Consider the following 72,089-nt stretch of genomic DNA (forward strand, 5'->3'; position numbering starts at 1 on the left):
AACCTCCGCCTCCTGGGTTCAAGCAGTCCTTCTGCCTCAGCCTCCCAAGTAGCTGGGACTACAAGCGCAGACCACCACACCCAGCTAATTTTTGTATTTTTAGTAGAGACAGGGTTTCACCATGTTGGCCAGGATGGTCTCGATCTCTTGACCTCGTGATCTGCCCACCTCGGCCTCCCAAAGTGCTAGGATTACAGGCGTGAGCCACTGTGCCTGGCAATTTTCTATATCTTGATTGCGGTGGTGGGCATACATGAATGTACACATTTGTCAAACTACAGAATGGTACACCAAAAAGTGAATTATACCTCAATAATAGGAAGAGGAGGAGGAGGAGAGGCAGTGACAGCCACTGAAGTAGCGTGAAACCAAGTAGAGCTCTCTTGAGCAGGAGACCATTACCGCACGTTAGATTTGATAACAATCTGGGCGGTGACTGAGCCAGCATTTCCACCACGTGTGAGGCAGACGCCTCAAACCTCGCCATGATTTTCTTTGGTCTCGCCTGCAAAGTGTTAATACACATAAATTGTCAATAAAGGGATCTTCTGAGGAAATGCAGATAGGAGCAACGATTCAAAGACTCAGTGCTGCACTATCTACATGAATGTCTGGTCATGGAGGGGAGAGCTTCAGGTTCCCTGGCCTTTGCTTTTATAGACAGAACTGGGGTTTCTAGGACCTACACTAGCAAGAGGGAGAAATAAATGTCCATGAACCTGGTCTGATAGATTCTCTATAACTTAAAGCAACGGCCTCTGAATTATCAATCCTCTATGCCAGGCAAATGCCATTTCCTTTTATAGCTTTTGACTTTTCTGTTTAAAGGACACTTGGTATTCTTTCCTCCGCATTTGCCATGTGATTTGGGTGGAGGGATGAGGGAAACAAGAAAGAAGGTAATTCTCAGTGTTGCTGATGGGTGAGATGAACAAGATGTGGGAAGCATCTTTGCATCTTCTGGGAAGGGTACAGCCTCAAGGAAACAGAGGGATGCGATGGGTGGCAAACCGAAAGCTGCCAAGTGGGCCTTTGGCATCCATGGGAAGAAAAAACATCTTATTTATTTATGAGACGGCATCTCACTCTCGCCCAGGCTGGAGTGCAAGTGGTATAATTACAGCTCACAGCAGCTTCGACTTCCTAGGTTCAGAAAAATCACGTTTTTAAAGAGGCAGCATATAAGTGACAACAAGTTGGGTCTCTAGACTCAGGAAGACGTAACTTCAAGTCCTGGCCTCACTGCGTATGTGCTGTATGACTGCTCCAGGCCCTGGTTTCTTCATTCATTGTTGGAGATGCGATAGTATCTACATTACAAAGCTGCTGCATGGGCAGAACCTGTAAGTATACAGATCTTGGCACAGTACCTGGCACATGGCTATGCTTAACAGCTATCTAAAATATATTTTTTTATTGCCAATTTGATCTTAACCGTGTAGATTCAGGAGCGTTCAATGTTAAGGCTGAATACTTACCCAGGCAATCCAGATCAGGTATACAGTCAACCTGACTGACTGACACCGTAAGCTTCCTTTTGTTTTCTTTTTCCCTGTCACTAGCATGTTTCGGGCTTAACCTATCTGCATACCCACTTAGCAAACACAATCAGGCAATTAGTCTGAATTGCCTAAGTGTAAACTATCTTCCAGTTTGATGTTTCTGGGCTTAGACAATGAAATAAAATGTGCAAATCTCTTCCAGTGACTTAGGCTAGACTGTCCCAAGAAACTTGTCTAAATGCAAAAGTGGCTAGCTTCTCTGCATCTGCTAGGAGGTCAGGGTGGCAATTAATACCATGAAGTGCCTACTGAGATTCTCTGAGAAGCTGCATGGAGCAAGGGTTTAGATATGAGTTTAGGAAATCAGACCATAGAGCCCCAGGCCCCAAACTCTGTGCCAGGCCGCGCTGGGGTGCCACAGTAAACTCATGGAGGTGTCTCAAAATGTTTTTTAAGTTTCTAAAGAAATACTGTGATATCTGACATCTATCAGACACTGTGCAAAATAATAGCTAGAAGTAGTCCACAGTGTTAGCATTAGATCACTCAGCATTTCTTTCATTGAGACCACGGTTTTGCAGAGCTAGATTGCTCATGGTAGTGGTGATAAAAAAGCACTATGCAAAATTCAAGGCAAAACAGGAAATAGGAGAGACAGCGTTTATCTAATTCCACAGTTGGAGACCCATGCGGTACCCAACAGCACATCTATCCCATTAGCAAGTAATTGTTATTCAAGAAGGAAAATAATTGTTATTTTTCTTTCAGTTTATGTGTATTATTATTATTTTTAAATAGCTACGGTGTTATTAGGACATAAAGAGTCATGGAGTTTTTTGGACCTAAACACTTAATAAATATAACTGTTAGGTATTTCTTTTGGCCTATAGGACTGTGGAAAAAACTTTCCTAGAACATTAAGGGTGGCATAAATGAAAAATGTTTGAGAATCCCTGCTAGAAAATGCCCTGAAGATGCTGGAGTACACAATGGCTGATAGGTGTCCCCCACCCAAGGCCTGGGAACAGCTAAGTAGGAGTCAGCTAGAGGACCACAGCATGTTAGAAACGCAAAAGACATTTGAAATCATCCTGGGTAGCACCCTCAGGCTAGCAAGCTGAGTCCTTGAGATGCCTTGCCCGATCCTGCTTTCCCTGAGTCTGGGTTGCAAAAGGAGGGAGAAGGGAGAAGCCAATGAGTGGAGGGGGCAGTAGTGGAGAGGTGCAATTCCCGAGAATGCAAACAGCTGACTCAACGAGAGAATGTGACATCGATTCACGAAAATCACACACCTTCTCTGTCTTCCCCCATCAGTAGGGCGGGTGGGCAGTGGATCAAGAGTAACTTGAGGGGGCTTTAAGGATGCCTTCACACAGACACTCCTAATTCTTCATAAGAGAGAGGCGGAAGCAGGATTCTGGCACGTGGGAACTATGCTGCTGTGTTCCAGTGTCTGGCTCCAAGAGGCTCTTGCCTGTTTGTTTGTTCCTCAAGGGTAGGCTGGGACATTCATATCACAAGAAATCACCTCTATCTAAATTAAATCTCCCCTGTCTCAAAGAGGCAGGGTTGGGAGCTGCAAGGGGAGTGGTTCGGGCTTTGTGTTCTTGCGTGCCTAGCATGAAGTCAGCGTCGGCATCAGTAGTACATGGCTGAACAAGAGTGTCCGTGACTGTTTGAAAAGGGGAGGTGGGTTGGGGTGGAGGGTGGCGAGGGCTGTGGCCAGAAAGGCAAAGGATCCAGAGCCCTGGGGCAGGTTGTCAGGGTCAGGTGTGGAGGTGCTGCAGTTTACCTAAATGTTAGGAGATGGGCTACCTGTCAGATATTGCAAACTCAATTACATCTGTAGGGATTCTAGAGGTCAGCAGAGCTCAGCCTGGTTATCTGTTTGCAAGATACAAAGCAATAGCCAGATAAATTGCTAATGAAAGAGAGCTATGTAGAGCTCTGTTCGGCCACCTAGGGACTGGCATATGGAAGAGACGTATTTAAGAAGTTCAGAGCTTAAAGGAGGCAGCCTGGTGTGGCGGAAATAGTTCTGGTTTGGGAGTTAGGCATTCAGGGCGTTAGTCCTACTCAGCTGCTAATTAGCTGCGTGACCTCTGGTAACTCATTTTGCTTTTTCAGACATCAGCTCCCCATCCGCCCACACACAGGGCTGCTGAGAGGCCAGGGTAACATAATAAATGTGACCATTTATCAAATGCTTTGAAAGTGCCATGTGCAGTTTGAAGCACTGCACATACTTATCTCATTTAACCCTCACAGGCCCTATCTGAGGTAGAGATTAACGTAATGCATAATTAAAAGTACAGATGAGGATGCTGACGTCATGTTGGTGGAACTCGTGTGCTCATCTCTCTGAGCACCACGGCATAGTTGGGAGACTTAAGTGTACCTGAGATTCTGATTTAGTTGATCTGGGGTGGGGCCTACACATTTGCAACTTAATACTAAGTGCCTGGGTCATTCTGATGTGAGTGGTTTGCAAAGTCCAGTTTAAAAAACACAATTGTCCCTATGTATATGTGGGATATTGGCTCCAAGGGACCCAGATCTGCACACACTCAAGTCCCACAGTCTGCCCAGAGGAACCCATGTACACAAAAAGTCAGCCCTCCATATGTGTGAGTTTTGCATCCTGAGATACTTTATTTTTGATCCACCTTTGTTTGAGAAAAAAATCCCTATATACATGAACCTGTGCAATTCACAATTCACTTGTTCAAGGGTCAGCTCTATTTCCCTAAGCCATATCGCCCCACTTCCACCCTAGAAACCGCAGCGTGACTTACCCATATGGGGAAGATGTTGACAAGAGGACACCTTGGCGTTCAGGGGCCACCAAATGTAGGTTGAGAGAGGAACATTAGAGAATGTGTGTCCTTCTAGGCTCCCAGATCCTGGCCACGGTCTCAGACTGTCACCCTTGGAAGCCTGTCACGTGCAGTGAGGCCACTAAGGCAGCTTGGTGGTTGAGTGGTTCTTCTGCGCAGGAAGGTAAGTAGGACCCATGGTTCCTACCCACTCCGTCCATCATTAATTACCTCTTCTCATGTGCGCATCATTTTAGGATTTTTGCCTGTAGTGTCTTCTTTGATCCTTTCACAACCACTTTATAAAATGTATAAGATTTCCCTATATTATAGACAAGGAGATTGAAGTTCTGAGGGGATAAATGCCTCACTTCAGAGGTCTGGTCTCACAGCTGGTAAGTGGTGGAGACTAGAACCGCAGTCTCCTTGCATTAAGTCAAGTGCTCTTTTCAGTACCCCATGACTGTGTACCAATGACTCAGCCCCACCATGGGCACAATGGGGCAAAACAGGAATGGGAAGCAGCATCCTTGCCCTCGAGTAGTTTATGATGTAGTTGGATGATAGGAGTAATGCAACCAAACGATAATAGAGGGGTCTGGCTGACCCAAAGACAGCCAAGAACAAGTGCAGCCATTAAGAACCTTTCCTAATAGGGCGTATGTCTGTGTTTGTGATTCAGGAACAACAATGGCTGCACCGCATTTGAAGGTGATGCTTCCTTAGGCTGGATATGATTTAGGTCTCCTCTGCTTATCATCCTTCCATGGTCCCTCCTGCTCATAGGATTAAGTCCAGAGCCCGCCTCCCTATCCAGCCTCATCTTGTGCCATACTGCCCTTCTCTGTGTTCATACAGTTTCCCTTGTCTGGGAGTCTGGGATACTTGCTCCTTGCCATGCACCTGTCCCTTACCTGTTTCTTTCCTCCATTACCTCTTTTTTTCAAAAGCACCTCCATCCCCTCACCTTTCCAAAGAGGGGTGATGACGGAAAGGGACAGGTACATGGCAAGGAACAAGTACCCCATCCATCTTTCAGGTCTCAGTTTAAATCTCCCTTTCTCAGAACCCTTCTTTCCTGTTCCCTCACACTGACAGAGGTTCCCCACCCTATTGTATGCCCACATAGCATCCTGAATGTTTTCTGTAAAGAACTCATCACAAATCTATTTGAAATTTAATATTTATCTTCCCTACTTCGAGTTCCATGGGTCAAACATTGTGCCTATTTCATTAACCACTATATCCCTAGTACCCAGTGACTGACACATAATACAGATTCAAATATCTGTGGCACAAATGAATGAACTAATGAATGGGAGGACAGGTGGGTAGTCAAAACATTGAGTAGCAGAAACCAAAAGGTCTGTGTTTCAGGGATGCAAGCCAGTATACGATGATCATTTCAGTTCAGTGAATTCTTGCTGACAGTGCGCTAAGCAAAGAACAAAAAGATGAATAAGACCTGGTTCCTCACAGTCAGACTTATAAAAGGAAGACATGCAAACAAAAGATAGTATCATATGTGTTTTCTTTTTGAAAAAATTGTACATTTAGCTTTCCCAAAGGTTAGAGCCCAGAGCCAAATGCCCATGGTTGAGAATTCTTTCAATGGTCTGCACTGCACCCCTTCAGGATATAAGAGGAAAAAGGAGAGGTCTTCAGAGAGGATATTTGCAGGGTGGCAAAGCCTGCAAAGCCAGAGCCAAGTCCCATGATATCTGGTACCTAATAATTTTGGTATTGCAGCATTTGTACCATCTGGGACCTCATTGAAAATACAAATCTTCAGGCCTAGGGCCTGATTTGCCAAGTCAGAAATTCTGGGGGTGAAGGGACCTAGCTGGTAGTGCTGGGGCTGCCTAGTATAAACTCATGAAAACAGATGATGGACATCCCTTTCCAATTCCGTGGTCAGTGAGGTCATTTTGGTAGTTTGAGCCTGGCTGATGTGAGAGTATTTGCACCACAGAAATTGGCAAATGAAAATTAGATCTTTTCTTCCTAAGAAAACCAATCGTTAAAAATTTACCAGTATTTCATTTGCCCAGAAATCCATGTTTTAACAAGCTCTTCAGGGGATTCTGGTATCGTCTTGTTTTTTCTTCCCAACGCTAAGGGCATCCAAAATTCAGGTTTGTGTAGATTTCATGAGCCTGAGCTTGGATACCTCCAGAAATTGTTTCTTCCTGGTTATGACATGAGTATTAGCAAGGGAACAACTGTTTCTCCTCCAGGGGTCTCATCTTCTGCTTCCCCTTCTCTCACCCCATAAAAAGGAGAATACTGAGGATGAGAAGTGACTGTAGAATGACTATTTTTGTCCCCACAGCCAACATTGTTGAAGAGAGGCCTGATTTGCAAACAAAGATTATATAGCTGTGAATCTCAGCAATCTAAAAACGGCCCCATTCTGTCTACATAGCAAATTGAGGCCTTTTTTTAAAAACAGAATTCAGAACCACTCTGGATGACAGTGATTTACTGAAATAATCAAATCGTGAATTCTGCCTATATCAGCACAGTGTTCATCACACACCTGCATATGGTCCCTCAGAAGAGATTGACATGCATTAAGCAAGGAAAAATGAATACAGAAGTAAACAAAAGTTGCTGTGAGCAGTTACATCTCCCACTACTGCAGAGAGGCGAGGGTGGGGGGTAGAAATGCTTCTATCTTTTAAAAGAAAAAATGCTTCATCTGTTTAATCAAATGTATTATTCATTGAACCAGGTATATTGGCTAATGAACCAGGTAGTTCCCCTAATGAGTCAAGCAGATCACCTGCTGAAAACACTTTCAATACTAATTCATTCCTCAGCTGTGTTCCATCTTCTAAAGGCCAGGGGTTTAACCTGGGCCTTGGCTATAGCCCCAACCAAGGCTTACTCATTTTGTGGCCAGTCTTGATCAGAAATAAAGTACGTACTTACATTATAGAGAATCAAAGACTAGAAATTTGGTTGACTGCCTGTAAAGAACATCTTACACACTTGCTGCCATTGTTACTTCTAGGGGTTGCAATCTAGATGGCAAGAGAGGGTTCTTGGATCCCAAGCAAGAAAGACTTTGGGGCAAGTGCACAGAATAGGCAAAGCAGCCGCAAGTGCTGCCAGTTGGCTGTTTTTATGGTTATTTTTTGATCACATGCTACATAAGGGGTGGATTATTCATGAGCTTTCTGGGAAAGGGGTGGAGAATTCCTGGAACTGAGGGTTCTTCCCCCGTAAGTTCCACATAGGGTAATTTCTGGCCGTTGCCATGACTCTCATGGCTCTGATGGAGGTGCCTTTTAGCATGCTAATGTAATATAATTAGCGTATAATGAGCAGTGAGGACAACCAGAGGTCACTTTTGTTCCCATCTTGGTTTTGGTGGATTTTGGCCATCCTCTTTATTGAAGCCTATCAGTGGGGTCTTTGTGACCTGTATCTTGTGCCAACCTTCCATCTCATCATGTGACTAAAAATGCCTAACCTCCTGGGAATACAGCCCAGCAGGTCTCAGCCTCATTTTACCCAGCCCCTATTCAAGATGAAGTCGCCCTTGTTCAAATGCCTCTGACACCATCCATAATAATTTGTTGCCAGAAAATGGAAATGGGTGTTCATTTCATTGATTTTGTGATATAATGCCTAGCACTTAGTTGATCTTTGATAAGGTTTGTATATATGGAGAGAGAAGATGAATGTATTAGTCCATTTTAATGCTGCTGATAAAGACATACCTGAGGCTGGGAAGAAAAAGAGGTTTAATTGGACTTGTAGTTTCACATGACTGGGGAGGTCTCAGAATCATGGTGGGAGGTGAAAGGCACTTTTTACATGATGGTGGGAAGAGAAAATGAGGAAGATATAAAAGCAGAAACCCCTGATAAAACCATCAGATCTCATGAGACTTATTCACTACCATAAGAACAGTATGAGGGAAACTGACCATATGTTTCAAATTATCCCCCACCAGGTCCCTCCCACAACACATGGGAATTATGGGAGTACAATTCAAGATGAGGTTTGGGTGGGGACACAGCCAAACCATATCATTCCCCCATTACTCCTCCAAATATTATGTCCTCAGATTTCAAAACCAATCACGCCTTCCCAACAGTCCCCCAAAGTCTTAGCTCATTTCAGCATTAACCCAAAAGTTCACAGTCCAAAGTCTTATCTGAGACAAGGCAAGTCCCTTCTGCCTATGAGCCTGTAAAATCAAAAGCAAGCTAGTTACTTCCTAGATACAATGGGGGCACAGGTATTGGGTAAATACAGCCGTTCCAAATGGAAGAAATTGGCCAAAATAAAGTTACAGGGTCCGTGCAAATCCAAAATCCAGCGAGGCAGTCAAATTTTAAAGCTCTAAAATGATCTCCTTTGACTCCAGGTCTCACATCCAGGTCGTGCTGATGCAAGAGGTGGGTTCCCATGGTCTTAGAGAGCTCCACCCCTTTTGCTTTGCAGGATACAGGCTGTCTCTCAGCTTCATTCACGGGCTGGCATTGAGTGTCTGAGGCTTTTTCAGGCAAATGGTGCAAGCTGTTGGTAGATCTACCATTCTGGGGTCTGGAGGATGGTTGCCCTCTTCTCACAACTCCACTAGGTGGTGCCCTAGCAGGGACTCTGTGCGTGGGCTCTGACTCCACATTTCCCTTCTGCACTGCCCTAGCAGAGGTTCTCCATGAGTGCTTCGCCCCTGCAGCAAACTTCTGCCTGGGTTTCCAGGCATTTCCATACCTCTTCTGAAATCTAGGAGGAGGCTCCCCAATTCTTGACTTCTGTGCACCACAGGCTCAACACCACCTGGAAGCTGCCAAAGCGTGGGGCTTCCACCATCTGAAGTCATGGCCCGAGCTCTACATTGGCCACTTTTAGCCACAACTGGAGTGGCTGGGATGCAGGGCAGCAAGTTCTTAGGGTGGACACAGCACGGGGACCATGGGCCCAGCCCACAAAACCTTTTCTCCTAGGCTTCCGGGCCTGTTACTGGAGAGGCTGCTGTGAAGACCTCTGACATGCCCTGGAAACATTTTCCCCATTGTCTTGGGGATTGACATTTGACTCCTAGTTGCGTTATGCAAAATATCTACAGCCTGCTTGAATTTCTTTTCAGAAAAATGGATTTTTCTTTTCTGTCACATTGTCAGGCTTCAAATTTTCCAAACTCTTATGCTCTGCTTCCCTTACAAAACTGGATGTCTTTAACAGCACCCATATCATCTCTTAAATGCTTTGCTGCTTAGAAATTTCTTCTGCCAGATACCCTAAATCATCTCTCTCAAGTTTAACCTTCCACAAATCTCTAGGGCAGGGGCAAAATGCTGCCAGTCTCTTCATTAAAACATAACAAGAGTCACCTTTGCTCCAGTTCCCAAAGAGTTCCTCATCTCCATCTGAGACCAACTCAGCCTGGACCTTATTGTCCATATTGCTATCAGACTTTTGATCAAAGCCATTCAACAAGTCTCTAGGAAGTTCCAAACTTTCCCACATTTTCCTATCTTCTTCTGAGCCCTCCAAACTATTCCAGCTTCTGCCTGTTACTCAGTTCCAAAGTCGCTTCCACATTGTTGAGTATTTTTTAAGCAACACCCCAGTATACTGGTACCAATTTATTGTATTTCATTTTCATGCTGCTGATAAAGACAAACCTGAGGTTGGGAAGAAAAAGAGGTTTAATTGGACTTATAGTTCCACATGGCGGAGGCCTCAGAATCTTAGCAGTAAGTGAAAGGCACTTCTTACATGGTGGCAGCAAGAGAAAATGAGGAAGATGCAAAAGTGGAAACTCCTGATAAAACCATCAGATTTAGTGAGACTTATTCACTACCATGAGAACAGTATGGGGGAAACCACCCCCATGATTCAAATTATCTCCCACCAGGTCCCTCCCACAATACATGGGAATTATGGGAGTAAAATTCAAGATGAGATTTGGGTGGGGACACAGCCAAACCATATCAAAGGGTAAATAAATGAATGGTAGAATGAATAAACAAATGTTTTCAAAATGTGGTCTTATAGATTTCACTTTTATTTGCAGGTCAGACTTAGTTTTTCTGTCAAGGAAAACTCTACCTTGCCTCTCTTAAGGAACCGCAGAAGTTTTCTGCTGACTTTCTTAACTCTGTGGAACCATCAGGGTTATTGCTATTTCTAATATCTTCAGTAACTATGATTGATTTATCAGGCTGAGAATTTGAAATACACAGGGCATGAGTTTTCCATTTTCTTTGCCTTAGAGGAGATAAAGATGAAAGCTCATCAGGGTTTTTACTTTCCTGCTGCCAATCCTGAGTTGGTGAAGGTGCTCTTACCCATCCATCTTGCCACCCAGGCCACATTGCTCTCAATTATATAAAGAAATCCATAGTGCATGAACTGCCCCACCACCCCAGACAGATTGGATTTTCATACCTTCAAGTCTCATAGGAAACTGGGGGGACAGGAGCCATACTGAGCACATGCTCTATGACAGATATTATACTGTGGGCTTTACATAAATTAGCTCATTTAATCCTCTCAACAACCTTGTAAAATAATTATCTCATTTTACAGAGAAACAAATGAGTTTGGGGGTAGTTAAGTATTATAATTTGTTCGAGATGACATAGTTCAATAGTGATAGAACTGAGGTTTGAACAGTTTGACTTCACATTCTTTTTACCTTTCCAAATTGCTTTTTGGTCCTTGAGAATTCTAATTATAGAAAAACACAAAAAATAATATGCACCTGTGTAAGAATGTGAGCTAGCAAAACTTCCATACAGGTTCAGCTGTGTTAAGCAACAAACAGTCTGATTAGCAATGAGCAAGGAATATTACTGCTGCCTAAGTAACTTAGTGGGTTGTTAGGGCTTTGCCGACAAATGATACTTCCCAGATTCATGGGCACTTGCTAAGATGCCCAGGGTCCACCCTGCTGTTAGGCTTTCCTCCTTGCCTTACACCAACTGCGAACAATTTTCCTAGTTACATGCGATGATCCCATTATAACTACTACTACTGCTGAAAACTGGCAGCTAACATTGATTGAGTGCTTACTATGCTATGAAATCTGAATCAGCTTCCTTTTGATTAGTGTTTTCATTGTGTATTTGTTACCATCCTTTGCTTTTAACTATTTAGATCTTTATATCTGATGTGGGGTTTTTTGAAGATAGCGTATATTTGGCTCTTTCCTTTTTATCCAATCGGACAATCCTTGCTTTTCAGTTGTGATGTTTAGACCTTCCACGGTCAGTGTAAATATTGATATGTTTACATTTAAATGTGCAGTCTTGCTACTTGTTTTCTATTTTCCAATCTGTTATTTGTTACTTGTTTCTTTTTCTGCCTAATTTTGAATTGAGTACTTTATTGTAATTCCATTTTACTTTCACTCTTGACTTTTTAGTTATACCTGTTTCTAAATTTTTGTTAGTGGTTGCTTTATGGTTTACAATAAATTGAATTGTAATTTCAATTACCTTGAATTTATCACAGTCTGTCTTAATATAATATTATTCCATTTCACATAAGTGTAAGAACCTTTCCAGAGTCTTTTTCCACTATGGTCTCTTCAATCCTTTGTCCTATTTTTTTCATACACTTTATTTCCGCATATGTTATAACCCACTAACTACTTTTGCTTTAGACAGTCAATTTCCTTTTAAAGTGAGCGAAATAAGAAAAATAAAGACTTTCATGATTACCTCGATGTTCGCCATTTCTAGCACTTTTTGTTTCTTTGCGTAGGTCTAAATCTCTCGTCTGATACCATGATCTGTCTGTGGGAGGACTTTTATATTTCTTGTAGTGCAGTCCGACTGTCAGTGCACTCTCTCTGTTTTTGTTGGTCTTAAAAAGCCTATTTTGCATTTGTTTTCAAAGGATATTTTTACTGTGTAGAATTCTTCACTGATTGTTTTGCTTACTTGCCCAATTAACTACTGAGAGAATGGCATTAAAATTCCTAGCTAAAATTGTGGATTTGTCCATTTTTACTGTATTCTGTCAATTTTCTGCTTCGCGTGTCTGTATGAGTTGATCCTAGGTGTATATAGACACAGATTGCTATGTCTTGTGGCAAATTGACCCCTTTATCTCTAGGAAATATTTTTCTCTGTCTATGGTAATTATTATCAACTTGAAACCTACTTTGTCTGATATTAATACAGCCACGTCAGCGCTTATACGCTTAGTATTTGCATGGTGTATTAGTCATCTATTGCTGTATAACAATATTAGCACACACTTAGTGACTTAAAGCAAACTGATTTTTCACAGTTTCTGTGGATCAAGAGTCTGGTCATGGCTTAGATGAGTCTTCTGCAAGGTTACAATCACAATTATTGACTAGGCGTTTTGCTGGCTGTTGACTGAAGAACAGAGTCCCTCAGTCCAATAGGATGTAAGGAACTGAACTTCGCCAATAACCACTTGAGCTTGGACATGGATCCTTCCTGTCATACCTGGAGATGAGAACCCAACCCTGGCCCATAATAATTGTAGTCTTGCAGAGAATTCATCTGAGCCATGGCCAGACTCCTGACCCACAAAAACTGTGAATATTCCATGTGCTTTAAGCCACTAAGTGTGTGGTAATGTTGTTATGCAGCTGTGCAAACACTAAGCATGAAAGCTGATGTGGCTACATTAACATTAGACAAAGTAGGTTTCATGTTAAAGAGAATGACTAGAGACAGAGAAACATTTTCTAAAGAGAAGAGAAAGTATAACCTGAAGTAAATAATATTTACTCCATGTGTTCGTCACTCTCAATTCCTAGCTGATTGCTGGCAGAGGTTACCCTCAGCTCTGTGCCATCTGGGCCTCCCCAGCATGCCTGCTTGTTTTGTCAAAGCCAGAGAGAGTCTCCTAGCAAGATAAATGTTCCATGACTACAATGCATAATACTGTAAGTGACATCTCAACTTTGCCATATTCTGTTGATTAGAAGCAAGTTATTGGTCTCGTCCACACTCAAGGGGCAAGGATTACACAATGGTAGGAATATGGGGAGTCAGGAATTGTGGAGCCCACATTAGAATATGTCCTTCCCATACCATACACATTTCTCTGCCCTTTGACTTGCAATCTGTGTCTTTATGTTTAAAGTGTGCTAGTCATAAACAGCATGTCACTCTTGCTTTGTTATCAGTTCTGGAAATCTCTACCTTTTAATTGGAGCACTGGTTCATTTGAATTTAACTTAATTCTTGATATGCTTGTATTTGTCTATCATCTTGTATGTTTTTAAAATTTTGATCCATTGGCTTTTTGTTACTTCCCACTTCCTACATTTTTTTTTTTTGTTTTTGGTGAATAATAGCAATTTTTAGTTTTCTACTTTATCTCTTCCATTACCTTTTTGTATTATACTTTTTTGTATTATTTGTGTGTATGTACATATGGTTAGGTAAGAAGATTTAATATGTCTTCTTATCAGAGTCTGTCATTTAAAAAAATTGTGCTACTTTTTAAACAATGTAAAAGCCTTAGAACAATATCCTTCCAGTCACCATCTCCTTGCCTTTTGTGTTTCTTTTATCATCTATTTGACTTTTGCATAGATTAAAACCCCTCAATATGTTGTTATAATTTTTACTTTAAACAGTCAACTGTCTGATTTATGGGCATAGTTACCATTCCTCGTGTTTTTCATTCCTTCCTGCAGAACTAGGTTTTTACCTGGTGTCATTTCCCTTCCGGGGGAAGAGCTTCTTCTGCATTTCTCAACATGCACATCTGCTGAAGCCAGAGACTCTAAGCTTTTGTCTGCTCGAACTCGTCCTTATTTTGCCTATATTTATGAGAGATATTTTCTCTGGGTACGGAATTCCAGGTTGAAATTTTTGTTTTGTAAATTTTTTCTTATAGTGCTCTGAAAGTGTCTTTCCATTGTCTTCTGGCCTGCATTATTTCTAGTGAGAGGGCAACTGTCATTCGTATTTGTGTCTCTGTATGTAATGTGGTTTCTTATTTTCGGTCTGTTTTCAGATGTGTTTAAATGTGGTTTTGTTTGTTTTTATTCAATAAGCTGCTTGTTATTGTGAATTCTCATTTTTTATTCATTTTGGAAATTTCTTGGCCTCTTCAAATGTTTCCTTTTTCCTTTTTTTCCTTTGTCTCTTTTTTCCTTCTGGAGTTTTAACTAAACAAATGATAGTTCGTTTAATAATGTGCCACAATGTTCCAATGCTCTGTTCTTTTTTTTAAGATGTTTTCTTTTATATGTTTCATTTTGAATAATTTATGTTTGTCATCTAATTTACTAATTTTTTTCTCTTGTCTGTTGATGACTCATTGAAAGAGTCTTCATTTCTTCCTTCCATGGTATTTTTTCTTAGCATTTCCATTTGGTTTTTCTTTTTTTCATAGGAAGTATCACTGTCTCTGTTAACTTTCCGTATCCATATTCTCATGTTCCTCTTTTATATACAATTGTAAAACATATTGATCATATAACATGTAACAATAACATGGTTATTTTAAGGTCCTTCTGTCATAAGTCTAACACCTAGAACATCTCCGTGATGGCTTCTGTTGACTCTTTCCTCAGGGAACATAGAGTGGGCCACATCTTCTTTCTTTCTGTAGGTCTATCTCATAGTTAATTTTTGCTTCTAATTTTGAAATAATTTACAACTTACAGAAAATTTGTAAAAATAGTATAAAGAGTTCCAGTATATCTTTTGCCCTGATGTTAAGCCATTATATAACCATGGTACAGTGATCAGAGCTAAGAAATTAATATTGGTATAATACTATCTATCAATCTACATTCTTTACTCAGGTTTCCCTAGTTTTTCTTTGCCATGATCCAGTAGAAAATATTACATTGCATTTAGTTGTCATGTCTTCTCAGTCTCCTCCAATCTGTGAAAGTTCCCAAGTCTTTACTTATCTTTCATGGCCTTGCCATTTTGTATGATGACTTTTGATTGAACGTCAGACATTATTGATAAAAATACAGTAGAAGCCCTTGGTATCAAAATCTGCATTAGCCAGGGTTCTCCTGACTATATAGGATTTTGGGTCCATTTGCATGATTTTTATATATGTATATATATATATATATAAAAAATATATAATATAAATACAATATATATTATAAATATATATTATATATAATATAAATATTATATATGTTATATGTAATATATATGATATATAATAATGTATATCTAATATATAATATATCTAATATATAATATATTCTATTGGTTCCATTTGCATGATTATATATTTAAATATTTATTAAAAATATATAAACTCATATAACCATGCAAACAGAATATACATAGATACATAAAATTATGCAAACAGACTCATATATATATATATATATATATATATATATGAATGAGTCAATTAATTGACTCATGCAATCATGGAGGCTGAGAAGTCCCAAGATTTGCAGTCAGCAAACTGGAGACTCAGGAGAGCCCATATGTAGTTCCAGTTTGAGTCTGAAGACCTTAGAACCAAGAGACAGCCTATTCTATAGAAATGAAAATCATCATGTATTTCTTCTCTCCTAGCAGGACCATGTAATTTTTTTGAATTTTGGTTCATTATGTTTTTTTGGAGAATGCTTGGCTCCTTGATTGAATTAAAAATTATAATTTTGTAGGCAAACCATCTTGTTCTTATTGTTCAAGTATTGCCAACATTTTCTTGTTATTTTCTATATCTCACATAGAATTTGAAGTCAACTTTTGTCATTGTAAGCCTCTATATTTTTTTTTTTTTTTTTTTTTTTTTTTTTTTTTTTTTTGAGACAGAGTTTCGCTCTTGATACCCAGGCTGGAGCGCAATGGCGCGATCTCGGCTCACCGCAATCTCCGCCTCCTGGGTTCAGGCAATTCTCCTGCCTCAGCCTCCTGAGTAGCTGGGATTACAGGCACGCGCCACCGTGCCCAGCTAATTTTTTGTATTAGTAGAGACGGGGTTTCACCATGTTGACCATGATGGTCTCGATCTCTTGACCTCGTGATCCACCCGCCTCGGCCTCCCAAAGTGCTGCCTCTATATTTTTTTAAGCCACAGAATTACCTAGAATATTCTGACTGACCCATTGGAGGCTTATACATTTTGGTCCCCTATACCTCTAACTCCTTTATGCATGAATCTGGTTTCTCCTCTATCTTGTATCAACAAAAATCAATTATCTTACTGGCTTCTATAAGAAATCAACTCACAGGCTGGGCATGGTGGCTCACGCTTATAATCCCAGCACTTTGGGGGGTTGAGTAGGTGGATCACAAGGTCAGGAGATTGAGACCATCATGGCCAACATGGTAAAACCCCGTCTCTACTAAAATACAAAAAATTAGCTGAGTGTGGTGGTACGCACCTGTAGTTCCAGCTACTTGGGAGGCTGAGGCAGGGGAATTGCTTGAACCAGGGAGGCGGAGGTTGCAGTGAGGCTAGATTGTGCCGCTGCACTCTAGCCTTGGTAACACAGTGAGACTCCATCTCAAAAAAAAAAAAAAAAGAAACCAACTTACATCAAACTTTTAGTGGAAATTCACTAATAAAATGATCATTTGGAAGAAGGTCATTTTATAAAACCTTGTCATTCCATCATCTTTTCTTTTCCATTCTTCTTTTATCTTCTCTCTTCTTCATCCCCTCCCACCTGACCTCATTCTGAAGATGCAGATCAATTTTTAGTTTATATTCACACACTTGCATGCTATGGAATTCAGTAAAACAAAGTACCTTCCATGTAACAGGATCTATCCTCTTAAGGAAGCAACCAGGTTTATAATTGCAAAATCTTCTTGTTATAAGATAAAAGAAATCAATATCTATATTACAAAACAGATTAGATGATATGACTCTTAAGACCACATCAACCTTGGATACCATATAAAAACATAGAGGTGGGGCCGGGCACGGTGGCTCACGCCTGTAATCCCAGCACTTTGGGAGGCCGAGGCGGGTGGATCACGAGGTCAAGAGATCGAGATCATCCTGGTCAACATGGTGAAACCCCGTCTCTACTAAAAATACAAAAATTAGCTGGGCATGGTGGCGTGTGCCTGTAATCCCAGCTACTCAGGAGGCTGAGGCAGGAGAATTGCCTGAACCCAGGAGGCGGAGATTGCGGTGAGCCGAGATCCCGCCATTGCACTCCAGCCTGGGTAACAAGAGCAAAACTCCGTCTCAAAAAAAACCCAAAAACAAAAACATAGAGGTGGGGAAAGGAAAGAAGAAAGTGGAGAAGAAAATCAATGTTTATTGAAGGGCTACTATATATTCTATGGAAATAATAATAATACTTCTAAATATTTATTTTATGTTTGTTAATTGCCAGGCAATCTATGCACTAATAAGAATCATGTAATTTAATATTACCAGGAATTATGCAATTTAATATTACCTATGGGATTATATTACCTGTTATCACCTCCATTTGATAGATGAGGAAATTGAGGCTTGGAAGGATTAGGTTATTTGCTCAGAGTCATCCAGCTAGTCCTTAGTGGAGTACAGAGCAGGAGTTGAACCCTGGCTGGTCTAACTCAAGAAGCTCAGTGCTTAATCACTAACACAAAAATGCCAAGCACTCTTTGTACACTCTTTCACAATTCTCACAACCCTCAAAGGTAAGTACTTTTACCTTGTCATTGTACAACTGAGAAAGCTCAGAGACAGCAACACGGATTTGCTCTTGGTCACACATCCAGTAAGTGTCAGAGAGCCAGGATAAGACCAGTCCTGTGTACCTCCTGAGGCTCTGTTCTTTCCATAGTACCCTGGGCACTCTGGCTGGCTGTTATTTACATAACAGGTGCCAATACTGCCTCTCCAGGAGAAAAAGCAGTTTACTAAGAAATTCTGCCATGAGGGAAAAGGTCAGAGATTCTGGGCTAGAACCCAGGTCTGTGGCTCCTTAGTCCCTGTCATTTTATTTACCCCCGAAGAAATGGCATCTCTTTTCTTCATATCAAAGCTGGTGGGCAGTTCTCTCTCTCTCGTGACTCTCTTGGGACAAATCATCCGCTGACGATGGCCTTGGAGAGCAGCTGCAAGGAGCTGGAGACACAAAAGCATGTGACTAAGTCAATACTAGGCATGCTTAGGCTAATGTAACCCTGAACTGGACCAGCAACTGGGGAATGAGCAGCTGAGTGTGCAGTGACAGTAGGTGGCGAAACAGATGTACCTTGACTGGAGTCAGCAGAACATCTGGCGAACTTGGCCCGTTGTTTCGTAATTAATCTTGGTGTTGAATCTAATGACACGATGGGATTGAGAAATTGAGCAATGTGATTGGACACATTTTGATAGTTTAATTTTCAATAACACATGGTCAAAGCTTGTTTGCATAATTGCTAAATAGATTAATATGCCAATATCTCTGACCAGCTGGAAGAGAAAGATTTAGGCCTTCAAAGATCTCTGACAGTCCTTTAAATGAAAGCTGATGTTCTGGAGAGAATGAAGGTGCAGGCCTCCTGAGAATATCAAGTCAAATCAGGGCCAGTGATGAAGGCCTTGAAAACAATGATTCTTGTTACTGCCATAGAAATAAACCTTCCTTCCATGAGTTGGCTTCCTATGGGATGTAACTTTGTGTGCAGATCCACCGCATGAATTACAGGAAAGTTGGGCCACCTGTCATCCTTCCCCGAGCTGTGTGAAGTCGCTAGTATTATGCCCATGCTAGAGGTCAAGCAAAACCTTGTGTAAATGAATCAACAGTGCCAGAGAAATGGTACAGATTATCCCCTGTGTGTTGTGGTCTTTTCTATCAGGCTGAGTGTTCAGACAATCCAGTTGCACTTATCTGCAAGACCCGAAAGAAGGAAGCTAAGTGTCTCACACCTATAATCTTCAGTGTATGCTCAGTAGTGTGCAGGAGCCGGGAAGCTGATGTTATTTTCCCTCGTGGAAAAAAGAAGGCAAAGGTTTGTCACTGAAAGGGGTTAGGATGAGAATCAAGGCAGGGTTGGTGAGGCAGAAAAGCAAGCGAGTGGACCCTGCAGTCAGGCTGCCTGAGTTTCTTGATAAACAGCAATAAGTTAACTATGATAGGCCCATTTTCTCATCTGTGAAATGGGATATTTGTAGTGCCCATGTCATAGTGAATCCCTGTAAAGCACTTAGAATAGCAAGTAACACACAGTCGTCTTTACTAAGTGCTAAGTAGTTTAAATAGAATGGTCTAAGAGGAAGGCTGTGGACCATCTGGGATTGGTGATGTATCTTTGTGAGGAGGTGGAGTGGGTAGTAGGTGTACATGAGCAGAGACTCATTTTAGAGAAAGTAGGTTTGAGTTTTGGAGAGAGTGCTTAGGAAATAGGAATCAAAGATCAGGGTGGAGCAGGGTTAGAGTGGGGAGACTTTTGCCTGTTTTTCCACTTATCAGGCCTCCTTTGTGCAGGGTTGTGGAATTCACACCAACACTCAGGCCCCTCCAACAATACCTGCTCATTGACAGTCAGTGGTGAGTGGTCAGTGGACCTGGTAAGGGCAGTTAGAGAGACTGTGGCTCCTTAGAACAAGGACTGGATCTTATTCATCTAACCAGCAACGGATACGCAACATATTAATAACTTTTGGTTCTACAAATGAAGTTTTCTAGCTTTCTGTCACTTCCTGGCTTTATTCCTCTTCCCCTTTCATTGGAAGAAGGAGCCAGCCTCAGCTGTTGCCTGACAAACGACCATCAGTTGTTTAGAGAAAGCACCTGTCCAAGCATCACTGACAGGCCTAGCCCCCACCCCCAGCAGCCGAAGCAAGGACGCACCAGCACCAGGAAAGCAGGCTCTTGTTTAGCCTGGATGGCACCTGCTCGCATTGGAAGGGAGAGTGAGGATGTCTCTCAGCACTGAAACCTTTCTTGGGGTCCATGAGAAGGGCTGCAGAGAGCCCTCCCAGATCCAAGTCAAGCTGTCCATAGACGGCAGGGCTACTTTCTCTCTCTGCCTTTTTTCTCTTGGCCTTCGGGGCTAGAACTGCTCAGCACTCAGAGCACTGTGGCCACTTGAAAAGCTTTCAGGGGAAAATGACCAAAAAAAAAAAAAGTGAAAACAAAATTAGAGGGAGCATGAGGCTACCAAAAAGAAAGATTCACACCACCACCCACCTTCTGCCTGCGGCCTCCTCCTGGCTTCCGCCCCCTTCCCTCGGCCTCTCCCTTTCTCTTGCTTTCTCACATACACTTCAGAAATCAAGGACTGTCATCAAGGCCATTAGCGATGTCTATTCTGGGGATGTACAGTACAAAGCTTAAACCTGGTATTTACTGATGACTGACAAGTGAACCATTTTAGCTGTCTGGGTGGGGATGTGACAGAGAGCCTGGAGAAAGTCTGCTCCTGTTCTTCGATTTGTTAATTCTTTAAAAAAATGTTTTAAGTGAATTTTGTGCTTGGAAAAAGAGGTGTGATTGGCAGCCCCTGGGGGGATCCCCCTTGAAAGAGATGGTGCTGACATGGGGGCTGTCGCTTAAGAAGCACTTATTGTCTGCCAGGTCTTTCGTTTCTGCATCACCTGTTCAAGCCCTTGGCAGCCATATAATAATAATAACAGTAATGATTGGGAGGATGATATCACTTGTGTCTGCCTCTGAGGAGGTCACGCTCCATGGGTTATCTGTCCCTGGGGAAAGAATTCATTTCATGGATTTCCACCTCTCTATGAGAAGAGGGCAAAGCTATTTTCTTCCCCTGGAAGGACATTCAATTCAATTCAACAAACATATATTGATTTATTGAGCACCTACTATATGTGAGATGCTAGGCCCTGTGCTGTCAATGGAGGGTCTACGGTAAGCTATAAAGATGTGGTGCAAAGCTTAGAAAATAGTACAGGAAGGAAATAAGAGGGAGAAATGTGTTGAGTAGCAATGTAGGGTGATGCTGGACTTTGGAGTCAAGAGAGTCTTGGGTTTGAATCCCAGCTTTGCCACTTCCCAGGCATGTGATATGGGGCACACTGTCATCTTTAAGCCTCAGTCTCCTCCACCAGGAGGTGGGCATAGTCACAGTGACTTGGTAGAGATTATGTAGATAAAGCATCTGCCAGAGTCACTGCTCAGTAAATGTAATGCTGTTACTGTAGGTACCACATGCCAACTCACGCCAGAAAGTTTGCTGGAAAATCCAGCCTTCTGCTCATAAAAATGTTTATCTTCTGCAGCTTTTGTAGGTCTCTAAGTGCTGGCCACGGCACAGTGGGAGAGTGACCCCATCTCTGAGGTCCACCTCCACAGCTCCATGAAATACTCAATGTCGACGTTATTTGTTGACAGTTATTAGCCTGCCTCGTGTTCCTCTTGCCACAGAGAGGAGGTGATTCATTAATATTTATTCATCTTGATTTGCCTTGTTTTTCTTTTTTTTCAAAAGCCCATTTCAGGATTTGTGAACTAATTCTGTAGAATGCATAACTCATGCTCTATGTGTTTGGGCAGCCTACATTGCCTGGAACAAAATCCTTCCAGGGTGTACAGGGTCAGGGTTATTACATCTCCAGCTAGACTGTTTAATCAAATCCTTGTGCAAAGGCATTTAGGAAAGGCTTTGGTGTCTGCATTGAGAGCCACCCTCTCACTGTAGGTGTAACAACCAACCTGTCCCTGCCACCATATTCTTCCGAAGCTCTTTCCTGGGTGCCAGAGACCCTGAGAAGGGTTAGCAGCAGGCCCGTAGCTCACCCAAGGCATACGCAGCTTCCTTTGGTCTTGCTTGCTTTCCAGGCGCTGGAGGTATTTATGCCCGAAATGGTGCAGCTGGACCTACAGGGACTTGTTTCTGTTTCATTTAGCCCTCAGACAGCACTCATGCAGCCAGATAGGCAAGTGCATGAGGAGACTGGCTTCTAGCTTCAATGACATAGACCCTTCCTTTCTCCTTTTGGCTGTGCAGAGATCCAGGACCTCTGCATCAGACTTGGACCTTTCTGTGAGGCCAAGCCCCAGGTGCGTAGGCATGTTCCACACTCGGAAGCCTGCCAGAGAGCACCCCGTCCTTTCCTGGCTGAGCTGCTGTCTTTCCCAAGAACCATCTCTGTTGTCAACGCTGCCATGCAGGCAGCACCCCTGTGCCACATCTTAAGTTAGATGAGAAAGAGTCAGATTTGGGGAAGGGAGAGCACGCTCAGCATCAAAAGGACAGGTGTTTTTCAATCTATTCTTGCATATCCTTGGGCGCTGGTGTGTGCTGTAGCCGGCATCGAGCATGAGCGAGGTTCATCTGAGGGTAAGTTAACGTGGGGTCTGTCAGCACACACAAAACGATGGAAGGGGATTTGGTGTTTCTATAGCAATTATGGGGGGAGAATATTGCTGACGAAAATAAAACCTGAAAATGTGCCCTTGACATGTGACTGCTTTATTCTCTGCTCTCACATAGGAAAGGAAGACAGTTTGCTCTGTTTTATTCAGATTTTTTTTTTTTTTGAAAAGGGAGACAAACTGACAGACAGGCAGAGACAGACACAATGAGACACAGAAGGAGAGTTGGAGTTCGGGAAGAGAAAAACATTACAAGCGGGCAACAATCCTGGAGGCTGCGAGCCAGTGCCCCCCAGCCCCCAAACGCCTTTTCTGACTTGTTATAAGGAGTTTGCAGTTTGGCATATCTCCACTCCCTTTCCGCGGCTCGCTGGTGGATGGGGCAGAAAGCATGGCTGGTTTTGGCTGGACCTATGTGCCCTGGCATGGCTTGCCTTGTTTTTTGTTGTTGTTTGGTTTTTTAAATCCAGTATTTGCTGGAGCTATTCAAGAGGCTCCTGAAGGCTGGTGTGCATGGGGGCAGTGCTCCAGCACGGGCTCCCCCAGGACCCAAAGCCTCAGTGCTGCTCCGTGATGGGAGCAAAGTGAGGGTGGAAGCGGTATTGCCTTTCACCTGGCTTGTATTGTAGCCAGCTGGCACACAGGAGGGAGACCCCGATTTCTGTTTTAAATATCCGTATTCCATCAACAAGTCCTGATTAATCATTTCCTATTGTGTGTAAGAACCCAGTAGGCAATAGGGAGGTACGAGGTATGATTCTTATCCTAAGGGAACTTTCTGGCTGGTAGAGGACGCAAGGCAACCATCCATGAAACAATGAAAGGTAATAACAGTATACCGAGGACTACCTAAATAAGATTACAAATGTGATAGAAAAGTAATGTCAATATACAAAGAAATAACTAAATAAGGTTACAAATGTGACAGAACCAGAGAGGAACAGATGATGAGGAAGGCTGGAATACACAACTGTCTTCACAAAGCGGGTGGGGCTTGACTTGGACCTTACGGGGTAGACGGAATTTAGAAAGGCGATAAAACACCAACGTGGAAAGGACCAACATGCGCCAAGGCACTGAGGCACGAGTGACGGGAAGAATTCGCAATGCAGGAAGGAGATCAGGAGGTCTGAAGGGGATGGGGGTGCTCAGGGACTGTATCTCTTAGGAAAAAAAGTTGTTAAGAGATAAGAAGGCATAGAGAATTGTTTCCTAAGTGCATCCTGAGAACCCCAGCCTGGCAACTTGTATTGTGAAGGGAAAGGGGGTTCTACATGTAAATAGGCTGTATTTCTCTTTAAAAGATTCACCATTCCTATTCTATCTGCAGTTTTTAGGCTCTGAGAAGTGATACGCTAAGGAAAGCCCTGAACTTAATTTAATTTTGAATTTTTAAATCAATCTCTCTCTCTCTCTCTCTCTCTCTCTCTCTCTCTCTCTCTCTCTCTCTCTCTCTCTCTCCAATTCAGATAGCCAGGTGATTATGCAGCCATGTGCCTGGCTGCATGGGGTCTGCAAAGTGTGGCTTCCCTTCCATGACTTTGACATGGTGAGAGCCCCACCTCCCCAGGGGCTGATGCATTACGATCCAGCACAGACTGCCACCGTCTCTGCTCTCACAGGCATCAGCTCATCATCAGCTTGACGAGTGATTGACAAGGACCAAAGAACAGGCATGTCCGGCTGTCTTGTCATGCCCTGCCATGCCACCCTGGTGCCCGCCCCTTTCTTGCTCCTTACACTTCCTTTCAAGGGGCTGCAGCCCAGCTTGCCCGGCTTGCTATCATTCACCTGGCACTTGGGCCACTGAGGTAGAGGTAAAGGCAGCTGTGTGTCTTTTCCCTGTGGCTTGTGCATTTTCTCTCTCTTTCTCTCTCTCCTTTTCTCCCCCAGTTTTTTATCTTATTGACTTTCAAATTCAAAAGCAACAAACATTTCCTGAGCACTTGCTTTAGGCCGGTCACTCTGCTAGGTGCTTTATTTATTTGGCAAACACTTAGGTAGCATTCACAATATGCTAGAAGTTGCTTTAAATATGTTTCAAACATGAAATCAATTCTCCTGATTTCATCGATTGAGGTAGTTGCTGTTGTCATTTTCATTTTTACAGATAAAGAAATTGAGGGGCAGAGAGGTTCAAGAAACTTGCTCAGTGTCACTCAGCAGATAAGCAGTGGAATTGGGATTTTATCCCAGGACCTGGCTTTCCTGCCTGTGCTCTTAACCACTCTGTTTTACTGCTACTGTGCCTATAAGGCATTATAACATTCACATCAGAACATGGGTATTTTTGTACTTAGGAAAAGTGGGGCTCCGAGAAATGATGACTTGTCCAAGGTCACACAGCAGCGAAGAAATGGCAGAAAAATAAATCGGAACCTAGGTCTTTTGTTTCAAGTTCAGGGCTGATTCCCCTCCACAGGGCTGGCACATGTCTTCTGGCATAGTGCTGTATCTAAGAGGGAAGCTCTGTGGGGAGAAGCAGGTACTGCTGAAGTTAAGGTGCAGCCCCAGAGGCCCCACTTCCAGAGTGGAACTGCACTGCTCAAGCTAGTGAGATGAGGGAGAAGGGGCAGTTCAGACAGGGGCCAGCTGGGGCAATGCCAGCCCAGGAGCTCTGTGTGCTGAGATTTGCTGATGGGCAAAGAGAACTCCTGCTCAGGTCTTTCCACTGTACGGGGAGGGCAGAGGAGAAGGCAGCCTGGAGTCTGAGAAAAGGAATCCATCTGGGAGCCCATTCGATGTGAAAACTGTAGTCTGCACATGAATTTCCTGGCTTTGTTAAAGGCAGATTCTGGTTCAGTGGTCTGGAGAGGGGCCTAAGCTTCTGCATATTTAGTAAGTTCTAGATGTAATTGGTGCCACAGGTGGGGATGACATTTACCAGATCTCCTAGATCTGTGTTGTCTGTGGGTTTCTGGGTCTTCCTCTGGGAGGTCAGTGGTTGTAGTTTGCAGAGGTCTTGTTCGGTGCTACATCCCCTTACTGTACCCTTGCTGCTAATTCTGGGAGGATGGGAGGAAGGGTAGGGATTAGATCTGAAGGAAACAAGGGCCAAGGGCATCATGCTTTTGCCCTGCCTATTTTCTAGGCTGCCCTGTCCTGCTGCTGCAGTCAAGGCTTCAATGCCCTGCAGGGTTTCCCTGAAACTTCCCTCCTCCAAGCCCTTACTGACCAGGTCAAGCCCCCAAGCATCTCTCTCCACAGCAGTGCTGCATTTGACTTCTCACCATCTGTCCTTGCTTAAAATGGTCTCAGGTTTGTTCTGTAATTGGCCTCATATAGTTATGCTCCCCGTGTCTGACTAGACGATAGGAGCTCCTTGTTCTTCTCTCCTCAGGCCTGAGACATTGCTTGGTATCCAGGATGGCTAAAATGTGAAATAAATAAAATAGTGAATGACATAAGACCTCTTTAAAAACCTTTATCTCTGTGGAGAGGCTCTCAGAGGGATGCTCAGCAACAGCTTCAGGTTTGAAGTTTTTAACCTGCTTCTTATTTCAGGGATCTTTCCCAGTGGCCTAAATTTTGGGGAAAGTGGGTGAAAGGGCCTGGCTGCAGAAACTCCATGGGGCATAGGGAGCAGCTAGGAAGGTTTGTGAATTTACTCAGTCAGGAGGATGAAAAGTCTAAAACCTGTAGCCAGGAGGGCCCCTTAGCCCAGCCCAGAGCCCAGCAGCTTGCTCTGCCCTTGGCTTCTCATAGGTGATTTGTCAGCCTCCACAAATTCCACAATCTCCTGCTCACATTCCTGTTTTATTCCAAGCCTGTGATCTGTTTCCCCATAGCATTTATCAGATCCACGAAATTGCCTCCCTCCTGTCCCTTGAGCGAAAGGCTCCACTAGCAGAAATTGGGGAGCGAATCCGTTTTCTTGCTGGCTAACCAGTTGCCATAGGCAAACACCAGCAGCCCTGGGCTCCCAGATCCTGCGGTGATAGATGCTGGCAACCAGGCTGCTCACAGCAGAGTCCGTGCTCAGGAGGCAACTGGCAAATTGCATTCCGTTTGCTTCCTTTCCCTGGGCACTGTTTCTCTAGGACCTCTAGGGGTTTAGGTAGATCTAGCTCTGAACCCTTGAATGTGATCCAGACCTTATTTTGCTTTATTTTATTCTCAAATATTACCCATTTGGGGGGATAGGCTGTCTCTGATCTCCCTTCCCTGCTGCCTATCTCTGCTTTCCCCAAGAGCAGAGGTGGGAATATCCACAGGAGTGTTGGACATTCTGCCTGTTTGTCAAGCTTTCAGTTCCAGTTACGGCCAATGAGTTTGTATTACAACAGACAGGAAAATCCAGTGTCTGGTTATAGTGATGGGGTTGGGGGAATGGTTGCTTTATCCTGGACTGACACTTCATTGCAAGAAATGCTCAAGATCCTCTTCTAGAGCACAGAGGGTTTTAAGGTGGGGCTGCAGGATGCCCGTCCTGTTCCTGACCTTCCCTTTTACCTCCCAGGCCCCTGCCCTGCTTCCCTAAGCTCTCCAGCTGGCCAGCCTCCCCACTGCCAATCCACGGTGGATCCCTTTCTGCAGGTACTTCCGAGCTCACGTGCAGCTTTTGAACAGCCCCCTTGCATTCATCTCCTTCCAGATTTCCAGCTTGACGAAGGCTCAGATGAAGAGTTCCAGAGAACAGATGGGAGGCTGTCATTACACGTTACTGATACACGGAGCGGCTTGAGTCTCATGCATGCCAGTGTGCTCAACCACACTCGTAATTCTTCCTCTGTTCCCCAGCCCGAGCCAGGAGCTCAGCCAGTTTTGGCAAGGAGTGAAACTGTGAGCTTTCTAGAGGCATTTGTATAAAACATGCCAGGATTGACAATGAGCTGGGGAACAAAATCTTTCTTCTTTTATTAGGGGAGAAAATATTGTTTCTCTAATTACCTCATGAAAACTAAAATCAGAAGTGAAGAATTTGCCAGCCTAACTGGGGTGCCGCGGCAGTTGGTTTACACAGGAACCTTCTGGAGATTGTTTCTTTGTCTAGTCACAGAGCTCCCTGAGGGCCACAGCATATACTTGGTAATGAGTATTCTAGCAGGTCCTACAAGGTCATGGCACTGGAAGACTCAAAGCGGGTCAAAGGGACGTTATATTTCAACTTCCCTTATTTGTCAGAGGAGCACAAACATTGGCCAGAGCGGAGAAATAACTGGTCAATGACTAATTAGTAAAAAGCTGGGAATTGAACTTAGGTCTAGTTCAATGATTTTTCAAGAAAGTACAATGACCCCAGATTGTATAGTGAGGGATTTTTATTTTCTAGAAGTAAGGAATGGAGAGTGGCTGCTTCGTAAAATTTATACAAGAGCTCAGAATTTTCCTTTAGGTCTAGGATGGTTTAAAAATCTCACAGGAAGAAGGACATCAGTTATCTTCTGAACAATCTAAAAGTTTTAGTTAAAAAAAATTTTACTTTGCCCCTCTTTGAATGGTCTCGAGAGAGATACAAATGAGTTTTCCTTGAGCTGCATTTCTGCAGGAAACCTAGACCTTAGGCCTCTGAAACCTTGACAGACATAGTAAAGCTGGAAACCCTCCCTTGAAAGCTGGCCGAAGACCTGGATTTTTCTTTACTTATCCCATGAGAAGTGAAACTGGGCACACACCCTCAATCTCAATACAGCCTCTTTCTCTGTTCTGAGAAATCCACCATGTGGCTCTGGAAATTTGAAGCCCAAGCACTAATCTGTCGTGGAGATGACTGAGAAGCATTTGCTCTGAGGAACTAGGCTGTGACCTAATGAAGGGCTGTTGGCCAGGCGCGGTGGCTCACGCCTGTAATCCCAGCACTTTCAGAGGCCGACGTGGGCGGATCACTTGAGGTCAGGAGTTCGAGACCAGCCTAGCCAATATGGTGAAATCCCGTCTCTACTAAAAATACAAAAATTAGCCAGATGTGGTGGTGGGCACCTGTAATCCTAGCTACTCGGGAGGCTGAGTCAGGAGAATTGCTTAAAACCTGGGAGGCAGAGGTTGCAGTGAGCCAAGATTGTGCCACTGCACTCTAGCCTGGACAACAGAGCAAGACTCCATCTCAAAAAAAAAAAAAAGAGTTGTCTGTGTGGTAAGCAGAGCTGTGCCTCCTTACAGTCCTCCTTCTGAAGGGATGCTTGTTTCCTAAGGATGAGTTTAGACTGAACTATGCCCACAAACCATTGCTTGTTCTGCGGATGTCTGTGTGCTTGTTTGAAGTGCTGCTTACGGGAGATGAAAAGCTGAGGCCTGTGAGACAACAGGAAGGAGCTGCAGGCAGAATCTTCACCCCGTGCCAGAGAAAGGACCATCAAAAGGAAATGATTAGGAATCAGAAGAGCTCAGCCTGGACCGTTCCGTGGTTTGCCCACTGTAGCACGACAGGAAATTGAACAGACTAAACTTTAAGAAATGCTGAGAATGAAGGATAGCATGAAAAGGAGATAAAAGTCTGTTGCAGATTTTCAGGCCTTAGGTGAGGAAGGCCTGGAATGGGCAGAACTGAATGTGAGAGGCGATTACCGGGGAAGAATAGGTTGGATTTGGTGGCAGACAACATCTAAGGGATTAAGGAAGGGAGTAATTGATATTATCTCCAAGAGTTTGAGCCTGCTTACTGTGGGTCTGCAGTGCCAGTAACTGCATAAAGGAACTTTGAGAAGGGGATCATTTGAGGTCTGCCCCTGCACTCCACGGTGACAGAAATTCTCCCAACGACACAATAGCTACCACCTATAGATCGCCGAGCCCTTCTGCAAACACGTGAAGGGAGGTATTAAGGGACTTGCTGCCTCAAGGCCTTTATCTGTTTATCTGTAGGCTCACCTTTGGTTTCCAGGGGAATTTCACCTTTTTAGGAAAGTAGCCATGCAGAGACAAGGTCTGTAGACTGGTGTGGGGGGACACGAAAAGCAGTGAGCAGGTAAGAGCTGGCAGTTGCTATGCCGAAAACACGAGAAAGGAGAGACATACTTCTCTTTATGCAGCAGAGATCTTCTTTGATAAATTTACATAAATTGATTTTTTTTAAAGTTTGAAACCTTTCTCCCCATTATTCTTATTTTCCTCTCAAATCAATGAATGCATCTCAGTTTGATTTTCTATAATCAGTGGCTTGCCATGAGCATTTCTATCCTGCAATTCAAAGACCTGTAAATAAACACTTTCGTTACTCAGGGGAACAGATGCTTAAAGGTGTTCTTTGATAATATACATGATCAACACTTAATGCATCTTTTTGTAGCTTCGCATTTTCATGAAAACAAGTCTTCCTAAAGAGAATTATTTCTAAAGTCAAGGACTGGCTTCTTCTGGAAACCCCCATCTAGTCCCTGGCATAGGGGGATGGCTGGGCTGGGCTTTGTCTCTGAGGCTCCTTGACAACCATGGGCTCTCTCCTCGCTGGGCACTGACCAGCCGCTGGGAACGATGAACTCACGCACCCTCAGCCAGCACCAGGAGTCACTTAGTCCTCCTTTTGACCTTGTCTTTCAAAAGCTGATCCTTATTAACCATCAGGAGGGGCTGGGGAGTAGCTGAGAGAATCCTCAGCAGCAGCAGGGTGACCCCCGAGTTGTGTCTGCTCTGAGACAATATAACCCCTAAGCTCCGGGGCTCTGAGGGTAGTGATTTAACAAATCATGTGTTTAAACAACTGATGGCATGCCGCTGTTGGAGGGGTCTTTGAAGCACATTTCTAAATAACGGGGGGAAATAATGAACACCTCTCACAAGGGTATTTAAATGACATACACATCGGGAGGTTGCGGGGAGGCTCTGGTCTTCTTGCATAATGGACACTTTTTCCTGTTCTTTCATCCTGTTTTCACTTCATGATTTAAAAATAGTTGAACGAGCAGACCTCTGGGCACTTTGTAACCAGAAAGAGAAAGACCGCTGATGGCCTGTCACCAGCTTTTCTGAGAGGTCCCAGCCTCTCAGATGCCCCGATGCAGGCAGAGGAGTGCAGTGGAAAGCCCAGAGCATTCCTGCTCCTAAATCCCCTTCCTCACCTGCCGTTGGAGACGTCCTTCCTTATTTAAGACATTGTTGTCAGTAGATGGGAGCTGGCAGAGGCAGCTGCTTGTGGGCAGTGACATTTGGCACATCGCAGCTACCTAGATTGTGTTCTAAGGAAAATATTAGCTGGGAGAGAACGGGGCACAGGATTGGCAAACTTTGATTTTATATTGTGGGGTATGTGGGAGCACGGAAGGGAACAGGTTCTTAGCATAGCAAATCTCTGCCCACATCTTTGCCTAGTTTCTCGCCACTCCCCATATCCAGGTTGTTCCCTAGTGTCACGAGTTGCTGATACTGTTGACACCCACTTATGCTGGTCCCTCCCCGAGACCTCTCCTACTTTGCCTGTGTATCTTCTACTCTACCCTAGTTACTTCATGAGGCAGGCTCACCGTACAGCTTGTGTTGGTCCTAAGCAAATTGCCCTTGGTGGGCTCCTCCTCCAAAAAAAATTTCAATTGTATTTTATAATAGCACTGGCATGAAGATGCGTCTAATGTAGGCTGAATTCATTCCATTGTTATTATGGATATCTATCCATTATTATTATAATCATCTGTTCTTATTTTAAAAGATATTAAAATTAAAACATTTTTGTGGGCCACGGGTACTGTGCCTACCATGCCTAAGGGATGTTGTCAGCTCTGCCCCTAAGAGGCCTTTCCGCCTTCCCCGCAGGTTGGATACCCGCTGTCTGTTGTTCTCATTAACTCCTCTTTAATATTAATTACACTGGCCACACTGAACTGTAGGTTCCTGCTTGTGTATTTGCCTCTCCTACTGAACTGGGTTCTTCCTGAAAAGAGAGAGCTGTGCTGTGTTCAGTGTGGAATGCTGCACAATTTACCCCAGGGCCTAACTCAGAAGCAGCCACTTCACACATCCATATCGTACTGAATGGTTGACAATGACAGCTGGTGGGACACTGTCCTGCCTGCCCGTTCAACCACAGCAAGGAAGGTGCGGTCAGCAGGAACAGAGCCGATGGGGTGAGTGGGTGGGAGGGTTTTGCAGATTTGCATTGCCTGTTCCACACATCAGCTGAGGGCTGGAAACTGCCCACAGGCAGTCATAAACTGACTGTGGTGGTCAAAGCGACCCTCAGGTGTAACAGGAGGAAAGGCTAAGCTCCTCTCTGGCCAACGTGGCTTTAGTGCCTTAAGGAGACCACCTTTCTGAGCACAGCAAAGCATCCCTGCTTGTGAGGAGGGCACTGGGTGCCCACATAAAACGGAGAAACAAAAACAACACAATCAATCAACTTGAGCAATTTCATAAGTATGGTTTGGGGTCAGTTTGGCTGGAGGGGAGAATTTAATTGCAAAGCTCCTATGTCTCAACTGCCTGAGGGTAGAAATTGGAGAGAGAAGAATGGGAGACTCGAATGTTGATTATTAATAAGTCTTGAGGGTTGAGGGTGGAGGAAGACCTGTGAAGGCTGAGGTTGAAACGATGCAGATAAAGGCACTTTAGGTGAGCACTTTGAATTTATACATTGCTGCTTCAAATGGCCCCAAATGGAAAGAGAAAGATGATCTGTGTTGCATTTCAGAATTTGTTCTTATAAAAATGAAAAGCCCAATAGGGTATTGTGCTAAGAGCCTACTAGAATACCATTTGGCTTTAAAAGAGAAAGAAGTTTAAGATGTAGTCCCTACTGTCAGATAGCTTGGAATCCAAACCAGGCAAGGCAGGTCATGTGTGAATCTCTTGCTGAAAATGACAGAGCAGAGTGAAAACTACATAGACCTCTGGAGTGAGTAAGCAAAGAGCAGGTGGGCGAGAGAAGCGAGAGGATCCAGCCTCCCCTGCACAAGTGGGCTGGGCTGCAGGGACAGGTTTCTCCAACTGGCCTCTCTGAAAGGTTCCAGTGGGACTAAGGGATGGTTGCTAAATCTGCACCTCCAGATCTAGTTGTGTTTCTGAGCCCAAGAACCACAATTCAATCAGCCTTCAGGCTATAGTTTCCATATTGTCAACTAAACGGACCTGACCGTTTCTCTCTAGCTTCTGCTGGGGTCCCTGTTTCTATGAATGGCAGCTTCATTACTTAATCAGAATCAGTTTCAGCATTTTTCCTGAGTCTGTCCTTTCCCGTATGCTCTACTTTAATTGGTACTCTGGCCTCAAAGAATCTCTTCACAGCTTCACGTAAGTCAGATCTCATCTTACCTACTCACAGTCCACCCCCTTAATATCATTTTGTGTCACCTGCTTCTGGACCATTGAAATATCCTCCTAATGGTTTCCTCTTAGGCTTATTTTAATGTCTATACTGGCATTAGAATAATTTTACCCATACTGTCCTGCCTTAACATCTGCAACAGCTGTTCATGGCTTCCTCAAAAAGAGTCTTCATTCAGGCATTCTAGGAAACTGGTTGAGACGAAAAGACTCTGGTGTCAAACAGAGCTAGTTTGAGCCCTGGTTCTATTACTTAACAGTGTGACATTTGCTGAATTAACCACTCTAATCCTGATTGTTAAAATGTAGGTAATCATTGTGTCTACATCATGGTGTTGCTGAAAAGATAATAGATGCAAAGTGCGTAGCACAGTGCCTGGGACAGATAAGTGCTGGATAAGGTAGTTATTATTTTTAGCTATTATGATGTTTTGCTTCTTATCAATCTGACTCCATTTCTCTTTCAAATGACCTTGATGTTAATTACCTTACACATACCCATGTTCTTACCAAGTGAGACTTCACTTGCCTTCTGCAGTGGGGCTCTGAAATTCATTCTGCTGCCCCAGGACTGGCATCCAGGATAGCTGAGCGAGGACTTGGCAGCACCTGCTCCCTGAGCACAGCCTGCCAGTAACCCACACCATTTCCCAAGCCACAAATTGAGGCTTCTTCTTCAGTTCCTGATGCGTGCTGAGCCTTTCTTTAGCGCTAGGCCCCTTCCCTGAGTCCCAGTAAGATGGGCTGCTCTTGAAACCCTGCTCATTCTGGCAATCTGCTGTCTCTTCCCTGCTGGGCTGTGGATGTCTCTGTTTCCAACAGGAAGGGCCATCCATACTTGAAACACTGCCATCTGGAAAATTCAGAGTATGAGGCAGCATAGAAGAGTGGTTAAGTTCACGGTTGCTGGAATCAGCTGAGTCGGGACCCATTTCTGATTCCAGTGTGACCTGAAACAATTCATTTAAACTTTTACTTCCTCATCATTGAAGCGAGGACCATCATACCACCTTATCCTGTATTCTTCTAATGCAGTGCCTGTGAAACACACTGTGGTCTTACTTAGGCATCTGATCCCAGAATAAGGAACCTAAGCCAAGGGAGGAGGGAATCAGGGTGGAAGGGCAGGCAATGCAAGGAGGAGTTATGGATTTGGATACTGAACGGGAGACTGGTGCTCAATCCCATTGGAGTTTCAAAGCAGCATTATGAAATCCAAATCAGAATGAGCTGTCCAGGGAACAAAAGGAGAAGCATTTATCCATTAGCTTCTGTCACCCATTTGTCAACGGTGATCCCCACTTGGCGTTAACCACTGGCACTTGCAGGTTGCACTTGTGTGCGTGCCAAGCTGCAGATCAGAGAAGCTCTAGAACAGACAATGAGAGGTGCATGGCGAGACTGGAGGAGGTGCTGTCGGGCTGTGCCTGAGCAAAGCTGGTGGAGGCCTTTGCAGGCTGGTTCTGACGAAGTGTCTGGAGCAAGAGATGGAAGCTAGAGATGTCTCTGTACGCATTTCTATCTTGCAGAGGTGTAATTCTCATGAGGAAATATATTAAAAGGTTAAGGTCCCACAGACGTATCATTAAACAATTTCTTTCTCAAAACTGTCCCATGGCTTTTCATTGAGTTAGAAAAAATGTAAAGTCCTTGACCATGGCCTCCAAGTCTGTGTGATCTGGACCTGATTTATCTTGCAAACTTTATTTCTTAGGCTCTCCCTTCGGCTCTTTCCTCTTCATTTATGCAGGTTGGACCATCACTCTAAAGCAAAAAACACCCTGAGCCTGTTTTGGCCTCAGGGTCTTTGCACTTTCTATTGCCTCTGCCTAGAATATTCTTTCCTCTGATATATATATGGCTTCCCCCTCCCTTCATTCACAGCTCTGTTCAACTGCCACCTCCTCAGAGAAGCCTTCCCTGACTACCTGATCTAAAATAGCACTCCTAGCACTGTTGTGACCCTTTGTCTGCTTACCACACTCTCCCATACCACTTAACTTTCCTGACATTATGTTATCTGTAACTTATCTGTTCATTATCTATATCCCTTTTTAGAATATAAAATCCATAAAGGAAAGGACTTTGTCTCTCTTGTTCATAGCTCTATTTCCAATACCCAGAGCAACATCTGGTACATAGTCAGTGCTTAATAAATGTTTGTTGCATGAGCGAATGACTTGGATCACACTATATCCTGCTTTGAATAAGGACAGCAGCCAGCCCCTCTGGCACTCGTTGCATCCTGCTCCAGACCCTGCCCTGACCAGACCTCCTCCCCTTCTCTGCCCGCCTGTGCACCTAGAGACCCACAGTTCTTTTCAATAGATTTGGTTGAATAATAACAGGGGCCATAGACAGGAGCCACTTTCCACCTTGCCGTGTCGTGCATATGTGTTTTCCTTAAGAGACAAAGTTAATTTGAAACCCTTCATGATGCTGGACAATAGTGACTTTTGTCACACCACCTCTACCACACATTCAAATTATCTAAATAATCCCCTCATTGCTTATAAATATAAACAGTTTACATGAACTCCTGACTACCCAGGGCAGGATAGATTCTAGGGTCGATATCCCTGTTTAGCTCAGGTGCTGAGAAAGCTTCCTCCCCATTCTGTTAGCTAGTTACTTCCAAACCTCATCTATTCTGAGCCAAGCATGTGGAGACTCTGCAGGAAAGTTCTACTTATTTGTAATATCTGTAATATAGTACATTGGGGAATGTGTTCTAATTTCTCAAATTTCTTTATTTCCCCCATCTTTATCCAATCCTTATCACAATCCCCCATCCTTATCACAATAGAGGCAGTGATGGAAGCAGAGACAGAAGTGGAGGTGGAGGAGGTGACGATGGCAGTGGCGGAGGTAGAGGCATTGGAGGTGGTGGCGAGCTAGTGGTGATGGCGGAGATAGTGTGGTGGAGGAGGCGGACATTGTGACTTTGTCATTCGAGGAACAGGAATGGCAACATGTTCAAATGGACAACGACAACTTTTCTACCTGGTCCCAGGAATGGGATGTTACCCACTAAAAAAAATAGCTATCGCTTCTGTATCAGCAGGGAATTTCCTGAATATAAAAATTTTATTTCACAGTTATCAACTAGTTTCTCTACCCTATCACTTGCCTACTCTTTCCCTCTAAGATGTTATGTTTTTGAAAATACTGCTTGAAAATATGACATTTTGATAAGCAATTTTAATTTTTAATACAGTTTGTGTTTTCTGATTATATTTATAAGCAATGCAGGATTCTTTTAGAAAATTGGATGACGTAGAAAATTCTAAAGCAGAAGGAAAACAATTACCCAGAATGGCTCAGAGGTCACCACCACTTACACGTTCCTGCATTTTTCTTCCGTTAGTCCATATGTTTCTTCCTTCATTTCTTCTTCCTCCCTTCTCTTCTTTCTGTCTTCCTTTTCCTGTCATCTTCTATTTTCTATTGTAAAATTGAAATTCATATTATATTTATCTAAAAATTATAGATACAAAGCAAGTTTTATAGTGAAATTTTCTCACGTCATTAAAAAAATCCTTCAAAATGTTTTTAAGGCATAAATAATATTACATGATAAGGATAGCACATAATGTATTTATAGGGTTGAGGATTGAGGTTATTTCCAATTTATTTTTCTTATATAAAGGTCAGTTTTCCCGGGGCCATCTGAGAGTTCCACTTGAGGCAGCCATGCACATTTCCTGAGCCTTTCTACACACAGAGTTATGCATATGCGATCAGAGGGGGTGCATGTGGAATGCAGAGTCACTGCCTTTGGGGAATTTTCATCCAGTTTGAGAGAGAGATTGAAATGAAGTCACAACATTTATAAACTAACATATCATCAAGTGAGAATTACTGTGCAGCAGAGCCATATTATAAAGCCAGCACCTGGGGAAAGATCAAGATCAAACTCAGTGGCTAACTCTTAGGCACCTAAGAGGGATTAGAGGCTCATGGTTTATCCCACAGATATCCAAGTCCAGTCCAAGCTAAGATGTAAGTTACTTCTCTGGGGTACATGTACAGAAAGGTATAATTTAAAGCTAAACTTTAAAGGGCAATCAGAGGCATAAATTAACAGAAAGGATAAGGAGAACACTTCAGATCAGGGGAATGGCCAGTGAAAGTTTATAAAAGAAACTCATATGCAGGACTTGAGAAGCCACTAAGCTTGGCCGTGGTGGGGGATGGCTGGGAGGAATTAGGAGGAGTGGGGTGGGGAGGCGGGAGACACTGAGACCCTTGAGAGGGAGGATGATGCGATGAAAATATCGCCTGAAGAAGATCATCCTGGCAGCTGTGCTGGATGTATTAGAGTCAGCAGACCTTAGGGACAGGGACATCTGAGTAGAAGGTGCTGAATTAAATCAGGCATGAGCTGATAAGCGCTAGACGTAGAATGGTGGCAGTAGTGCTAGAATGGAAAGAGAAAGCAAGGGAAACATTTTAGCAGGAGAGAAGGCTCAATGTGTAAAGGGCAGATTTGGTAATTGGAAGTGAAAGGAAGAAAACTTAAAATTGGCTCGGTTGGCTTGAGGCTATGGGACAGGGCCCTTTCGGTTGGAGGAGTCAAGAAGACACATCCCCTTGCCTCTCTTTTCTGATACTGGAATCCCCTACATCTCACAGGCACCATGAGCCTGTAGACGAGAAGATGGAATGGTTGTACAAGCTGATGTTAGGTGCTGGTGAAAGAAACTCTCACAGGGACAGCCAAATGTTTAAATTCCTCAGGCATACACATTCTTATTCTGACCTGCCTGTTTGCTCTTCCTAGCACAAAAAGTTGGAATCCACTTTTTTTGTTTGTTTATTCTGACAGTTCATGTTCCTGACCTTAAATTATTCTTGTCTACTGAGTCCTAGACTCATTTCTGATTTCTCCCATTGCTAGATAATGTGCCTGGTGCTCCTGAACCAGGATCGATGTGAATACAGCACTTCCACATGGAGGCCTCAAACCTGTTCCTTCCAAAGCCTATGCATGATGTTCATGATGATGATATGATAATAATTTTGGTATTGCTATTCCTAACTATTACTGGGTATACGTTACATCCCAGGCTTGTATATGTACTCATTTTTGTCCTCTATGTAAATATTACTGTCTCCTTATTATTGAAAGGAAATAGTGGTTCAGAGTCATTATACAGCAGCTAAGGTCACACCACTGATAAGAGTTGGAGCTGGGATTCAAGAATCTGATCACTGAGTTTTTTTCAATTACATCACAGAGCCTTTTGTTGTCTAGGTCTGTAAAGGAAAACATCCCAGGGCCCCCTCCCGGATGTAGTTAACTAAGCTAAGCAGCTGAGGCCCACTCATCTCTAAGTGCTGCTCTTTTCCATCCTATTCGTAAGTCCTAGCATTGAGAGGCCCTATGAAAACAGTCTGACAACTCTTGAATCTGTCTCTCCTCTTCTCTGTGTCAGAACCAGGGACCAGACATTGATCTCCAAATCTAAATGGCTTAGCATTTTTAAAATGACTTTTCTTTTGTTCTGTTTGTTGTACCAACTAATTGCTTTAGGAAATCTTGGCTAAATCCCGTATTTTCACCATCTATCGTATTTCACCAGCCTTGTCTCTGATATACAAAGTTGAGATAGTTTGAAATGTTCAAGGCATAATGTCTGGAATTGGAATGGTTTCATGGGATGCCAAAGCAGGAGGTGAGTCCTGAGAGGCAACTCACACCAGAAGCTTTCCCTCAGGTCTCCATTATTAATGAAATGTGGGTTGTCATGGTGATGGGAGAGGAAGTGGAATTGGGAGAAGACTTGAGAAAATATTGTAACACTGGGAGCTATAAAATCTTTGTGACAGTGTGTATCTTCGTGATGAGCTTGGGACATCATATTGCTCTCTCCCATGACATGTCTCCGACGTTATGAGGCCAATATAATATCCTAGGATTATTTGAACCAGATGGGTCTGTGCCTTTTTTTAGTTAGCCTGGCTCCTAAGAGACCACAAACAGGGCGATGGATCCTGATATCTGATACTGGCTGTAGTTAAACTCTGTGGACATTATCTACAAAGCTGAAATGGAAGGCACATTGAAAAATCCTAGGTAGGGAAATCTATATTAATATACCCTTTGTTTCTGTACTTTTACCATGTATTCTTATATCTTCTTCCCTTCCCACCATACAGAGAAATAAAAAAAAGTAAAGACACACTAAGTATCCTTGGGCATGGTTCATGAGATTTAGTTAGAGGGATGACTAGATGTCCTGGTTCGCCCAGGATAGACTTGGTTTATACCTGTTGTCCTAGTGATTCCCTTCACTAAACAAGTGTTCAGGTGTGGACAATATATGATTACCCTTGATAGAGCTGCTGCTGTGCTTATGGGGTATACCTAGGAAGGCTTGTACATCAGCACGAAAGGGTACCGTTGAGCACACAGGCCTACGGTGCCTGTGAGCAGCATTCATAGCTTACTTCTTGGTGGATGAAGTCAAAGGGCAAATAGAAGCAAACCTGATGGCTCCAACTCTGCCTGACTCCAGTGACCCAGGAAGCCTGCAGGGCTGGGTACATTTCGAAAGATGGTAATGCTTCCACAGGGTGAGGGGTGGGATGGAGGGCATTCCCAGTAGAAGAAAAAGCGCAGGCAAATGTATGGTGGTTAGAACATGGATAAAAATTGTGTTCGGTTTTTCTCTGGAATAGGATATATACATAGGCGGTACTAGGGGTGACTTAGGAAGGTATGCTATGGCCAGAGTATAGGGAACCTGGAACAGAAAGAACTTGAAACTTATTTCAACACCCAGTGGGGAAACATTTAAGGTATTTTAAGAAGGAGAAGAATGAGAGTTGTATTTTTGGAAGATTAATAACAGGAAGAAAACACAGATAGTAACTAGCTGACTATTGAAATTGCCCCGTGACTAAACATTTAATAACACCAAGAAACAGCCTTAAATAGAAAGTCAACAATAAAGAGTAAACAAATTAAGTAGCAACTCAATAGATTAGAACAAACCTAATGAAAAGGAAAAAGGAAGATAAAGGGAGAAGTCAATACATCATAAATAAGATAAACAGTAAATTCATGAACATATTCAATAGAGAGTTTGTTAAAAAAATAAATTGAGGCCGGGCGCAGTGGCTCACGCCTGTAATCCCAACACTTTGGGAAGCCGAGGCGGGTGGATCACGAGGTCAAGAGATCGAGACCATCCTGGTCAACATGGTGAAACCCTGTCTCTACTAATACAAAAAATTAGCTGGGCATGGTGGCGCGTGCCTGTAATCCCAGCTACTGAGGAGGCTGAGGCAGGAGAACTGCCTGAACCCAGGAGGCGGAGGTTGCGGTGAGCCGAGATCACGCCATTGCACTCCAGCCTGGGTAACAAGAGCAAAACTCCGTCTCTAAATAAATAAATAAATAAACAAATAAATAAATAAATTGAAAAATCTTTTGGATTATCAGTCTAAGAAATAAAAAGTACAAGCATATAAAATTTGTGATGAGAAGGAGGTAAGATTAGTGTAAAGGACATTTTAAAATCCAGAAGCCAAATTGTACATATCTGTGGTAATATATTTAAAATTCTTAATGAAATTGATGATTTGCTGGAAAAAGTATGTGTACTAAATATGGTTCCAAAAAAGAATATCTAATAACCTGTCTTAAGAATTACTCTCCCCTCCAAACTAAGTTCTAGATTATTTTACAGCTGTTTTCTGTCAATTTTTCAAACAACGAATGGTGTGTAATTAATTAGTCTCCCTAAGGGGAAAAAAAACTCTTCCGAGTTCATTTTAAGAAGCAAGTATTGCTATGATACTAAAACTTGACAGAGTGCCACCCCCACAAAACGAAACACAACAGAGCAGAACACTATCAGGACAATCTGAGTTATAAATATTGATGTAGAAATCCAAAACAAAAGATTGGCAAATCACATTCATATGTATGTTAAAATAACTATGCTATCATGTAACAAAATACAGTTCATCCAAAGATTGCAACACAATAAATATGACAAGTAAGGGGCTTAGGCCTTAATAGAACTCATTTGAATTCATAGGAAAGCCACTAAAATCCCAGCAGAAAAAAATGGGCAGGATATGAATGGACAATTCACATAAAAAATAAAAATGGCTAATAAGCATATGAAAAAGTAGTAACCCTGTTAGTTATCAAAGAAATGCAAATGAGGCATCACTTTTTGTAAATCAAATTAGCAAAGCTTAAAAATAAATAATAGTAACACAAATGCCAATAAACATATGAAAATATGCTCAACCTCATTAAATCAGGGAAATGCAAATTCAAACCACAATGAAATGCCATTTTACACCCACTAGCTTGGCAAAAATGGAAGACTCCAGCAATCCAAAGTGTTTGGAAGGATGGATGTGGAGCTATTAGGACTTTGTGGTTCTGATAAGGTTGGACAACTTGAAAAACAATTTAATGTTATCTAGAAATAATGAAGATGTGCACGCCTCTTCACACAACAATTTCGCTCCTGGGTATCCATCGCTGAGTTATGGTTGTCAAATGCTTTCACTTGCACATCCCCCAAAAGAATTCTGAAAAACAATACACTGCTTGCACAATTTCAAATTGTCATCTTAATCTTTCACTGGAGGTTTTAATGTAGTCAAGGAATATAAGTTCCTGTGTGTTGTCTTTGAATTAGAAAAACAACATGATCAAGCTCTTCTTTAAGTGTTTAAGATTTTAATCATTTTTTTCTCTATAAATCTGTATTTTAATTCCAGGAGTCCCTAAATAATTTGGTCCAAATTTAATATAGTTTTAGGCTTGAAGGTCCTTCATTGATTATAATACATCTTGAGAGCAAAAATATCTGAGTGAATTGAATTTTTCAAAGATTTTCTGTTCAATCATCAGATTCTAAGCACCGAAAATTTCTTCTGGGTTGAGTTCTCATTGTAATTATTGTGAATGCACAATTGATCAAAACAACATAGATAAATTATGATTTTTTTTAGATAATTTCTAATAATGAAAACTAAATTTTTATTGGAAATATATCTTATTGGAATGGATAGAAGTGTTTCCCAATTGACTGATGAATGAATCTTGTTTATGTCTAGAATGAGAACGATTACAGCATCAATTTTATTCCTGTTTATGGTTTTTATAGACGTAAGTGCTGAAAATCCTTGTTCTTATAAATAAATAGAAGAGAGAAGAGTGGAAGGACTTTTGTTTACCCATGTCACTCTGTTCTTTAAATTTATTTCCAGTCATATGCCAGGTATCCCCTAGTGATTTATGATTGATGATTTTATTATCAGAAATTATTTTTATTAATCTAGCAGCTGAAAACTTGGCTTTGTGGAAAACAAATAATTGGAATGCATCTGACTTGCAAAATGATTTGTTATTCGCTCATTAAAGTCATTTGCTTTCTCAACATCATCATAAAATTTTGAAATATCCCTTTGTCATCCTGGAGATTTTATATTCTAATTTAATGCAATATGGTAAGGATATGCTTGAATTAAAGGTATGCTTTTCTTCTATACACTAGGAGAATAGCTATTAAAATATGGGAGGTTAGAAAGAATTGGTTTCAAGAGAATATATGTACAGAAATTGATGATTTTTAAACTGATTCCTGAACGATGTCTATTCCCTGAAAATCTTTGGAACATTTCACGTCTCTCCAGGACCACACATGCTCCAGGTTGTAAATTGTTGCCTGGGAGAAACTCTTACCCAAGGATTCCAGGAGACAGAGAAGAATCTTCACAGCTGCATTTTCCATAAATAGACCCAGACTAGAGACAGCCCAAATATCCATAAACAGGAGAGGATAAGCCATGATGCATTTATACAATGAAATACTATATAGCAGTGAAATAAATGAGTTTTAAACAACCATGTTGCTGAAAAATATATACAGTATGATGTCATATTTATAAAGTTCAAAAACAAGCTAAATTAAATTGCAGGTTATTTAGATGATATACATACATAGCAAAGCTATAAAGGGAACAGTTAACAAAAAAATGCCTGTGTTGTGTTTACTGCTTAACGGGAGGGAAGCTATAAAAGAAGCACGTAGGGAACGTCAACACTTTGGATTATATTCTCTTTCTTAACCTGGGTGGCAGGTTCTCATGTTCCTTCCTGCTTTAAAATTTTCATAAATTATTTTAAAAGCATGTGTATATTTGATACCTGTGGAAAACAATATATTTCTTTGTTATGTATAAGATAGTTTAAAGTTTTAAATAGAATAAAAATGTATGCAGCAGTCCATGTTGGAGATGATTTTAGTGAAACCAATACTTATTATTATTTTTTGCACTGCTTCTGGGAATAAGAATGGGTACAGGTTTCTAAAGGAATTTAGAACTACTCATAAAAAGTCTTAAAATTTTCATATTTTGTGATTCAATAATCCTTCTAGAAATATATCTTTAAAATCATTAGAAATGCTATCAAATATTAATATTAAAGGATATTGATCACAGTAGTATTTATAATGGAGAAAAACTGAAAATCACATGAACAGGCAATAATAGAAGCATGTTCAAACATATTGTGCCAAAGCAGTATCATAGATCATTCAGCCATTAGATTATATATTAAAATAATGTTTAATTATCAGCATAGCAAAAAAGCTCATGATTTATTAAGAGGATAAAACTAGAAAACTGTACATTACGATTTCAGTTATTCCTATGCATGTGCATGTTTGAGTGTGTAGTTGGTATGCTTTTGTATTGCCATCAAAGGGCCCAAGAAATGCCACTTTTAAAAATTTCATTGTCTGCTGCGCCCTCTCCTATTTAGCTGAGAGAAAATCTAGTCCAGTTTGTCTGTTTGTCCCTCTCTAGCATGTCAACTCCCCCAGCTGCTGGCTCTGCCTAACGTGGAGCCTGGGAGGGTGTGAAATTTCTAGGTGAGAGCTCCACAAGGCAGGCAGCAAATGCAGGAGAGAGCCAGGCCATTTGAAATGAAGTCGTTATTGTTTAATTATCACAGTCATTATTGATAAATAATGCAGCTTCTCCTTGCTTGGAATGATTTGCCTTGCCTATGGCCATCCAAATTTCTACCCAATTTCTAGCTCTCTGTCTCCCCAGTCCTCCTCTGTGAACCTGTTCTTAATCTATTTAACCCTCACGACCCCTTCCCCCACCCTTATCAGTGGCCCTACTGCCCCACATCACATTTTATACTTAGTTACATTAGTGTTCACAAATCACTTTCATTTTATCTGTACCATTAACTTAAAAAAAATTATTTTAGTTTCATAGTTACCAAAGTACTTGGATAGGGCAGGAAACCCAAGTGGAATCCACTAAGAACTGTTGGTTAATTGATTAATTGATTGAGTTATAAGAATTAATTCTAGCCTTCATGTGACTTTAGATATTAAATCCAAAATCCAGATCCTTAAACATCAACTTTCCCTTCTCCCCTCTAAAGTGGCACAATCTTTTCAATGAGAGTCTGAGCAAAGGCAGTTCAGGAACTGAGAAGGAGAAGCAGAAAGGCAGGGAGTTAGGTCCTTTGATGTGCTTGCTACACAGAGAATTGAAGAAAAATGCAAATGTTCCCTTCAACTAAGAGAAGCTTATCAATATTAAGAAGTACATGGGAAAGAAGAAAGAGGGAAAAATATATATATAACACTTAACAAGAGGATAATTTAGCTTGTTGGCAAGCACTCGGGTCTGGTTCATGAAAAATTACTATTGCGTAGCAGGTTTTTCTTGGCTTTTGTGTGTGAATCATGGTATTGATTTCATGCAAATGATCACATTTTGTTGGGTGTTAGGCTGTAGGATGAGGTAGAGGGAGGGGTAATTGAGAGAAAATCAAAGAGGGTGGAGAAAGAGATGCCTGTTGCTCTTCCAGCCCTTGCTACAAAGACCAGCAGCTGGACTGTGTGCACATCGCTAATTAAAAGACGGACGCCCCTTCCTTCCGCTTCCTTTTCTCAGGGGTTGCTCCAGAGAGACACTTGCCAAATAGAATGTTTTCTCCTCCTGTGTTGGTTGAGATTGAATTATTGGAAGGGAGAAGAAAGAAATATTGTGGATATACCTTAGGGATAAGAATAAACCTGATTTTTGTTGAAAAAAACAACCTGTCTCCAGCCACGGCTGAATATGATAGCAACTGTTTTTGGCTGAGAAATATCCTCTAAGTCTGTTTGCCGGTTGGACTGTCGTGGTGCTTTTTCTAAAGTATTGAAGTTTGCCATTTAAATTCTTTTGAAAAACAGAATGAGTTTACTTAGTGTGTTTCTAATAGCTAATGAGAGCATCCAGGAGAGCTCAGGCTGCGGTAATGGTGGCGACAACAAAATAAGGCAGCTAAGATGTATATTTGATGTTCGTGATTTGCTGTTCCCTGTCCTTCACAATTTACGCATATTTATTCCTTTCATCTCGTGTCGATTCTACAGGTGGGGGGTTACAGATGAGGTCATGTTAATATTCTGGCATTATGTGACATTGGGCCCCAGAGCTCACGTCTGTTCAAATTGTCTCTTGGGTCCCGAAGAGGCCCACAGCTCCAATCAAAGGTGAGATGGCAGGAAATGGGCAAAAGGAAAGAAGAGGTTTGGGCTGGAGTTGCGGAGGAGCTGAGGACAGTATCCAAGAGTGAAAGCCCCCAAGTCAATCAAAGGCAGAATAAGAACAGAAGCGTTGCATCTGGAAGGCATGGGCCAAGAGTCCAAGACCCCATCCATGCAGTGGACTTTCAGTCTAGGTGAGGCCAGTAAAGCAGTGAGTGAAGCCCAGTATTGAGCAGGGCACTGCAAGGCCACAGCACTGAGAAGCAGGCCCTGATGGAGGATGCTGAGTCATCTAACCACTATGCAGAATGATAGCAACAAAAATCAGGTGATGGAGTAAAGTGATTTGACCCCTAGTTGAGAAGATGATTCTGGGGTTGTTTAAATCTCTAGTTAGCTCAGGGGAAAAAAAAACAAAACATATCAAAGGGGTGCATTTTTCTGAAGCTTGGTGGTTGTCAGGGCAAGGAGGGTGGGGAAACCTGCTGAGCTGGGATCATTGCTCAGACGAGAGAAATAATTCCGCTTCTCTTTACTCGAGAACTGCTGCTGTGTGGCTGCAGGCTCTTCTATTTTGTTTTAGGGATAAGTTGTCAAGATCAGGGATATACCATTCTCTCATTTTATCTTTACCAATGCTTTCCCTCCCACTAGGCTCCTTAGAAAATTATTTTCTTGTGATTTTTTTAATCGCCAGTGTTTTGAAGATAGGCTAACCACACGGCTAACTTGGGCAGCTAGTGCAAATCTCATTGCCTGCGCTGTTTGGCTGGGGGAGAAGAAAATGGCTTGACGAAGTTGCTGCAGAGCTCCTTCGGGCTTTGAACAAATTGTTCTAATATGAGAAGTCACCACTCTGCTTCCCAGTGTCATTAAGGAGCCCCATGTGAAGGAATGATATTAGTTTTCACTTAGAGAGCGAAGGCCACCAACAACTGGAGAAAGGAAAACTGGAATGTGGTTAATGGGCCAATTTGGTGACCCGATTGGGAACCCAGACATTGTGCCTCCTGCCAAGCTGTCTTGAATTTGTATGATACAGAAACAGAGCAAGAAGAACAGATCAATGCATTTGTTCATTCTATTAAGGAGAAAAAGAGAAAGGCATAGTTTGGATTTCTTTCTCTTAAAACCAATTTCTCCACTTCATAGGCATGGGAATTGTGTAGCACTATCTTTGTTCAGAAAGCTGGAAAGTCTCCCAGCAGGGAAAGGTCAAGTTTTATGCAAGGAAATTTGAACCAATAATCAGCCTTTCACCTCCACAGTGTCTGTTGTATTAAAAACTTAATAAATATTAATTACATGTTAGGGCTAGTCTTGTTTCATTTTATAGAGCTTACTCACCTGAATCTTTTTTTTTAAATCTGCAAAGAAAGGATAATTTTTCTTTCATAAGAAGTCCTATAGAATGACTTGGATTTCCATCTATTTTGTGTTTTCTTTCTAGTTCTGAGGTTCCAATAAAATTTGACAACATTTTAACATTGAACGGAATTGGTTTCTCTTCACCATGGAGAATGAACGAAAGCAGGTCTGACAGGGAATTCTGCCCAGAGCCAGCATCTCCTTTTATTATGTGAGAGTAGGAGAAACCACTTACTAACTAACATTTTATCTTTAATTTTCCACCCTTGGACCCACTTTCTTCTTTCCAGAGTACTCAGCGATTTATCCTAACATGACAAATGAGGAATTATCTCCTGTGATGGGCATGTGTGGCTTTTATCTGTCTAGCATCCATTTCCCTCTCTTCTTAAAACAAAACCATGATTTACTCGGGAGAAAACCCTTCTTCATCCTTAGTTCCTGCCATTTGCACGGGTGGCTTTGGAAGGAGGCAAATGATGCAGGGCTGGCCGGCCGAGCAGAGCATCAAATGCCCTCGCCCTATTTATGAATTTGGGAGTAAATATCTAAACCACCCCCAGCCAGTCAGCACAGTCCTTATTTTGTAGGCCATGATGAGTTGTTTAAGGATAGGGATATATTCATGTCAGTTCAATACAAACTAACCCCAGGGTTAATCATTTGAAAGAAACTGTATCTTTCTGATAGGCTTGGAGCTGGCAAGTCATAAGCCGGAGCTGATGGGGCCATTCACTGAGAGGCTCTACCTGGTAGCAAAGCCACCATGAAGGAAAGCAGAGCCAATGCTGAGAGTGTGGAACCTGGTTCTGATGGGCTGGGTTCCCCTCTGAAGCTTCCTAAGATGTGAGCCAGCAAATTCCCTCTTTACCTAAGTCAGTTTGAGTTGACTTTCGGTCACTTAGAGATATTAATACAGCACTCTCTTCCAAAATACGATCGATCCATTCAACACACAGTCATTGTGTATCTCTTATTTTCAAGGTATTACACTTGACTTTTTGGAGATGTTAACAAGGTCTGGTTTATTAGGTTGATTGATATTCATTGAGGGAAATAAGAAATGAAACAACTGAAATATACACGGACCAAACCATATGCATAAACATATGCGTAAGTGTCCCAATAAATGTGCTGAGAAAACTCCAACTCAACACCGAAGAGTAAAGTGATCTAGGAATTTGCTTCATTTGGGTTATACGGTTTGAATTAGACCCTAAGGATATATGGAATCTGGATTGGTGTAGAGTAAGAGATCATTTAAGTGAGAGAAATTGCATTGGTGCAGACCTCAGGAGTGAAAAGGTGTAAGTGACTAGAGTATTGTAGGGAGATGCATATGACTAGAGAGATAAAGGACAGCTTTGGGTCCAGATAACAGAGGGTTTTAAATTTGGACCTGACCCAGTTGGTGATGAGAATTACTGTGGGCTCTTAAGCAAGAATCAGATACTGAAATTTGGCAGAGTCTTTTGTCAGTAATGTTAGAGATGGGAGTGGATAACCAGAGACAACTGAGAAGAGGAAATGACAAAGAATTTGTTACACAGTCTAGGAATGAATTGATGAGGATGCTTTGGCTGAGGGATTGGAGAGGAAGGGAAAATGTGAGTCTTTGGAGCAAGACACTGGCCGTCTTCAGTAACTGATGAGACATAGGGGAAGAGAGGAATGAAGTGGCTGTGTCATGGTTTAATACATTTGAGATGTGAGAGATAAAGAATAAAAAACTAATTGGAAAGGAAAATGTATTAGGCTTGATTTTAAACAGTAATTTGGGGACATAATAATTTAGTTTAAAAATCCTGTATGTAGCTGGCAATGTGGAAGTAAACCACAGGTTGCAATGGAGATCTGAGGACAATTTTCATGGTGTCTTTTGTCAACATCCTCAGAAGTGAAGCTTCTCTAATGAAATGATTATAGGTGAGAAGTACACAAATTGATTCTTTTTTTTTTTTTTTTTTTTTTTTTTTTGAGACGGAGTTTCGCTTTTGTTACCCAGGCTGGAGTGCAATGGCGCTATCTCGGCTCACCGCAACCTCCGCCTCCTGGGTTCAGGCAATTCTCCTGCCTCAGCCTCCTGAGTAGCTGGGATTACAGGCACGCGCCACCATGCGCAGCTAATTTTTTGTATTTTTAGTAGAGACGGGGTTTCACCATGTTGACCAGGATGGTCTCGATCTCTTGACCTCGTGATCCACCCGCCTCGGCCTCCCCACAAATTGATTCTTAAATCTTAAGGGGGTAGACATAGGCAGGACTGAGAAAAAGAAAGAAGAAATGGTGACCAGCTTTGAGTCTCAGGAAAGGAGGATTAATTGCAGTACAGATGCTCTTCAACTTATGATGAGGTTATGTTTGGATGGAGTCGCCATGGCATTACATCCTGACATCCTGGCATAACCCCATTGTAAGTTAAGGAGCACACTGAATGCATGCCACTTTACACCATTATAAAATTTAAAAATCATAAGTTGAAACATCATAAGTCAGGAACCATCTGTATTTCTAAAAGTTGCCCCAAAGGTTTTGTCAAGGTAGAAGAGACTAAGGTGTGTCACTCATGAAAGGTAGTTATACAAGGGAGAGGAAGAGGGTGAGGAAAACATGTGAGATGGGATTAATTCACAGTGAAAATGTGTTTTTATTGGGAAAAGGGCCACACGTGTATTCAATAAAGAATTTGCATGCGCAAAGAAAGAATCCCAAATCAATTTGATTGTAAAGAACACTGCTCTTAAATACATTTCCCGCAATGAGCTTCTATTATACACATAATTTTATAGTTTGTAGACATGTATAGATACAGACGCAAATGCACTAGGAGGGCGTCTGGATAGTCTGTGTGGGGAATGGAGGGAAAGTGATTCTATAAAAGCAGTTCAGACAGTACAGAATTACTCTGCATCAATGACAGCATGCGTGGCTTGTTGCCACTGGCAGCACAATGTGTGTCGCAAATCAAGTTTTTGTTTCAGTTTTCTTATCTCTGATCTCACAAGACACACTGAAAAACCTGCAATCCCCACTCAAAGACTCCCCAAGATATCCACTGAGACTTCTAAGGAGAAGCAGAGTTCATCTGAGCCTGGGACCTCAAAGTTAGCCTGTGGTTTCTGATGAGGGAGAGCTAAAGCATAGAAGTTGATCCTATGTAATAGTGGAGAGATGACTTCACAGAATTTTAGAAGGATAAAAACATCTAGACACACATCCACATCCACTGCCTACTCATACACACATGGAGAGAGTCACGTTTAATAAGATCCAGACTGATTTGACTTTAAAAATATATCTGTGCTTTTAAAATAATCCATGCTGGCTGAAGTTCAACTCTTCAAATAGTAACTAAAGTCAGCTCATCTTCTATATGCATCTGTTTTGCATCCTTGAAATAGAGTCCTTCAGTCTCCTGTAATTGAAGGGTCTGTGAGGCTAAAGCTATGAAATACCGTTTCCTGCACCTTGGAAAAATTATTCCGTTAGAAAGTGAGTCAGTTCTCTGTCACCTTCAGTGTGACCTGTCCCAGAAGCCCAGTCTTAGGAATGTAGGTGAGAGGGAGACACTCTCTTCCTGTGATTTAGGCAATCTCCTAGGTCACAGCCAGAGTAGATATGGTTCTGAGCCCCAGGATGTGCTAAGAGGACTTTTGGATTCTAGCCCTTCTTTGAAAGAAAGTATTTTAATGTTTTTTGTGCCCTCCTGCCAAGTCCCAATGAAATGAAAATGGGCCTTAAGAAATAAGCCAGAAGAAGAAAAAGAGATACATGAGAAAAGGGAGGAAAAAGAAAGAAAGAGAGAGCCAAGAAATGGTAAAAAAGAAAATAAAGGAAAAAGGGAGAAGGGAAGAATGGTAGAAGGAAGAAAGGAGATAAGTCCAGGAGAAGTAAGGGATTCCACGAGAGACACACAGAGTGAGAGCCGGAAACGGGGTCAGAGAGGAAGCGGGAGGAGAGGTTGTCTGGAGCAGCTGATCTGAACAAAATCAGACTTCCAACAAGCAGCTGCTCAAGTGGCCCCATCCATCATTGCATCTCAGGCTCCCACGATCAATGGCAAAGTCAGTCATTTGACCATCCATGTAACATCAGAATCATTATGAACCAAACACTAGAGACTGGCACATTGAGCTACTCAGCCGTTTGCCCCAGAGGTAAGGAATGCTGAACAAACAGTCTCCACAAACTGCACCTCAGCGGGGTGAGTGCTTGGTTTTGGACTAGGCCATTTTTCTTGTGCTCTAAAAAAGTTATAAGACAAATCAGGTTCTTAAGAGATGACTGTCATCCAGTCATTATTCTGCTAAAGAGACATCCCATGGCATACAAAGTTCATTCTAGAAACCATCCCATGGCGTCACAGCATTCCTTATCCTGCCCCCAGTGACCTCCTATCCCGTAGGCCCTTCTCAGGTTAGATCTCTCTTGCCGTGAAAGCTGTATCATTCTCTCCTCCATGGAAACTTGCCTCCTTTGACTTCAGGATAGAATGTCTTTTCCCGCTTCTTTATCCTAGAGTGACCAACCATCCTGGCTTGCCCAGAATTGAGGGGTGTCTAAAACTGAGGAGTTTCTGGCACTCAGAATTTTTAGTGTGAAGATGGGAAGATTCCAGGCAAGGTGGAATGGGTTGTGCCCTGTCTCACCTCACTAATCTCTGCCCAGCCCCCAGTATGGACTCCTTTCCATTGCCCATCCTTTGAAAGCAGGGTGCCATCCTCCTCTCCTTAGATCACACATTTTCCGGGGTATCTTATTCATTGAGTGTTTAACCTTTCCTGTGTACTGACGTGTGCAAATGTGCCTCAGATTCAACAGGTTGCTCACAGGGTCACATCTATACATGACATATCCGCATAAGCTATTCTCTCATCGTGTTTCTCAGTTGTCCCTTTGGCCTTTTCAGGGCTAATAACTTCAGCTAGATCTTCTCCACGTGGTTTTACCTGATTTCTCCAGCCATTTCTGGTTTCTCTTCTTTCAGACTTCCTTTAATGGAGACTGCATCATGCACCCCAGTACTTAATCATACCATGTTCCAAAATGTTATCTAATTTTGTGCATGAATCATATACGTCTTAAAATTATGGTGCTGAGAGACAAACAGACCTGGATACCAATAATTCCCTAATAGTCACTGAGCACATACTGTAGAGAGCCAACATTCCAACTGTTTCATTTTGTGTCTTATTTATTCTTTACAACTTCATGAGGAACCATTTTACGGATGAGAAAAGTGAGACGCAGGGGTATTAATAACATGTCCATGGAAACACAGTAGGTGGGGTTACACTTTAGCTGTCTGAACCAGAGCTAAGCTCTTAGCTAGTAATTGTAGTCAGTTTTCAATAAAAGCACGATTAAATACACCATGACTATTTTCAAGAAAATTTCTTAATTCTCAAATGTTTATACTACTAGTGACCAAATCTTTCCGTAAATTCTCATTCTCTCATAACCTGCCCAGAATGTCTGAACAAAAGCCACTTTGGCCCTGAGAGAGTCCAGGCCCCATCAGAGCTTGATGCTAATGCATCCTGTGGCACTCTGGCTCTATACCACCCTTAAACTACCCCCTTGGCCTCAAACCATTGTAACTCCCCCCGCTGACCCCTCCCCGCAAGTAAATATTTTATCTTTCACAAGCAGCTGGAAGAAGAGAGGTGCACTAGCAGCAGCCTCGGTCAATCCTGCTTAAATATTGATCACAAACATCGTTAAAATAAAAGTCTATCGACTCAGCTGGTGACTTTGCAGCTTCAACACTTTGCAGAATGCAATTTTCCATGTGTGGTGACTCCAAGCAACTTACTTGAGTTACGATGTTAATAAGTGAGGCACCTCCTTCGGGAGAGCTCTGGTGTCCTGGAGACAGCTGCAGAAAGGAACCAGCCTTTTGGTTGGAGGCAATTACAAAGTTCCCTCCCTGCCTCCTTCCCCCAGACTTATTATCCCTATAGGTCAGCTTTCAGGATGCTAGCTTTTCACCTTTGGAAGCAGAGTTGGCCTGCTTCCAGGAGCTGGAAATGAGTGTTTTCTGTGGCCTTGAAAACACAAGGACAAAGTGAAAGAAAGGATAGTTGTAAGGGATTTGGCAAAACTGGGTTGAGTTTACTGCTCTGAGGCAGTTGTGCTCAAACGTTAGCATCTATCAGAATCATTTGGAGAACTTGTGAAAACACAGATGGATGGACCCTACCCCTTGGGTTTCTGATTTAGTAGATATGGAGTGAGGTTTGTGAATTTATATTTCCAAGTTCCCAGGTGATGCTAAAGCTGCTGGTCTGGGGACCTCACTGTGAGAACAGTATCATTATCCACAGCCACACAAAGATAACTGGCCATGGAACCAGTGCGTCCTCAGAATGTTCTCTGGTGCTAGGCATCCTCTATTCTAGCCAGCTTAGAGCTCATCTATCCAGTGGTTTTCAAGCTCTTTTAATGAAATTTCCTGCAAATGAAATCCCATGTGGAAGCCCAAGATAAAGGAGTGATAGACGGCTTTGCTGTGGTTGAAGTGAGGCAGAAAGCACCAGCAGAGTCCTGTACTGCTGAAAAGCATGATTTGAAAACCTTCTGATTTATTCCAATCAGAATTGGGTATTTGTAAATACCCTTCTTTTACAAATGAGGCAGCTGAGACCCCAGATGAAGACATGGCTCAGCTCCAGAGAGTCAGGCTCAGAGACCATATTTTTCTCAGAACAGATATTACATCTAGCAGATGGAGGATAGTTGACCACTCTTAGTAGAATGATGACTGGGTGTGAAGATAACTTCTATGAGAAAATTCATCCAGTCACCAGCCTTGTAGGGGAATCCGTATCTCTCACATTTGCTAGGGGAAAGAGAAGACATTTAGAGCATTTCCATGTGGCCTGGCTGTATGAATTCATTCAGTCTGTTTTAGGAATGTGTCTAGCCTATCCCTGACTCTGACCTCTAGACAGACAGATGCTATGGAGAAAGGAGGTAGCTGTATGGCAGTGTAAGGAAGGGTTGGCAAGAAAGAGGCATGGACTAGGAAGCAGGAGAGGTATCTTGTACATAGCACCTGGCTGTAATTGACAGAAATTTGACAATGGGCAAATTCTAAGAAGAAAATGATAAACTGTTCTGCTTTTCAAATCTTCCTATGTTGAAATTTCAGTTATTGGGCTGATGGGCTGAGTGTGGAGAACAAGAGCAATTCAACAGAAACTGAGCAAGAGGCAAGAGATTCTACCTCCTTTTCTTTCTTGTGTTTTTTTTTCTTGCCACCACTTGGGATCATGACAAACCCCATGGTCCTGAGTAGGCACATGATAGTTGTTCCCTGGGTTCCCAAGAGGAAAGCTAAATGGAACCTTATTCATGACAGGTTTCCTTCTAAAATGGGACATGAAGGCAATAGGAGATTCCCTTAACTGGTTTAACTTTAGAACAGTCAAGGGATACTGACTGTTTTCACTCCCCTGGTACCAAGTGGCATGGAGCAGGTGACTCAGGTGGCAGAGGAAAGCAAGGCCAGCTTAAGCTTCGTAAGCATTTGCTCTGGGAAGCAAAGCGGGCTATTGATGAGACACTCAGCTCCGTATGCAGAGGGGTAAGCTGTGCAAGTGGATTTCCATTATCTGGTTTGGATCAGAGTCTGCATATGAAAGCAACTGCCATGCAAGTATATGTGCATTCCCCACATCCAGCAAACCCTATCCATTTTGTTTCCTCCCAGCTCTCTCAGTTCTGCAGCCAACTCTTTCTCTGCTGGTAATGTTTCAGGAGTCCTGCAGTGTGTGGAGAAGGCCTTCTGTGACTCCTTTCACCACAGCTTTTACAGGACCAGTCACTTCTTCTCACTTAGCTCTGAAGATAGACAGGGGGCATTGAGGCCTCAGGAGGTCTGATTGGGATAAACAGTTCCAAATGTTCTTTCAGAGTTCCTAGACCTTATTTGAAACAGCTGACATGATGAACTCAGCCAGCTTTGACTGTAAATGCCATTCCACTCAAATGCTAAGTTTATGTTGCTGTGATATTACCCATAAGAAGTGAATAAATAATAACTGAAAGACTAAAATTAAGAGATTAAAATCTCTTTTAAGGAGACATAGGCAATGCTGGAAAGGCTCTTGAGAAAGCACTTAATCTGAACAAGACAGAGTCGGAATTATCTTATTCCTCAAACATACCAAGCATATTCTTGCCTCAGGGTCTTTGCATATACTTTATTTGGGAACATTCTTCCCAGAAATCCAAATATATATATATATATATATATTCACTGTATTAGTCCATTCTCATGCTGCTCTAAAAAGAAGAAATACCCGAGACTGGATAATAAAGGAAGGAGGTTTAATTGACTCACAGTTCTGCATGGCTGGGGTGGCCTCAGGAAACTTACGATAACGGTGGCAGGCACCTCTTCACAGGCTGCCAGGAGAAACAATGAGTGACAGCCGGGAAAATGGGAACAACTAACCCGAGTATGTTAAACAGGTAACCTGAGATAGGTAAACAACTAACCTGAGTATGTTAAACAGGTAACCTGAGATAGTTAAACAGCTAACCTGAGATAAACAACTAACCTGAGTATGTTAAACAGGTAACCTGAGATAGTTAAACAGCTAACCTGAGATAAACAACTAACCTGAGTATGTTAAACAACTAACCTGAGTATGTTAAACAGCTAACCTGAGTATGTTAAACAACTAACCTGAGTATGTTAAACAGCTAACCTGAGATAGTTAAACAACTAACCTGAGTATGTTAAACAGCTAACCTGAGTATGTTAAACAACTAACCTGAGTATGTTAAACAGGTAACCTGAGTATGTTAAACAACTAACCTGAGTATGTTAAACAGCTAACCTGAGTATGTTAAACAGCTAACCTGAGATAGTTAAACAGCTAACCTGAGATAAACAACTAACCTGAGTATGTTAAACAGCTAACCTGAGTATGTTAAACAGCTAACCTGAGATAGTTAAACAACTAACCTGGGTATGTTAAGCAGCTAACCTGAGTATGTTAAACAACTAACCTGAGATAGTTACACAACTATCAGATCTTATGAGACTCAGTCATGATCGTAAGAACAGCATAGGGGGACACCACTCCCATGACTCAATTACTCTCGTGACATGTGGGATTATGAGAACTACAATTCAAGATGAGATTTGGGTGGGAACACAGCCCAACCATAAATATCGCTGTGTGAGTATATATCCCATATATATATATATGAATGTAAAGTTTATGTTGCTGTTATATTACTCATAAGGAGTGAATAAATAATAATTAAAAGACGAAAATTAAGAGATTAAAATCTCTTTTAGGGAAACATAGACAATGCTGGAAAGGCTCTTGAGAAAGCAGTTAATCTGAACATGAGAGAGTCAAAATTGTCTTACTCCTCAAACATACCAAGCATATATATATATACACATACACACAAACACACATATACACACTCACACAGCCAAACCATATATATATACATACACACACATACATACACACAAACACACATACACGCTCACACGGCCAAACCATATATATATATACACACACACACACACAATATACATATATTCATATATACACATATATGGGCTATATACACACACTATATATGGGATATATACATACGTGTGTGTGTGTGTGTGTGTGTGTGTGTATTTCTCCCTTCTTTTGTTAAAGCCCCTGGTCCAACATCAATGCTTCAGCAAGTTCTTCCCTAATCATCCTTTCTAAAGGGGCACCCCACCCTTATTCTCTACAACATAGTTTCTATACAAGTATCTCATTTTATTTGTCCCATAGCACTTAGCGGCACCTGGCATTCTATTCCGTTGTCATGTTTTTCAACTCTTACTGGCCTGTCTCCTAGTGGTATGTAAGTTCCATAAGTACAGGGTTTGCTTGTCTCTTCCGCACTATATCCTGAGGGTCTGAACTGTGATTTTCACATGGTGCATGCTCAGTAAACTCTTTTTGAGTGAATGAATTCTGGAGCTGTCACCACCAACTCGACTCTTAGAAGCCTCCAGAGAACCTACCATTGTAAACTGTAAAGTGCCATATATGTATATTATTATTGAGGTATTAGTCTCTATTTTTAAGACTTCCATGTTGAAAAGTATTCTCCTTTAACTTAAAACCTTTCAGTGTAATTAGTTTTTTTTTTCTTTTTAATTTCTTGAAGGAAACCAAGAGTGGTTTTCAGCTGCCTTCTTCAAAGAAAACAAAGTCCAATTCCCTTTTCCTATGAGAGTTGGCGTATTTAGTACCATGCCCTTTAGTACAGAGGGAGGGAGAAGGGAGCCATGTTTTCTCTAACATTCCCAGAATTACTAAGCATGGAAAAGGTCTATTTCATTGCATTGATATTACCAAATGATTCCATTTACTCAGAAATTTCCCTAGAGTATTTTGTGTAAACCTCTCAATGGCCTTGAGAGAGAGATTATTATCCTTATTTACTGGGGAGGAAACAGACTCTGAGGGCTTCAGTGAGTTGTCCAAAGTCACAGAACCTTGGCAGCTGGAAACAGAACCAGTTACTGTAAAGAAGTAGGCTTCAAGCTCAGATATTCAGGCCCCAAACCTAGGGTGCTTTCCAGTTATGCTACCTCTTCCTGAGTGTGTGATTTCCAGGCAAGGTAGAGTCGGCTTTGCATTTCCCTACCAGGGCATTTATTTAATAAATTCCTCTGGCTTTCCCTAGCGGCCTTTGGGGTAAGGAACCAAGCAAACATTTGGTCTCTTAACACCATCCTCTGTAGCTGAGTTTCAACAGAAGGAAAAAGCATTCAGAAATCAATCAAGGGGCATTAACAGACTGAGCCTGCTAATAGCCTAACAACAAGCAGTAAATACTCCTTTCTGCCTAGACCTGTCATCTGCCCCAGCAGGGTCAGTCACCTGGAGAGACTTGGGGAGGCAGAAAGTAATATGTCAGAGAGGAAATCCAGGCCCAGCCTTATAGAACCAACAGCAACAAGGATGCCTCCCACTGAAGATATCCTTCCAGCATGGGATGCTTCTTCTGGGAAGTGCTAGAATTAAACAGGTGAGGCGTGGGGGCTCCAAACCAGCTCTGCTGGGTGTGAAGCCATTGTGCTATAATTGCCTGACTCAGGGCTTGTGGCCAAGGAGGAGGTCAGGTGCCCCAGGCCTTCTTTAGTTGCAAAGCACAGTTATCACAGGTAGCTGCTCCTTTCCCAGTAGGTGACATCTCTCTTAGGAGGTGGTTTATCTGGTAAAACACCAACAGTCAGCATGGTGCTGTCATTCTGCTCCTGCTCTTCAATACTGATCACACAGGTGGAGCCAGGTGATGGCTCAAACCCCAGAAGGGACTTTCAGTTTTCCAGTAAGGAGCAGACTGATTTACAGAGGAGACTGTGGTTTGCTGAAGGTAAAATCCATAAAGTGGAAAGAATGTGAGCATTGTGCCATTTGAATGAGAATCAGCAAGTGAGTAAGTCCTTCCGAGGACCTATCAGATGTTCGATAGAATGTGCTGCTTAATGTGCAAAAAGGCCACGTTAATGGCTCCTGCCATCATGGAGCTTGGAGTCTAGGTAGGGAAAGATGCTAAAACATGTCCCATACCTAAACAGAATAGAATGGAACTGAGTGCGAAATGGAAACATTATGAGTGCCAAAGTGACATCTGAGGGGTGGACATTGAGCACACTTAATAAATACCAACCAGATTCATGAGCATGATGGAGCCTGAGTGGTGCACCTTGAATCATGGATGAAGTTTGACTAGAAGGAGCGGGGTGGAGAGCATTTCAGGGAAGGGGAGGAAATACAAGAAATCAAACAGAGCCAAATAATGATGGTTTTCATGAACATTTTTGTAGCTCTAACTTTAGAACATACTTGTAAATGTTTGTATCTCACAGCTGACCTTCACATAGGCTGGTTTGCTTAGAGAATAAATGCAAGGCTTAGAGACGTTAGAAAGAAACATCCACTAAGACAAGAATCCAGCTCTAAGCCTTTCCCTTAAAATCCAGAGGGCTTTCAAATTTTTCTGACTGTAACCCAGAGTGAGAAATATATTTCACATTATGACCCAGTACACATATAATATTGTTTTATAAAATAACACTTATCAAGTATCATGCTTCCTGAACTATTCTGTTCTGTTCTATGCTATTCCTGTATCAGATAGTCTTTGTTGTATAACACACTACTCCTAAAATTCAGTGGCTTAAACAACAACCGTTTATTTTTCTCATGATTTTGTTGGATGAATTCCCTAAACCAGTGATTCTCAACTGGGGGTAATTTGTAACTTAGGAGACACTTGGCCATGTCTGAAGATATTTTGGTTTTCACAACTGAGGTGGTGGAAACTATTGGTTTTCGTGGGTAGAGGCCAGGAATGCAGCTAAATATCTTGCAGGCTACAGAACATTCCCACAATGAAGAATTATTTAGTCTAAAATGTCAATAGTGCCAAAGTTGAAAAACCCTCTACAAGAATGAGCCAGTCTCAGCTCATCAGCTTGGCTCATTCATGCATCGATGGTCATTTGGTGGCTTGGCTGGTGGGGTTGGGGGATGCTGGCTTGTCCTGTATGGGCTTCACTCACGTATTTGGTGGTAGCCTTGCAGTCTCTATTACAAGTGACTGGGTGGGCTGTGTGTCTTTCTTCTTCTGCAGACTGACCCATGTTTATTTGGATGGCAGTGGTCTCAGAGTTCTCGAAAGCAGCAAGAGAGGGCAAGTTCCAGTGCTAAAGCATTTTTCAAATATCTACTTCTGCCACACTTACTGTTTGTCCACTAGCCAATGAGTCACATGAAGGCAGGAACAAATTGATGGTCATGACTGCAACAACCTACCACAATTTCATTAAAAGAAAATGCTGACCATGATCTACTAAACTTATCTCATGACCTACAAATGGATCACTACCTGTGGACTAAAAGATACTACTTTATACTAGACCTTTTGCGAGCTGTTCTCTAGGAATGATCTTTATATTACCACAATATTGCACAATGTCACATGCATAGTAGATGCTCAGCACTTATTTTATGAATGGGCATAATAAATTGGAGGTGCCACTAAAGAAAACTTGCCTTACCTAGAATAGATACCCTGTAAGAGGTGGTTGGCTGTGAGCCAGAGTATGACATCCCTAAAATGCCAAGCAAGAAAAAATTATTAATTCTGCTAACTGAATGAAGATTGAAGCTACGAGATTCTCAGCCAGGCTGGCTTCTCTGAATTTATAGGATTTTTCAAAACTCTCCTTTACTTCTGTTTGCTCCACCCATCAACTAAGTTAAAGTTCCTAAGTCTTCCCTACCTAATAAGGACATATGACAAAAAGAGATATTATACTATTGTGCTTAGCAATGATGGGGAGAAAAAAAATCTTGGTATTCAAGAAGTTGTGAGCCTATTCATTTTCTGGGATAAAAGTTTTGCTTTTTCTTGGAGAAAATGTAAAGCTACATGTTCATGAAAGCAAAGAATGTTTTTGTTAAAGGTCCAGAAGGCTGGCTTTCAGTTAATGTATTGTGCAAGCTGTACTTTGTTGCCCCTGAGAAGTCAAGAGACTCTTGAAGGGTCAGAAATGGGGAAACAGATCTGCTCTATTCTAGTGTAGCTCTGACTTGCTGCATCTTGTGGTGCAGGTTACTGTCCCTCTCTGGGCCTCGGTTTTCTTCTTTTTTTGAGATGGATTCTCACTCTATTGCCCAGGATGGGGTGCAGTGGCTTGATCTCAGCTCACTGCAACCTCCGCCTCCCAGGTTCAAGCGATTCTTCTGCTTCAGTCTCCTAAGCAGCTTGGATTACAGGTGCACGCCACCACGCCTGGCTAATTTTTATATTTTTAGTAGAGATGGGGTTTAGCCATGTTGACCAGGCTTGTCTCAAACTCCTGACCTCAGGTGATATACCCGCCTTTGCCTCCCGAAGTGCTGGGATTACAGGCAGGAGCCACCGTGCCCGACCTCCGTTTTCTCTTCTGTAGAGTGAGGTGGTGGGACCGAATCATGGTGAAGATTCCTTCCGAGAGCCTTGCATCATTTCTGTCTCTGTTGGCTTTGAGAAATTCTGACCTTGTTTCCTCCCTTACTTCGTTGTTTTCTGGCACCGTCCTGCCTCGTGAATAAAGTGAATACTTGATGCCAGTTACAGGGTGACAGAGTGGGAGTCTTCCTGCGTGTCCCCTGAAGGAAATTGCAGGCAGAAAATCAATCCAGACTTTTACAACAGATCCCCCTTCATACAGCATCTGATGGGGAAGGACTCTCACTTCCCTTCTGGCTCCCACATGTCACGGAACCTGTTGCCACATGATTCAATCCCCCATTCCCATTAAAGTTAACCATCCCCTTGAAAACGAATGCACAGTTAAGAAAGTGATAAGTTGATGCTTAAACTTTAAGCAGATTGCTTCCAGCTAATCTCAGTTAAGTGGCAGACGAAATCATAGGCATTCGGCTCTACAGAAGCCCAACGCCCAAGAAAATGAATTGGATTCCTTAGGGAAAATACTTGCAGTGTTTTTTTTTTGTTTTTTTTTTTTGTTTTTTTCTAAAAGCTGAAATAAGTTAAGCATGGGGTGGGGGCAAGGAGGAAGGGGAAGATAAAAGGATGTCCTGCTACACTGAGGATAAAGCTTGCTGTGTAGCCTTAGAAACATCATTTAACGACTCTTGAGAGTCAATTTCTCTATGAAGAAAACAGGGATAATGATACCTCTGTTGCAGGCCTCTTATGAAGAGATAGTCTTCATGTGAGTAAAGTGATTTGCCCAATCCTTGCACATAGTAGGCTCTCAATAATAAAGGAAGAATTTGGCCTAGGTAGTCCCTGGTATCAGTCGAGCTTTAAGAGAAGGAGAACCCATTACTGCTGCTAAAGATTTTACATGGAGATTAACAGAGAGAAGCCAAAAGTTTTTCCATGCTTTGGAGAGAGAGCAGAGACAGGGCTGGATTTTTTCATGTCCAAGCATACTTTTTAAATATATACATTCTCATCCTTTTGTCCCTAAGAAAAAATAGAAAAAGCCTCCTCTGCCTCTTTGGGATCATCAGAACAGAACTGCACTTTCTCATCAGTCCCTAGTATGAGAGTGGTAAGTACCGCAAGGAGAGAGGAGGAGATATTAAGAAGAAAGAAGAAAGAAAAAGAGAAGACAGAACATCGAGATGAATGAGGGAGAAATTAGCTCATTGCAGTGCACTCCGTCTGGTTCTTTCCTTCACATCAGCTTCACCTGTGCAAATACTGACATTTCCTATGAATGAGGATCACCTAGTATTTTCTGAGCAGCTATTACGTTCCAGGAGCTGTGTCAGGCATTGGGGATGGGACACATGGTGGAAAGGACATGTATCTGCCCTCTAAGAGGTTACGCCCTGGAGAAAAAGACAAATGAAACAATGGCCACAAAAGAGTGACCCCAGTCAGCTAGTCTGGAACATCAGAGAAGGTTTCACAGTTGGGTGCAGTTACATTTAATAGGGATTGAAAGAGAAGTGGAAATACTTTAGGTAAAGAGGGTGGGTTAGGGAAAAAAGTTTTCTAAGTAGAAGGTACAGAATGGGGAAAGGCCCTGGAGGGGGAAGACAGGGAAAGATCAGGAGCAGAGGAAAGTGGAAGACGGTCGGAGGGGCTGGAGTGGAGCAGAAGAGGGTGACGTGGACAGTGCACAGAGGCTGGGGAGGGAGGCAAAGTCTAACTTGCCATTTTGAGCATTTTCACCTAAGATCAGTGGAAAACCTCCGCTTCTACATAGTCCTCTGAGTGATATAGAGAACATGACAGTAGCTTTTCTTTGGTGCTTTAGAGTCTATAAAGAGGTGTGGGATATATTATCTTCATTGTATGAGGGTGCTGAGCTGGGGAGAGGCCAGGTTAGTTTCCCAGGTCACAGAGTTAGAAGCATGACTAAGCTGTTCAGGCTCCTTCCAAGCTCTTCTGTCTGTAATGATTTAGTGAGGTAAGGAAGACGCTCTAAGGTAGAGGGCATGGCTTTGAGCTCTGACTCCCAAAAAGTGTGCTAAGGTACCCCAGGGCACTGCAGCAAACTCATAGGTGTGCCCTGGTTGTTGTAAATTACTGAGGGAAATATAGTGATACTCGACATCTCTCAGATCCCATGCGAACTGCTAGCTCAAGGCAGTTCACCCTTCAACAACAGACTGCACCACATGCCCTTTGATGTCATCATATTTCCTTTCCCTTGGGGTAAAATATACATAAAATTTACCTTTTAGCCATTTTTTAAAAAATTCCCATAGGTTTTGGAGAAACAGGTGGCATTTGGTTACATGAGTAAGTTCTTTAGTAATGATTTGTGAGATCTTGGTGAACTCATCACCTGGGAAGAATACACTGAATCCAACTTGTAGCCTTTATCCTTCACCCTCTTCCTACCGTTCCCCTGAGTCCCCAAAGTCGATTGTGTAATTCTTACGCCTTTGCATCCTCATAGGTTAGCTCGCACTTACGAGTGAGACATACAATGTTTGGTTTTCTATTCCTGAGTTACTTCACTTAGAATAATAGTCTCCAGTCACATCCAGGTTACTGTGAATGCCATTAATTCATTCCTTTTTATGGCTGAGTAGTATTCCATCTATCTTTTCATAGATAGATATCAGTTTATCCACTCATTGATTGGCATTTGGGTTGGTTCCATCTTTTGTGAATTGTGCTGCTATAAACGTGTGCAAGTATATTTTTCATATAATGACTTCTTTTCCTTTTAATCATTTTTAAGCATCCAGGTCAGTGGCATTAAGTATATTTACGTATTTTTTTGTGCAGCCATCCTCTCCATCCATCTGCAGAACTTTTTCATCATTCCAAATTGAAACTCTGTACCCATTAAACAATAACTACCCGTTCTCCCTTCCCCCAGCCCCTGGTAACCTTTATTCTACTTTCTGTCTGTCTCTATGAATTTGATGATTTTAGGTACCTTATATAATCAAAACCACATAATATTTGCCCTTTGCGTCTGACTTAGTGCATAGCATTTTCAAGGTTCATTCGCGTTGCGGCGTGTATCAGTACTTCATTCCTTCTTGTGGCAGAATAATATGCCATCATATAGATATACCACATTTTGTTTATTCATTCAGCTGTGTGTGTGTGTGTGTGTGTGTATATATATATATATATATATAGAGAGAGAGAGAGAGAGAGTCGGAGTTTTACTCTCATCACCCAGGCTTCAGTGCAATAGTGCCATCTTGGCTCACTGAAAGGTTCGAGTGATTCTCCTGTCACAGCGTCTCAAGTAGCTCAGATTCCAAGTGCCCACCACTGGGCCCTGCTAATTTTTGTAGAGACAGGGTTTCACCATGTTGGTCAGGCTGGTCTCGAACTTCTGACCTCAGGTGATCCATCCACCTCACCCTCCCAAAGTACTGAGATTACAGGCATGAGCCACCAAGCCCAGCCATTTCATTCAGCTATTGATGGATATGTGGAGTGCTTTGACCTTTTGGCTACTGTGAATAATGCTGCTATGAACATGAATATACAGATATTTGCCTTGCTTTCAATCCTTTTGGGTATACATCCAGAAGTGGAATTGCTGGATCATATGGTAATTCTATGTTTAATTATTTTGATTGCCATATTGTTTTCCACAGCAGCTGCACCATTTTACGTTCCCACCAGAAATGCACCCTCACGTCTTTGTAAACCAGTGCTTTTGGTGTTTACTATAGCAAAAAGCAAGTATTGCACGGATATCAATGTGGAACAGGAAACAAGGATGACAGTGTTCAATTAGATTTCAGGGTTTGAAAAGCTCTGTACAGGCACATACACCCCATCCCTATGTAATTCTGGTTATTTGAGAATAAAATATAATTCTTTTCTTTCAACTAATGTATATTAGCTTTTAAGTGGCTACTGTGCTGTTAGGACATAAATACTTATGTATTTAACCTAACTACTTGATAAATGGAAGAATTAGGTATTTCCATTGGCTTAGAGACACCGTGAGATAAATTATGGAGACGCTAAGGGTGCCGTAAACTGAGAAAGTCTGGAAACCTCTGGCCTGATAGTGGGTATGAAGGAGAGACTCTTTGGAAGCCTGGGGTTTTCCCATTCTTTTCGAAATGGCTTATGACAAGTTGCTGCTGCTGGAATCTTTCAAAATAGAAGCACATGGCTTCAAAATGGTACAAAGTTGAGAAATGTCAGCAAACAACTAAGCGTCCTCAAACTGGGATTAGGTAACTCACTCCGTGTGGTTATTAATTTGAATTAATGATTATCCAATTTAACCAATAGGGCAGGCAAGTGCATCTTTAAAGTATATAATTTCTAGTCTCCTTCTGGGTTGGTAGAACTACCTTTAAATATGTCAGCAGCTCTGACACAATGAGAAATAGCAGCTGTCTCTTCAAAATATGGTGTCAGAGAAAAATTAAACTAACAGAAACGTATTTCAGAAGTCACATCCTCTGTGGCATCTTCTGACTCTCGCAGAGCCAGCTGTTTTCTCTGTTGAGGTCCCGCAGACTTTGTTTATATGCCTTTCAATGAAAGCATTTTCTCTGTTGTATTTTGTTTATTTGTCTATGCTTATTTATTTATATTTACTGTAGAAAGTAAACTCCTGAGGCCAGGGACTTTAACTTACTTACCACAGATGTCCTAATTCCAGGGAGTATTAGTTTAAATATCTGGGGGAAAAAAAGCAAAAGTAAATTAGTATCTTGAGACCTAGGAATTGCACTTTTGTAATTTTATCTGAAGGAATTGATAATAAATAGAAAGAAAGTCTCATAGACAAAGAAGTTCTTACAGCATTATTTCTAATTCAAAAAAAAAGTGTATGCATCTTCAAGTGTTTGAAATGTTTGATTAAACTAGCATGCATCTGTTTAATGATCATGGGACCATTAAAAATAATGTTTATAAATGGTTTGTATTAAGAAGAAAATGCTTATGTTAGCATACAAGTTTAAAAAAAAAAGTAGCATCAGAACTGGGCATGCAACATGACCTCAATTTTGAAAAACAATCTATGCATCTAGAAGAAAAAAAACTTTGGGAAAAAATAGATTAAGATTATTTTAACAATTACTGTCTCTGAATAATTAATATTTTTCTTCCTTCTACTTTTTAGTGTTTTCCCATGACCTGTCTAAGCGTGAATCTTGGTTTATGCTCTTTCCTCTGCTGGAATGCCTTTTTTTTTTCTTTTTATTTATGCACAACCAATTCTTTCAGACTTACTCCAATCCTAGCTCTCATGATATCTTTTCCATCTACTTCTCTGATCTCCTATTGCTTCCATATAATAACATGTTGAGCTAAAGTGGATGTCATTTTGAGATTTTCCTTTAATATCTCACAGTTGGTAGAAATGAAAAGTAGTGTGTATCTGGAACCAGAGGACTCAAATTTGAATCTCGACCCTATCACTTATTCCCTGAGTGACTTGCTGAAAGTTACTTATTCTCCGGATTTTCTTATCTATAAAATAGAGTGTTCTCTTGTATCCAGATACAGTATAACCTTCTGCGGCAAGACCACATCTTCATAGCCCACAGTCGAGTACCTCTAAGGCTTTGCTATATATTAAGTCAAAAAGCAAAGTTCAGTTAATTGCATGGGATTCACAGTGGGAATGTTATAACATTGATTGCATGCATAGTCATAGACACAAACTACTTTACAAAAAAGTAAATTAGTAGTAACAACGACCTGCTATAATTGGTATGGGTTTATATTTTAAAGGCAGTTATTTATTATTCACCTATTATAACTCACAGATTTTTAGAAGCCTCTCTCATTTGTTCATTTCCAGACAAACTTTTTATTGAGTTCACTTGTGTTATAGTCACTGTTCTAGATTCTGATGACGAAATGGAACAAAACAGTTCTTACTTTTAAGAAACTTAAAATTTAGTGATGATGGTCATGATGGATATAGACAAGGTAACATACAATTACAATATGGAGTGATATGATTCGGTAGAATGTAACATACAATTACAATACAGAGTGATATGATTTGGTAGAACTATATGTAAGATACATTGGAAGCTCACATGCAGAACAGTTACATAAGTCTTAAGGAGAGGTAAGAAACAGAACCATGCGAGAAGAAGCAGTGATGTTTGAGTGGAGTCTCAAAGAATGATGAGGGCTGGTCCAGGTGAATTTAGTTTGAAAATGCCATTCAAGGAAAAGAAAACAGCAAATTCAAAGGCCTACAGTGTATTATTCCTCTGGCACTTTATTTTGAGAAGACAATGGTTATTTCTGGTAGAGTCAGAGTTGTTGAGAAATTTAATAGTATGGCTACTGACCCAGAAGAAGGAGGCTCAGAGACTGTATATATTTAAGATCAATCCCTGTTGTGAAGTGGAAGGTGATTCAAAAATGTCTGGAACATAAATTATAATTTAAAGCAAACTGAAAAATGAACCTGTGGCGGTGAGCATGTGTGTCATGCTAAGGGACCCTAAATCCATCCTCACCATTGGAACACGCCTGTAAAATATTTTAAATAATGAGTGACATCATTGGGTTAATTAATAGAAATAGTTTGGAGAAGGAGGAACTTACTAGGAGAAATTGCAGTGATCCAGCAAGACCTGCACATGGACAGTGACAGTGGGAAACTGATTTGAGAAATTGTAAACTCCAGTTCAACAGAATGGTAGTGAATTGAGTGTGGGTGGTGAGAGAGAGGGAAGTGTCTAAAGTTCTCCCCAATATGTGGCTTGGGAAACTGAGTGAGTGGTGGCGATGTTCATCCAGACAGAAATTCAGGATGACGTGTCTGTTTAAAAAGAAAAGTAAAAGCATAATTTTGATGTGATCTTGAGCTTGAGTTCTTGTGGGATATCTAGGCAGAGATACATGGTAGACAGCTGAATATTTTGGCTCTGGAGCCAGAAGAGAGATCCAAACTATACTTCAGAGAGCTAATGATAAACTAAGTCTTTAAAAATAGAAATAGCAAATTCAAACAAAAAGTAGAGGAAGCAAAAATTCTAATAATTATTAAGATGGAACATTTAATTTAGCTTGGAGCTTCCTGGAAGTCAGGGCAAAACAGAAGCTTTTATTCTGTCTACATTATTTTTCCATTTGTCAGAGTTTATGAATAAAGTGAGTTTGCTCAACATAATGTATCAGAATTTGAGACAAAATGAGAGTGTTAATGATACTCTCTGACATAGAAAGGAATGCAACTTCAGGATTCTGAATCCACGCTGCTGAGCACTGAAAACATGCCCCGTTAGAGGATGAATATTGACCCTGTCAGAAGTCATAAAGAAAAATATCAGTATATTATTTGAATATTTCTTAGAGTTGGTTATCTTAGAATAAAAGCAGTTTCTTAAAAACGCTGTGCCAAATAGCACTTAGGATAACTCTTATAATTCTTGGAAGATTATTGGTTAAAATTAAATGGAGTTTGATCTAGAACCCTGTGAAAAGCCACTCAGCCCCAACCTCTGTGTTATCCCTCTCCCTGTCAGACACGTCTTCTGTGCCAGGTGCTGGACACCATAATCACATTTTAAGTCTAGACCCAATAGCATTCCTGCTGATGACATACCTGTCCCATATCTCTATTATGGCTTGGGTGTGTATATTTGTTGAAGAGAATTGAGTATCACAGCTATTGCAAAGGTATGCCATCCCTTTGTCCTCCTCTGAATAAGAACAAGGATTTCCTCAGTGAAGGCAGCTCATCTTACAAGTTACTCAGTTTTTGAAACATGGTTTGCTTTGAGCTCAAGAGGAAAAATAAAAGCAACAAGAATCTCAGCAACTTGGGTTATGGCCTTATGAAATAGAGCCCAGCTCTGACATCAGCTGTGTGCTCAGTTCTAGCTACATACCAGGCCTTGCAAAGCCTGATGCTGCCCAGTTCTTCACAGGAGGTGTGGATTATTAGTTTCTATGTCTGCCTGCTGTAACAAAGTACCACAACTTGGATGGCTTTAACACTGAAATCCATCGTCTCACGGTTCTGGAGGCTGGAAGTTCAAAATCAAGGTGTTGGCATGGTTGCTTTGTTCTGGTTGCTATGAGGGAGAATCTCTGCTCCAGGCTCTCTCCTGGTTTCTGGTGGTTGCTCGCAGTCTTTGGTGTTCCTCGGCTGATGCATCACTCGAATTTCTGCCTTCATCTTCACATGATGTTCTCCTGTCTCTACGGTGATTTTACCCTTTGTAGAAGAGCACCAGTTATATTGAATTAGGGTCCACCCTAATGACCTCATTTTAACTTGATTACCTCTCTGAAGTCCACTATTTTCAAATTAAGTCACATTCTGAGGAATGGGGAGTTAGAGCTTCTTTTGGAGGGGAGCAGGCACAATTCTGTCCACTTTCTAAAAACTGAGGATTCTCAAATTGTGATATGCATTAGACTCACCCGAGGAGCACTGGGTTCTGGGGTCCCACTCCCTTGACTTCTTTTCTCTTCTGCACATTACTACCATTCATGCAACAGCTCAGAATAGTGTGAATAATTTCTTATATTTCTACAGGGAAATCTTTCCCAAAGTGTGCTCTGAAAACTTTAGTCACGCAAGATACTCTGCAATAAAAGATTCCACAGTCCATTTAGTACTGGAAAGATATTCACAAATCCTACAATTAAAACAACAACAACAACCTTTTAACTTTATTGTTGTTTTTCTGACTTGAGGATGTTACTAATATCCCATGGAATTAATGTTCTACGGAGAACATTATGGAAAATGCTAGTTTAATGTTTTATCATTTACAAAACATATTCACAGTTATTATCTCATTTGATTTCTAAAAAGGGCTCTGGTGGAAGCAGAGTGGTTATTATGTTTTTATTATGGAAAAACCAAGGTTTACAGGGTCCCCTCATTGGCCAGGATTGGGTGGCCAAAAGCCGCAGTGATGGAGCTTGGTCTGCACCTCTTGATCCTGTAATGAGTCCAGTGCTTTGTCCCATGGTGCTGAGCTGTTCAAAATTGGAAGAATGTTATATAATCCTTCCTTCCCTCTTTCTTTGCTACCGTGATTTAATTCAAGCTAATTCTTTGCCTTTTCTGAGAAGCAATAATCCATTTCTGGGTGAGGGTGAGAAGAAAAATACAGAAAAGAGTGGGGAGTATCCCACACCCCAAATACCAAAACATCCCCTGCTGCCACCGCCTCCTCTCTCCCACTTCTAGCTTTATATTTAGCAGTTGGTGTGCTCTCTCCCTCTCGATTACCTCTATCCTTTTGGGAGAAATTCCACAGGCTCTATGCATAACTTGGCTTCAGACTCACCACACATTCCCCCTATTCCAGTGTCCTCTCCTGCCCCACACCTTTAAGACCCTATGTGATTGCTTCCTGAGAGTAACATTCAGAATACAACTTTCATCTCTGGGACTCTGTCTGTTGCCATAGAAATTTGCCTGAAGGGAGTCTTCAGGTTCCTGGAACATGACTTGGGGGAATCACAAAAGCTCTCAGACGCTAATGGGACAGGTTAGTCCCTGTGCCATTACTCCCTGACCTATGAATTGGGAAATGTTCCACCACCCTGTCCTCAACCCCCAACTCACAGAAGGCCACTGTTCAAAGGTTGGGTGGGGACAGATGCTTCCTGTGGAAGGAAGAAGGTTGATTTAACTTAAAGAATAGCCTAAGGTCCTCGTGGGATGATTCTCCAGCACTTGGGAGAGTGGAAGGGAAGTTTATGTAACAGACATTGTTGTCCGTGTAGATTCTGTGCTACAGAATCATAACAGTTGCTATGTTAAATCAGGCCTTACACTCTTTCTGAGATGAAACTCCAATATGACTATGGTGTGGAAAGACACGGCTGACCTGCTTGGTAATAACGCCATCCCTAGTGGGGACTCAGCAGTAAACCATCCAGGGAGACATGGGGCGCTAGGGCTGAGCCTGGTCTCACGTAGCCATTGCCAATTATCAGTCTACCTCCATGGGAAATAGGGTGTTCTGCAAAAATTCCATCTCCAAAGGGGTCTATGAATTCAAGCCCATCTGGAGTCATGATGATCTTTCCAGTGAAATGGGTCTGCAGGACAGTAGCACTGAAGGCATTTGGCAGTACCCCAGGTCTGGGCTAGCAGGAGACCTCCAGGCACTGTCCAGGGTGATGGGGAAAGGAATCGGGGTGGTAAGATAAGCCGACAGATCCCGCACTAAGGAGACACTTTGCCATATGTTGCACGTTCCTTACTGTCTCCCTGGTTCTGTTTGTGTTTGGCATTTGGTGCATTATCTTCTATCTGAATTACTTGCCCTCTAGAGCAGTTTCTCTCAACCTCAGCACTATTGTCATTTTAGGCTGGATAGTTCTTAGTTGGGGAGCTCTCCTCTGCATTGTAAGATTTGGCAGGCCAGGGATGGTGGCTCACACCCGCCTGCAATCCCAGCACTTTGGGAAGCCAAGGCGGGCAGATCACCTGAGGTGGAGAGTTCAAGACCAGCCTGACCAACTTAAAGAAACCCTGTCTCTACTAAAAATACAAAGTTAACTCAGTGTGGTGGCACATGCCTGTAATCCCAGCTACTCGGGAGGCTGAGGCAGAAGAATCGCTTGAACTCGGGAGGCAGAGGTTGTGGTGAGCCAAGATCGCACCATTGCACTCCAGCTTGGGCAACAAGAATGAGACTCCATCTCAAAAAAAAATAACAGAAAAAGAGATTCGGTAAACTTGGCCTCTACTCACTCAATGCCAGTAGCACCTCCTTCCAGTAATAACAATAAAACAATGTCTCTAGACACTGCCAAATATTTCCTGGGATGCAGAGGGAGGAGGAGGAAATTACTACCCAGTTGAGAACCACTGCTTAGAGAAAAGAACTTCAGGAGTGTTGGAAGGACTGACCAGAGCTAGGCCCTAGGCAAAGAGCGCAGAGTAGAGGGCTGAACTCCAGTCATGCCTGGGAACTGGAATGTCAGGGAGGAACCTGGGGCTCTCACAGCTTCGTCACATATGTACAATGGATTCAGTAAGTGGGTCTGCTGCTTGTGGCTCAGCTGGAACTGAGGGCATAGTCACTTTCAGCCTACTATATACTGAGCTCACAGCGAAGGGATGAATTTCAGACTTCACTTGCTGGCAGCACAGAGAATCCTTGAACTTGATCGGTCTTGGTCAGAACTGCTCAAGACTTGAAGAGTAGAGGTAGATCTCCATGACTTGCAGCGGAACAGGCTTAGGAAAGTCCAAGGAAAAATAATGCTGCTCTTGCTGCTGCTGACAAGCATATCTGTCAGACTTACCATGTGCCAGGCACTAGTCTAATACCTGTATCTTTTTCCCATGCAGATAGACATCTGGCTCATTTCCTGATTTTCTCTGGGTCTCTGTTTTAGAGGGGCTTTCAGAGATGCTTCACCTGGTCATCTTATATAATACAGCAAATGCATCCCCTGTCACTCCCTGCCATTCCTTTTACTCTGTGTAATTTCTTTTTAG

The sequence above is a fragment of the Aotus nancymaae genome, unplaced genomic scaffold, assembly GCF_030222135.1.
Source record: "Aotus nancymaae isolate 86718 unplaced genomic scaffold, 86718_ANA_hifiasm-v0.15.2.pri h1tg000039l, whole genome shotgun sequence".
Lineage (NCBI taxonomy): Eukaryota > Metazoa > Chordata > Mammalia > Primates > Aotidae > Aotus > Aotus nancymaae.